At 37.9% G+C, this 72,089-nt stretch overlaps 1 protein-coding gene across 1 annotated transcript; it reads right to left on the bottom strand.

The window, feature by feature from the left end:
- Window positions 1-49,946: 49,946 nt before the first annotated feature.
- vgll3 (vestigial-like family member 3) lies at window positions 49,947-62,723 on the bottom strand. The gene is made up of 4 exons (XM_039744985.1): window positions 62,492-62,723; window positions 60,980-61,202; window positions 57,128-57,634; window positions 49,947-51,358 (listed from the first exon to the last, which is right to left on the bottom strand). Exons 1-4 carry the CDS (start codon window positions 62,585-62,587, stop codon window positions 51,315-51,317), a joined length of 870 nt encoding a protein of 289 aa, XP_039600919.1. The 5' UTR covers window positions 62,588-62,723; the 3' UTR covers window positions 49,947-51,314.
- Window positions 62,724-72,089: the final 9,366 nt, after the last annotated feature.

Here is a 72,089-nt window from a genome sequence, read left to right as displayed (position 1 = left end):
TTGTCTCATTCAGACTCAGAGTTAATGCCTATTCCAGCAGCATAAAGAGAAAGGCAGGAATCAACCCAGTCCATCAGATGATGCTTACTGCATGTACTCTGTTATGCACAATATTGTTTTATAATTTAGTACAATACACTTGGGGATTAATAAAGTATCTATCTATCTATCTATCTATCTATCTATCTATCTATCTATCTATCTATCTATCTATCTATCTATCTATCTATCTATCTATCTATCTATCTATCTATCTATCTATCTATCTATCTATTCTCAACTCATTTTAATTTAATTCAGGGGGTCAGTCTGTCCTGGCAACATTGGCTACATGGCAGGTAATGTCCCTAGTCTTGGCATCAATCCATGTCTGGGTCCAATCATGAACCATTACTCACACTAGAGCCAGTTTACCTGAACTGGGAGGAAATCTCACATGGACACTGGGAGAAAGTGTCAACTCCACACAGATAAAGACCAGGCCAGGATGCATGAAGTGGCAACAGAAATGTATTCATCTATTATTTTAACTATAAGATTTTTGCATGCACCAATAAGCAACATATATATATTTTTTTTTTCAAAACATTTTTTAGTATTTTTTTTGTTACTTTAATTGGGCATTGTAGTTTTTTGTGATCTGTGTCTCAGATTTTTTGCATTGTTGTGATGCTTGTGGTCCCTCAGAAGTTTGTTTTCTTCAGATTTAGCATTGCACTGAAGTTTTTGCTTTCCACTCCCCTGTTACCTCTTGACCTTAAGCATACTAAACATATGAGTTAAAGGCTCTCGTTACATCCTTCTTTTCTGTTTTTTTATTTCATTGTTTTTCTGTTGCCTTGCATTTAGTAATATGTGTGGCTGAAGTGTACTGTTATGTGCACCCACTGAGTGACAATCTCCTTATCTGTTAATTTGTTTCTTGTCTCTTCAATGTCAGTATTTTGTATGTGGCTCAAGTTGTCGTGAGGTTGTTATCACCTTCTGCATGTTGCATGTTGTTCAGGACATACAAGCAGGAATTTCACATTAGTCTGGACATGTGACAGTTATGACCCTATAACCTTACAAGCAAGTGTCATTATTTACTCAGTTCGTCTTTAATAAATGAAACATTCACAAATCTTTGTTTTATCTAAATTTCTGTGTTGTGATCTCAGTCCATTCATTTTCTAGTACTCTGGTAGGCTGGTAACAGGGAGCAATGACTTTCATTGACTGCTATTAAGTGTTCTTGCATAACATGTGAAGAGTGTGTACTATTATTGACATGCTTGTATGCCCATCTGCCTGTCCTCATTAAACAACTCAGCTCCCATGGCATCATTTTTGTGGATATTTGATTCACCTATTCTTCCAGGAAATTTGTCAGGAAAGTTATATTTTTGTTGAGATAACTTAAGAGTGTGCTGTAATGTATACATTTTAAAATTTGAAAAACTCACAGTTAAAGCACATTAGTGATTTTTTTTTTTAGAAATGTTTGCCTCAAAACAGACATTTTTTTGTAAACTCAATTGCTAATAATTTACTCTTTCAAATTTACCTTGTCAGAGGTACAACTTGCAGCAATACAACTTGTATATTTTTGTCTTTTACACGTTCTGATTGCCACTCCTGATGACAAAACACATTCCTAGTACAAGGTATTGAAATACCAGTTGAGTTACTCATGTAGATGGGAACTTGCCATCAATTCAGCTGTAAGGAAGAAACATAACACGTAACTTAACTGATCTCTTTAAATATTAAAGTGAAAAAGGCCAAAAAGAAATACAAAAAAAAAAAACCCAGTTAACTTCTAGTTAGAAATAAATGAAAGGGGAAAGGAGCTCCTGAATTATAGATACTATGCATGCAGTACCTAAACATATACTGCAAGCTGCATTACATGCAAGTTAAAAATAATTCTATATACTGCTTACACTATAATTTATCTGCATGGTCTGTTGTAGCCAACAATTTTAATGTTAGATTTTAACATAATTTTTAACTCTCCATCTGGTGATTCTTTCTTTTTATGCTTAAGAAATTTGTACTACTATTAGCCACATACTGTCCGCAACCAAGAACAACTAACAATAGCATATCAATCGATTCCAGAGCCATGTTCACGTCACTTGAGTTGTAATCTGCTGTTTGTGAAAGCGATTTCAGCCATGACAAGACTGTCTGGGTATGTTTATAACTACCTGATACTGCAAAATGCTTTTAAAAGTTATGTATTTTATGTACTCAATCACATGTAATTACATTCTATTATCAACATTATTTTTAAATATGGTTCATTTTTACAAAAATATTTATTCAACCAAAATGTGATATCCATTTGTTTGATGAAGTTATAAAACCAACATAAAGTAATTTCAAATCAGTTAACTTAAGTCCCTGAATACACCTGAATATTACAACATTCATGCATTTTAGAACTTGTTTTCACTTGTTTTGAGAAATTTTATATGCACTTTACTTTTTATTATCTTTATTTTTGAGTTGAATTATATTCAAATATTTTTATGTGATTATGCAATACCCTGGCTTAATGTGAATGACATTATGCCATTTAATAAAAGGAGGATGAATGCACAAAAATTTATATGAACAAAAAAATTAAAATGACAGCCATACTGCTTTGAATTGCTCCACAAAGTGGACATTATGCAGCTGAGTCCTGGCAGTGATTTCTGCGCCAAGTGAAAAACATGGAGGAAGAAAAGGCAAACGATTAAAATTAGGAGCCCACCCAATCAATTCAGTTAGTTTTTATGTAATGCTGTTAGCTAAAGAAAAGCCCAGAATTCTTACAAATATTTATAAATGTAAAACAGTAAAAGAAAAGAAGTTAACGATAAAGACTTCACATACATAAGCATCCACTATATACATAAATTTAAAAAATCTGAAAATGCATACAGATTGGAGATAAACTAATATACAGTAAATATTTAAATGAATTTCTGACCTTTTGGCAACAAATGAAAAGGAAAACTTAACACTGAATAGTTCTCCTGTTGTAAGGAAACTTCTGGAATGTCTAAGTTCCTCTGGAATACAGTAGTCATTTTAAAGTCTAATTAATGTAAGCCTACTGCCATTCTTGGTTTCTTATGAACAGCATTCATATTCCATTATTAACTTTTAAACAATGTGAAAGAAATACCAGCAACTAATAGTATTTTCTTTACCATGTCAACCAATTCCTTGCTTACCATAAAACATACAATATTTTTCATTTTCTCTTGGGCACAATAAAGTATAACCAATCTATCTATCTATCTATCTATCTATCTATTGTGGCGGACACCCCTTCAGCATATGTTCCAGGGGAGCAAGCATGGGAGACCTAATACCTCCCTCTGGATGCTAGATGGCAGCCTCCCTGGGTTGCAGTGGTGCCTCGGACTCCCGCAGGGCTTCATGGGAGTTGGATTTTGGTGCAGCCCTGTTGGATTCCGCAGGTGCCGCCAGGGGGTGCTGCAATGGGAACCGCAGGGCCCTTGTGGGCAGTATTTTCGCTACACCCAGAAATGCAGCTGTGACTTGGCCATCAAGCACCTGGAGCACTTCCTGGTGCCTAATAAAAGGAGCCAGTGGCCACCACTTGGGAGCCTGAGTCGGGAGGAGGAGGACAAGGTTGCCTGGGAGGAGTGGTGGAGGAAGAAGAGTGTGGTATGCTTTATTTTGATTTATTTGGTGTTTTGAAACTGTGTTAGAGCTGAGGGACACGGGGAAGATGTGGACCTCAACTGAAGAAAATAAAATCTTTTGTTGATTTTACACGTGCCTCTATGTCAGTCTGTGTTGGGTCGGGTGGATATATAGCACCTTTTACACTATCTATCTATCTATCTATCTATCTATCTATCTATCTATCTATCTATCTATCTATCTATCTATCTATCTATCTATCTATCTATCTATCTATCTATGCAGAGAGTGTATTAGATTTGTTTTTCAAAACATCTGCTACAACGTGCTTTTATTTTGTGATATATTAACTTAACAACAGCAGAATGCAATTTTAATACCAGCACATTTATGTTAGTCCATTCAGGACTGCATCACTTGCATTAGAAGAAGTTCTCTCCATTAATTTTGTTCTTCATACGAGGTACTTACACACACTAATCATGGTGCTTAAGAGTGGTGATGTGTTGCATGTGGATTTGCACATGCAAGTGAGAATTTTATTCTACTCTGTGCATGTGACAATAATGCCATATAAACCGTATAACATAGTAACTAGTTACAACTAGATTTGTTTCTTTAAGTGACATCATTTCGGATTTTTGTTGGGCTTTAGTCATCATTTGACATGTGAGAGAATGGTGTATCAAGAAGAGGTGGGTCTATATAAAGTTGTATTTTCTTAACTTGTATAAGTACCTTACTCAAATAAGTATCTTACTCAAATATCTTTGAAGCTGATCTTCATGTGCAGAAGGAAAATTCAAGTCTTGTTGGACCAATTTAACAGGAATACCGGAGAAGAATGCGGAGGATGTCCCATAGCTCATTTGTTTGTTTCTTTGCTCCACAACCATGAAGACAGTGACTTGGAGTCATTTTCTGTAAGTCTTCCTCTATCCCCTCCTCTTCTGTTTTCAGGATGTTTAAGATAATTTCAACTGCAACTAGCATATGTAACATTACCCACCAATGTGACCAGAACAGGAGTGCAAACCCACATTTGTTTCTTCTTCTATTTTATTCCCTTTGCTGTCTGGCAATAAGTGGGGCATTCACTTGAATCCCCAAACTTTTCACATGTATATTGTCATGTTTGGGCTTCTGGGTGGCACAAAAAGACAGACAGGAGAGAACTGGGCAAAGAGAACTTTATTCTGGCACTTGAAGGATCATCACTGGTATTTTATTTAGTATTAGAGCTTTTCTTCAAACATACACCAAACTTAACAATTTTCTAGCTGACTCTCTTGCTTCAATGGCAGTTCTTCAGATTAAAAGAACATGAAGGCATCTTCCTCCGGAGACCTCAGTTAAAGAGAGACAGTGGCCTGGACAGCACAGAGAATAGAACACCATGTAGGTACGCTGGCTTTAAAGCCTCAAAACACTGTGGGAGAACTTCCTCACATACTATGCTGATCTTGCATTTGTAAACTTTAAGCTACTTGAGGGTGTACTTCTTTTGCATCTGATTGCTGTTTAAAAGTGTGCTTCCCATGTGGCTGAGCCAGCCCCAGAGAACAAAAACACAGCATGACCGGTCACAGTAGCTTCTCCTGTGATTACACATGAAATGAGTAAACATTAAACATACTGTAGTAGGGTGGATCTCTTTATTGCTTTTTATGTGTGCCCAGTTTCTATAGCATTCAATATTGACCATTCTCCCTGACAGAACAAGTACACTTCTTTCTGTTCATATGTGTCGGAAGTGCATAAATACAAACTGCACACAGTAGAAATGCAAAAAAACAAATTAATGTTTGTTTCGATAGAATCCGAGCTTTCTCATGGTTAGATCTGCAGAATGTGTTGAAGACATTGTAGAGAGAGTTAATGTTTACTGAGAATCAGCTCGTATGGACCAGACTAGTATGTCACAAATGAAAAGGGAGGTGCAATTTGAGAAGTCGACTTGTGACTAACAACTGCTTTTAGCCAAAGTCAATAAGCCCAGCAGTAACTGACATTGACATGACTGCTTGCAATTAATGTATAAACATTAATTGATTGGTAATTCTTAAATTATTCATAATTAACTGATTACAATTTTTTTTTACATTAGACTAAAAACTGTAATAATGGAATTGTATGAAATTACTGCACCTGTAAATGCCAAATTTTTCCTTTATGTAGGTTTTGATAGCACTTCTTATATTCCGCTATATTATTTTCATACACATGAAATATTTGCAATTAGGTGTAACTACAAACACTCAGTAAATATTTTATTACAAGGGTCGTAAAATTTCTACAAGACGTTGCCAGAATTTATTTGGTAATATCATGGCTAACAAGTGTTTCTCTATTCAAACTAGGTCAGGCCAAATTTTAGCCAGAAGCGAGATATTGTTTATGTTCTATAGACGTTTGAAGCGATTAAAAAAAAACAGTGTTTAACATGCTTTTTTCTATTCCTATCAAACAACCCTCATAGGTTCACCTGTCTAGTACCAAATTGGCTGCCATTTTACTTCTAGATCACCTTTCATTCTTCAAGGCATGCATTTAACACAATGTTTTAAACATCTCTTTAGGCATTTTTGTCCATGCTGATTCAATAACTTCACACATTTCCTGTAGATTTTTCAGCCACACATTCACGCTGTGAACCTCCCATTCCACTTCATCCCATAAATGCTCAGTGTGATTAAGATCGAGGATTGTGTATTCCATTGCTACTCTCATATCTTTGAACTGGCTGAGGATGATGCACACTTTGTACAATGGCACAACATTATACTAGAGGAATTTATTAGAACAGTAAACAGAAAACATAGTCAATAATAATGCATAGATACACTGGGACATTCAAATGACATTCAAGTGTTAATTAAAAGTCAAATATGTGCCCAGATTACGCTATCCACAACATTACACTGCCATCACCACCATCATCAGCCAATACTGATGACTCACGGCAAGATGTTCCATGGATTCAAGTTTTTTATGCCAAATTCTGACATAATAATAATAATAATAATAATAATAATAATAATAATACATTTTACGTATATAGTACCTTCCCAGTGCTCAAGGCACTTAGATGGCACCATCCTTCCAATGGACCAACCAAGATTATCCTTCGCTTGTTCTGTTTTGGTCATGATATGCCCACTGCAGCTTTATCTTCACTGACAGAAGTGAAACCCAGCATTATTTTGTTCTGCTGTAGCCCATCTGCTGCAAGGTCCAATGTAATTTGTAACCAGAGATGCACTCTCCACATCACTTTTGAAACAGTTGTTGCTTAAGTACTGGTGACTTTTCTGTTAGCTGAAGTAAGTCTGGATGCTCTCCTTTGACCTGTTTTTCTAACAAGGTTTTTTTCACCCACAGAAGTGCTGCTCACGTTTTCTCACACCATTAGAAACGAGTACATTAGTGGGTCAGCTCAAGCTGGACATTTGGTTTGACAAAGTCAAAGAGGCAAGATTGCTTTGGTTTGGACATGTGTAGAGGAGAGATCCTGAGTATATTTGGAGAAGGATGTTAAGGATAAAGCTGCCAGGTAAGAGGAAAAGAGGAAGGCCTAAAAGGAGGTTTATGGATGTGGTGAGAGAGGACATGCAGGTGATGGGTGTAACATAACAAGATGCAGAGGACAGAAAGATATGGAAGAAGATGATCCACTGTGACAACCCCTAACAGGAGCAGCCGAAAGAAGAAGAAGAAGTAAGTTTCCCCAAAGGGCTGATATTCCTAAGATAATGAAACAACAATGTCTGACAACAATCATACTACATTTTGCCCATTCAAATGTTTGATCTAACAACAATTAAAAGCATAGGCCATATGCACATATATTGAGTTGTTGCACCAGACTTGGATGTTTGAAAAACGTTCAATTTAAATTAACAAGTGGGTGAACCTAATAAAGTGACCACTAAGTATACAGTATGCATGAGCTATGGTAGGTTTACTAGAATACTTTTGTACTTTTGGTATCTACATTACAAAAATCACATATCAGTATCAGGGAAACTCTAGAGACAAGTAGCTACTGTAGATTGAATCTGGGAGTAAAGATTGAAATAGTCAAAACTTTTTCATTGATGAAAAAGGAGATTAAGTGGTGACTTAATAGAAGCATTCAAAGTTATGAAGGGAATTAATATGGAGGATGCAACTTAGGTATTCTATTAGGTAGGAGTATTTTGAGAACCTTCAAATAGTGGGTAAATGTTAAGAGTTGCGTGAATAGAAATTGACAAACTAGGATTTATATTTTCATGTTATATTTTTATAAAATGAATTTAGATCACTCAGTCCAGAACATCAAAGAGAGAAGAAACAATATTTGACCTAATTATATATTTTCAATGTATGTCACTGTTTATTTTTTCTTTATGAACTGTCAGAGACACAGCGACCACCAATAGTAAGTGATTCGACAATTCCAAATATGTCCAAAGTGGTTCTTTTCTATCAACTCAAGAAGGAACTAAAGGCCGATGAATGTCCAAAGAAGGTTAACTCCACCTAAACCATGGAGAGATTATCACTTGTTTCCTGTTACAACATTCTGGAAGGACTTATAAAGCCAAGTCTATCAGAATCAGCACTAATTCGCTACCTTAGAGCTCTCTTAAATAGACTGCTCTGAGTACTCAAAGCGCAAGAATGACTTGATCTTCTACGACATATTTAGACCAAGATTAATGTCATGTATATGCAATACAATTAGATTTTTACTTGTTGTTTTCTACAAATTAGTGGCAGTAACAAAATACCAACAAAAGAAAAAATAAAACACAGACAATAAAGACAACATCATATTAAGTGAAACTTTTTAAAGTGGCAGTTTAAACCTACTTCTAAAGGCAGATATCAGATTTAATCGAGTGAAGCAAATGCAGATGAGTATAGCAGATTGCTCATATATTCTTTAATTTTTAACAGTATAGAGCCTATTTAATAACCTACATTACAAGGAATTTTACAGCAGTTTTCAAAACTAGCACCCACCCTTCACTCTCCAACAAAAAGTTGGCAATAAAGGTGACAAAAAAGCCAAGATCATGAAGTCGTCCCTCTGGACGTTTGCCCAGAAAGAACGTTTGGCTGCTGTCAGGCTGACAGGTCTCCTAGTGGGCTGTTGTGAATTTACATTCCACTCTACTTTGCTTTGCTTTCTCATCTGAAAAGTGACTGATTGGGCAGGGTTTCTGCTACCCTCGACTTGTATTGTGAATTCCGGAAGCTTGTGGGCACTACTCCAGCCAGATGATTGAAAAGCACTACATGTTAAACAGATGTAATGGCTGCCATCACAAGTGCCGGCTGCCAGACACTTAGGCTCTCTGACAGGTGTACAATGCCAGCTAATTTCTTATTAAAGAGCTCAGCTATTTGAGCAATGCACCCAAGGAGCACTTATTCAGTAGTTTGGCTGAGAGATCACTCTTCATTACTTAATGGGAACTGAGAAAGTAACATTCATTTCCACGACTGACTAGCTGCTGCTTACTGGCCAACACTTGGCCACTTCTGTGGTTGTCCCTTTATTGTGCTCGGCCACTGTTTGAAAGATTTCTATGAAGAAACGGCTAATGGCCTTTATGTTTGGAAATGATGAAAATCCCAGACACTGCTCAGGTGATCTCTAGATATATACTGTGAGGGACAGTATACTAATTCAATTTAATTTAAAATAAGAAAAACTGAAATATCAGATTGACACAAATATTCAGACCCTTTGCTCATTACTTAAAGTACCTTTGGCAGCGATTTTAGCCTGGAGTCTTCTTGGATATGATTTAACAAACTTTGCACATCTGGATTTTGGAATTATCTGCCATTCTTCTCTGCAGATCCTCCCAAGCACTGCCAGGTTAGATGGACATTGTTGGTGAACAGATGTTTTCAGGTCTCTCCAGAGTTCTTTGATTGGGTTCAAGTTCGGGTTCTGGCTGGGCAACTCAAGGACATTCCCAGAAATGTCCTGAAGTCATTCCTGTGTTGCCTTTGCTTTTTACGTAAGATAATTGTCCCATTGGAAGCTGAACCTTCAGCCCAGTTCAAGGTGCAGAATGCTCTGAAGAAGGTTTTCATTAACGATATCTATGTACTGTGAACTGTTCAGCTTTTCCTCAATCCTGCCTATTCTTCCTTGCCACTTAAAAACAACCTCACAGCATGCTGCCACCACTATGCTTCACTGTTGCACACAGGATGAACGTCACCTGTTTTCCTCCAGACAATGATGTTAACCTTGTTTTTATCAGACTGAAGAATCCTGCTTCGTATAGTGTGAGAGTCTTCAAGGTGCCTGTTTGAAAACTCCATGTGAGCTTCCATATGTATTGATAAGAGGCTTCTGCCTGGCGATTCTGTAATATATTCAGGGTTCATGTGGTGTTGCACGCATGGTTGTCCTTCTGAAAGTTTCTCCATTCTCCACACAAGTTCCCTGAATCTCAGCCTGAGTGACTATTGGCTTCTTAGTCACCTTCCTTGGCCTGTGTACCATAATTGCTCAGTTTGGCCAGTTCTAGGAAGAGTTTCTGTTGTTACAAACATCTTCAATTTCCTTTTCATGGGAACCTTCAGTGCTGCTGGAACTTTTTGTAGCCTTCCTCAGTTCTAAGCCTCGCTACAATCCTGTCTCTAAGCTCTGCAGACAATTCATTTGACCCCATGGCTTGGTGTTTTGCTCTGATATACATTGTCAGCTGTGAGACATGAAATAGACAGGTGAGTGCTATTCCTAATCATGCTCCATCAATTGAATTGACCACAGGTGGATTCCAAACAAGGCATAGAAACATCACAATGATGATCAATGGAAGGGGATGCACCTAAAACGGTTTTCAAGATCCATGACAAAAGGTCTGAAAACGTGTGTCAATGTGATAAATAATTTTTTTATTACAAGTAAATCTCTCTAATATAAAAGAAAATCTTGAAACGAGACAAGACTATGCCAAGAGATTTTTTCAAGTTGGTAGAGCGGGTTCCATCCTTCTTTCAACCATTTACGGTTAACATCCCACAGCCACGGTCTTCTCACATCTCATTTGTGTGAATGCTTTTGTCAGACACCATTCTGGTGCTCTCAGCTCTTATAAATTTTTATGTTTTCCTCACTTTAAGTTCCCAATAAAACAAGACTTATTATGTCCAAATCTTATTGAAAAATTTTATCCCAAAGGGTTATCAAAAGAAGAAATAAGTACATGGGCAATCCTAGCATCGAGAAATGATGAAGTCAAACAAATTAACGCAAAAATTGCCGATCAGTTAAAGGGAAAATTGGTTAAATGTGTATCAATAGACTATGCTGAAAAAGTTGGTGGTGATGGTGCAGAAGATGAAAACATCAACTTAAGATATCCCGTAGAATATAGTACAACCGTTAACACCATCCAGTCTTCCATTGGCCAAATTACTGTTGAAAGAAGCATGTATCATAATGTTAATGCATAATTTATGTATGAGTGAGTTGTATTGCAAATTGGTCAAGCAATTCTAACATGTAAAAGTTTAACAGGTGACAAGAAAGGTAATGTAGTACAAATTCCACGGATGACATTAGATCTTGATATGCCATTCGTATTTAAACGTTTACAGTTTCCCGTTATAATAGCTTTGGCTATGACAATTAACAAATCACAGAGACAAACATTCAAAAACTCGGTTTATTTATTAGAGAGAAAGAAACGATATTCATTCATGGGCAGTTATATGTTGAATTGTCACGATGTAAGTCCAAACACAGAATCAAAATTCAATGCAATATTGAAGAAAAGTTCATTCCACATATTGTTTTTACAGTAAAAGTGTAAGTTTAAAAAGTATTTACGTATTAATTTCCAAGCCAAACAGAATGAAAACATATAACACAATGAATACCTCTAACGCAACATGAAACATAATTTTCTTTGAGTTTATTACGTTTTACTATGTTTTACTATAGTATGGTTAGGCACTCACTGTAATGTAAAATAGTTTTATTATGAATATATAACAATTCCTAATAAAATAACAATCTGTTTAAATTGTACATCTGCTTCCCCATACGCGAGTGGCAGAGCCACAAAGTGGCTAGCGCATAGCGCCTGCCCGGGGGTTGGCGAGCGAAGCGAGCTGGGGGCAGAGCCCCCTACTTTGCAAAATTTTCTAAAATCCTGCTTTCACTTTGTCACTATGGAATTTTGAGTGTTGCTTAATGTAGTAAACTTTTAATTTAAATGATGTCAACATAAGGCTTCAACATAAACAAATATGACAAAGTGAAGGGATCAGAATACTTTGTGAATGTGCTGTATATGTGCTTTTAATAGGCAATACAATATGTCATAGAGGGTAGCAATTACACCAAAAAACTGAATCCTGTGCTACTAATATGATTAAGTTCATACGCCTACTTAAAAGGCACTTTATTCATTTTTTTTTCTTTCCAGATATTGAAAAACTAATAATATAAACATTAAAATGATTTCTTAGCGCTTACATGGCCAGGATGATGTGGCTATGGAATTTTTAAAATGAGCCCTCAAGCAGGATGACCACTAAGAACACTCCCGACCATAAGTCTAACAGGTTTACACCAAAGCTGTCTTCTTTATATGAGAGAATCACTATAGTAATTTATATTATTCAGCTTAAAAGAAGTATAACTTTTATGTCTCACTTGCCAGACAAGTGGGTATGTTAGCATAGCCATGCAACAGACTAACATTAAAATGCAGGAGATGATTCAAAGCATGTCTCATTTGTTGGGAAAACACGTAGCCAAGCGGCCTCAGTCACTGCAAGTCAACTTCAGTGTTTTCTTGTGTGAAGAAATTCTTCCCTTCACATTTTCTATACCTTCCATAGTGAGATTTCACTTCTGTGACCAAGAACAGTCACTTCATCTGTCTGCCCATAGGAATGAAAAATTAAAGACATTTTTTTTGGTTTCACCTCAACTGGTGTGAAGGTTTTTTTCCACACCTAATTAATACAACAACTAATGAACTTGCTCAGAAGAAACATCATTCACCTTCAAGAAACAACCATCAAAGACCAAGAAGTAGAGATTTTCATTGTTAATAAATAATTAGGGACAATCATAGACTCAAAACTATTAATGAAAACAGATGCAATTGTCATGTTTCAGGCAGGGGATGGGGTTAAAAGTTTTGTTTCATGTCTTTTTTTGTTAATTTTAATGCCATTTATTAACATTAATGTTGCTTTGTTGATTATATTCCTTATCTTTTGCTTTTGCTCTCTCTGTAAGATGCCCATATTACGTTCCATGTGATTTTGTGGCACCCAAGAGCAGCATTTGAGGGTGGCAAGTGGAGTAACCACCCCATGCCCTGTGGCTAAGAGGCCCCTGCTTTTGAGGTCCGTGTGTCCCATTCAAGCATATTTGTCAAGTTATATTCTCCAGTTATATTTTGATAAAATCTGTGTTATTTTGCAGAAGTTTAGCTGAATACTGTAATGAGAAAATCTGGTGTATGTTAACATTATTTTTATTAAATTTGCGCGCAAGTTTATGCAGTCCACACATACCAGTAACAGCACCTAACGTAACCGGCCCCACAAGGGGCTGATCAGCCCTAGGCCCAGCACACCCCTAAGGCCGTCTCTGGTAGCCCCACATGCCAGTCACCATCAGGTACTGTCTTCTGCCCTATAAAACCAGAGGGTTTCCTCAGTTCCTTGCGGATCAATTTGACCGTGCTGGGGGGTTGTTGCTTTTACTTATGTTTCATTGAATTATTGAATTTCTGGATTTTTTAACTTTGTTGCTTTGCTTTGACTTTGTTTCTGGATATTTGTATTAGGACATATTTGCACTGGTTTGCTTTAGTGTTTTTGAGTAATTCCTGTGCATCTTGTACTCCACAGAGCTACTTTGTTATTGAAGTGTATTTTAAGAATAAACATTTTTTTTAATAAACCTTATTACTATTTGGCGTTTGATGGTAATTTCCCACCCCCAGTGGACATTTTTGGAAGTCGTTTTTTGGAACTTTTTGTTACTCTTATGGCGCTTTTCCACTGCATAGTACGGCACAGCACGGTTCAGTACAGCTCACCTTGGTTCGGCTCAGTTGGGCTCGGTTTGCGTTTCGATTGCAGTTTAGTACCGCTTTAGAGTGGGCGGGATTATTCACGTGTCGTTATAGTTGCGCCGCCTCTACCGCCGTGACACCGTGGAACTTTTACAACAACACGCAGACAACGACAACGCTTTAGCTCGACGACGCGCAAGGGTAAGCATCTAAAAATAGCACATCACTAGCTAACTTTTATCACTGTTGCAAAGCATAAAATGAACTTAACTGTCAGTGTAACATTAAAATGCTGATTCTGTATATTACAGATCTTCCACATTTTGCAAAAAAGTCGCAACAGACCATCTGTTTGGACATTTAACCGTGCTTCAGAGTGGTGGGATGTGATTGTTCCCGGTTTTACAAACACTCAGTGGCTGGAGAACTTTCGAATGTCTGAAGAAACATTCATCCACTTATGCAACAAACTGTGTCCAGCGGTGGAGAGACGGGACACAAACTTCCGCGTGTGTATACCTTTAAAGAAAAAAATAGCCAGTGACGCAGTAATGACGATTTTCTCCGGCCAATCAGTGACCAGCAGAGTTTACACGTCACGTTTTGGTAACGGTTCGGCGCGCTTGGAACCTCGGCTGAGGTGGTACTAAAAAAAGGACCAGGTACCAGGTACTGTTCCCAGTGGAAAACCCCCCAAAAGTGAGCTGAACTGAACCGTGTCGTGCCGTACTATGCAGTGGAAAAGCGCCATTAGTCCACACCTGCAGTCTGCAAAAGGGACAGCTCCTCTAATGTTTAAAAAAGCTGAGTCATTTTAGTGTGAAGCCCAACTCTATTTTTCTCTTTTATGTCTTGTACTGAGTCTGTCTTACTTATGTTTTACTGAGTTGGTTTGGAAATCCTAATATCTGCAACAAAAACAGAATAAATCAGATTGTAAAATCAAACAAAAAAAGCCTCAACAGTCTAATTTCACAGACCTGTTCAAGAAGCAAGTATTACAGAAATCAAAGTGCATTCTGTCAGACAGGACTCACGCATTGCATGCTCAGTTGTTGCCATGAGTTCACAGGTTTAAGGTTCAAATACTCTTTCATTCCAACTGTTTCTAATCTTCTAAGTTCAATTTTAATAATAATTAGTGATAAGCGAACTCTACATTGTTTGCTTCGTCTCGAGTTCAGAGAAATCATAGAAGTGTTTGTGAATATCGCATAATTTGGCAAAATGCATTGAACTCAATAGGGAAGGACTACTGTAACTGAACTAGATTTCACTGGATTATAATGTTACAACCATCTTTAAATTATCCCTGAGGGCTAGGGAAATGTCTGCCAACCATAGTGGTTGTGGCCAAAAAGGTGATCTAAGCTGTGCGGCAGCAGTACCCACCACTGCACCACCATGTCTCTGTGAGATCAAAGAAGAAAGAACGCAGTTGGACGCACAGCCATATATTTTGTCAAAACAAATCGGAAATGCCAAAATTGTTGTCAAAAGTTAGAAAAAATATGTATGTCTTTTAAAGGCAGAAAATTCAAAGTGGCAAGTCATGATTGAAGCCGCTGGCTTATTCTATTTTTTGAAGTTGTGCTGAAGACTCTCCAACTCTGTGCTGATGCTTTGCACTTTTTTTCTATCAAAAAGATAGAAAAGTCTTGTAAATAGTAATAAATCTTTTGTTAGTTTTATTATTTCTTAGAGTCTCCTGTGTTTGTGTGTCAGGCTTCTTCAAGGTTTGTTTTTTACTTCCACGTGGCTAATTATGCATGCATAAGGCATGTGCTGCCTTCTCTTATATTGACATGGAACTCGAAGATCAACCGGTTCGATTTGGCAACAACAGCAATAACTCATTATTTATGCTGTATACATTTTATAAAAATAAAATTTTGAGAACCTACATTATTTAATTTTATTTAACTAACATTATTTAACTAACCAAGTCCCACAAAACCTGTAAATGGAAATGATCAGTATTATATACCCGAGGTGAGATTTCATCCAATGTTGGCTATTACAGCTCTGGGAGATGTGCTGGCTTTGAAAAGTATTATGGGGTGCTGGGGAAAAAAGTTCTCCTAAAGCAGCCAAATTATCAGTCAAATCGATGAACAAGGGCGAACGCAGCAACTTTGCTGCAAATAAGACTCTGGTGAAATTTGACGATCAAAACTAATAATCATCCACAAATGTAAATCATAAGATGAACAGTTAGTATTTGCATCATTCATCAGTCAAGTCTATATGTTGGTTTAATTTCTATGTCTAACATGGTTGATTTAAAGTTTCACCATGAGTGTTATGCTCACTGCTATTTTTTACTTATTTGTATTACGTTTTTGTTTTGATGGCTGTGTTCCATGTTGATTTGTTTTTAGTGATATGTTGTGGTCTCTTGGTAAAACCTGAGGACAAGCAAAATTTTCCCCTTGGTACAATAAAATCAAATTGAACAGAAACACTGATCGACAATACACACTTGTTACATAACACAGTAAAAGAATTCAGCCAATTTAACAATCCATTGGCCTTTCAATTATACTTTACTTAGCTCAGGGTAAGACAAAGTGATGACCCAACAAGATCCATCCATCCATCCATTGTCTAACCTGCTGAATCCGAATACAGGGTCACGGGGGTCTGCTGGAGCCAATCCCAGCCAACACAGGGCACAAGGCAGGAACCAATCCTGGGCAGGGTGCCAACCCAATCCAATAAACATTTCTATTCCACCTCTGGCAAGTGCAAAGGAAGCACTGAGTGAATTTCAATAGGAGACATAATCAACAAATAAAAAAGCCTTTAGGACTCTAGGACTTGTCTTTTGTTCTGTGAATATCTTTCTAAGTGATAATGGCTTGATGCAAGATCATTTGTAGCTAAGAAAGAGTAGCTGATCTTGTGTTGTTCTGTTTAGCTTGGAGCTCATCATGTGTGATGGCTGGTCAATTATGTAACCTTGTTCAGCAGCACTTCTTTCTAAACAGTCTTTAGCCTGATGTTTACTTGATTATGACTGACCTTTTTTGTAGGTTATTTTCAATTAAAGCACCGGCTAAATGAGTAAATGTAAATATAAATATTAGAGGTACAGAGACACCAGAGGACAACAGAGGAAGCCCTAGGCTATAGTACCTGTTACATGTATGGAGCTGCCCTCAACTCAGAATCAAGGTTTACTAGGTGTATCCCATTGAGAGATTTTATAGACAGATTATGGAATCTTGTAGAACCTGAAGAAGAGAAGAGTAAACACTCAGGTGATGGGAGGAAGAAAGGCTAGAGGAAATGGATCACTGTCTTTGGCAACAGTACTGTAGTAGGTAAGTGGGCAAGCTCCTTATGTACAAACGTTGGCTCATGACCCTTCAAGACAAATCCAGAGTGGCCTCAGGATTTTAATTTTCCCCTTCTTGTATGTATTCTGCTCTTCTCTCTATTTATACCTTCCTGTGTGGCTTATTTTGTCAACAAAACACTCTCTGTATGTACATGTTATCTTTCGTTGGGGTCATCTCAGCAATGCCTCCCCATGATCAGAATACATTGTTGAAATGTGAGAAATGGGTGGCAACAGCACTGTGGCCTCACATTTCTTGGACCAATATTTGATTCCATACAGGGAAGACTTTCATTTTATTCTGCTTGATTGTGAAGAATGTCTAAAGTAATTTCTTGAGCAAACAGAGGGTCTAGTTACATCAGAGGAATTTGCTCTCTAGTGAGAGCCTCACAGAAAATTACACGCTGCCAAACTATTTCTACTTGACCTACAGTACCATGTTATGTCACGTAAGCAGCTTCTGCATCAAAAGCGAACACTACTTAACACATTTAATACAATACAATACAGTGAAATCACTATTGCACTGCTTAATTATTTTAATATTTCTTCAGGGGAAACTTATTTAGGGTCAGGGTCAAATATCAGTGAAGCTTTATAGTCTACAACATTAAACCTTAGACTGTGCTGTCTACAAATAACAGAACAGAGTCTGATATAGAAAAGGCAAACCTGAAATTCACTACTCATTTGCCCATTTGCCTTCTTAATCAACTGTCACCGTATTTGCTATAGTGGAACTGAAAATAAATATTATGCTTTAATCAAGTCTAAGTAAGAAAAAGCTCAGTTTAGGCTTCTGGCAGAGTTGCTAGGGATAGCCCATGTAGGAATGCAAGAGGACAGTAATGGACAATGGCCTGCTTTGCATAATTAAGTAAAGAGGAAGAGGCACCTCACTGTGTCCTGCAGGGAGGCTCACTTTCATTCTTCAAGGCATGACGGTCCTCTCAAATCCATCCAAACTGCCCCCTACTGAGAATGAATTCTACACAACTACAGTGATATGAAACTTGCCAGAGGCAAAATAACAGGAACAACAAAACCTTACACTGTAACCACAGGCTTTCAAGGAGATGTTGAGGGAATTCATCCATACAGAATTGTGTATGTACATTTGTAAAATATCAATATATGAAGAAATACATGTGTACAAGCATTCATGCAGGGATTCATTTATAGATATGTTAATGCAAAAAGATATAGTGTAAATATACATGCATAAATAAATATATTAATACATACATATAAAGACAGATATGAATGATTAGAGACAGATAGATAGATAGATAGATAGATAGATAGATAGATAGATAGATAGATAGATAGATAGATAGATAGATAGATAGATAATGGAACGTGTCGTTCAGGATGTGTGTATGTGCAGAAAGCAGAGTATCAATGTAAATAGGAAGAGGGTTAAAAGACCCCCCCTGCCTTACAGTAGTGCCAAGCTGGGTGAGCAATAGCCTTATAGAAGATCAGGCAAAGACAAAAATCTTCTGAAAATATGGCATTAGAAAGAGAACGGAAGGTTCTGGATGCAGCTACCACAGAGACTGGTGCAGACCACTACAGGGTGCTCTTTTTGCAAAAGTAGGTCTGCCCCTAATTCCTAGAAAGTGACTCCAGGTTTGTTTGGAATTGACCCTGGTATTACATTTAAAGCCACCCTGAACCTACAGAGCCTGTCAATGTGCCATTTTTATGTCATGTGCCATACTGGTGGTAACAATGTCTTGACAGCTCATTGCCAGCTACGTAATGCTCCTCAAATGCATATTCAGTTTGTGTTTATGCAGAACCAGTGTTCATTCCAATAACACTGGGTAAAAGGTTGGAACAGACCATTAAAGGCGAGACTCACTCACATTGAGATAATGTACAGTTGTCAATGCACCCAATACATCTACTCTATATATATAAAATCCTAAACGAAAAGTGCAAAGATTTTATGTGACGTTTTTATGTCACGTTTTTGTCACGCTTTAAATCGGGCTTACTTTAAAACCTACATATATATGTTTGGTATCATTATTTTCAGAATTTATCAAACTTTAATGTGATGTTGTTAGATTTTCAGATTCTTAATCCTTTTTTAAATTATAAACTAAAAAATTTCAAGAACTCACATTCTGCGAGACAAGACTTAACCAAGACTGCCAAGAGATTTAACAACAAACGGGGCTGGAAATAAAAGATAAAGAGTATGACAGCTGCTGTGCAGGCTTTTAAATGTTTGAAGTGCCGCGTAACATGTAGATCAGCAGCAGCAAGCCAGTAGCTGATCGAGCAAAGAGGAGGTAAAAAAAAAAAAAAACTATTTGTTTTCCATTGTATCACCTTTAAGAGGGAGTTTCGGAGGAACAACCACATCTCCTTAGCATGCGTTCAGCCCCCTTCTTCACAACGCGAGTGGCAGACTGGCCACAACTGGGGGTTGGGTGCCAAAGGTGCCAGGGGGCATGCCCCCCTAGTATATACATAAATAAATGCATATGCATACCTACAAAGACAAATACAATGGCCTAAATAAATAAACCTATTAAATGAGTTTGGAAGAGTAAGCAGCTTGGTGAAGATACATTGGTTGACTGTGCGGCAATCTGCTATACACATCCAAAGTCACCTGGAAGAACCTTTCTGATCCTATATGAACAGTAGAAACTGAAGGACAATACATTTATAAAATATGATCTGAAGGAAAATTTGTGCTTGCTTTTATAAAGACTTAATTGTTTTCTCTGAAGCTATTTCACTCATTCACTTTCTAACATGTTAAGTTTGTAGTGACTGTAAGTCAGAAGCAAAGAGAAGAATCTGTCTGAGATTGGATATGGCATTGTGAACAAATCACTGCCACACCCATACACACTCAGGCAGTCAGTTTGGAGCTGCCACTCATCCTAGCAGCATGTGTTTGGTCTGTGGGAAGGATACTGGAATCCATGGAGAATCCCCACAAACTGTAAACACAGAACGTGCAGTTCAGGCATCAATCATCTGGTATCTAAACAAGGTCTAAATGTAATGAGTTGCAATAACACCCTGTGTATACTCTTCCACCTGTCGTACACACACTTTATTCTTTTTAGGTGGTCTGACACCAAAGACCTCCAACTGATCTTAAATTCCCATTTTCAATTCTCATTTTGGCTGTGTTGCACTCTGTGATTTTAAAGTATTTTGTATTATAATTTTTATGGTAGTAGGGTAAAATAGTTTAATGCTAGTGAAATGCCCAAAAAACACACAGCCCACAAATTGCATTTTTGAAAATGTAGTAGTAGTAGTAGTATTAGTAGTATGATGACATGTACAGTACAGAGCACATTGAAAGCATGTGTGTCTGAACCAGCATGAAACAGATTGCCACTCTCTGGCACCATAATAAAAAAGTCCTTAAAATTAACCTCTAAAATAAATTTTTAAATTTATTTAGTAGATAAAACATATCAGATTTACCCTGTTTCAAGACTCCCAATTCCTGAAAAACTTCAGTACATTTAATACATGCAAGTAAGAATTTCACTGTACTCTGTACACATGATATTAATTACCCTATAATTTTATAATGCACGATAGGTGGTAAAAGTTAATATAACAATCTATTGAGAAAAAATGCTGTATTCATTTGAACAGTCTATATCTATTTCGACGATGTATCTTTGAAAAGACTCCTTTAAGTTGATAAGAGGAAATAAAACCCCATTGCAAATGCTCCCGTGAGCATTAATTCAGCAATTAATGAAAAAGTGGAAAAAGTGGAAGACGTCTGGTTCTGTACACAATTCCCTTAAATCAAAAAGAACTTCCTTGTCCTTGTGCCGAAATTATAGCCTATCCTAGCATCACCAGAAAGAAGGAGAGCACCAACCCTTAGATGGGCCACTAGCTCACACAGTGCATACTGTTGCCAGTTCCTGTCATTTTAGAGCATGGATGTCACTGAGGTATGGCAGAAAAACTTAGTAGTCAGTTGGGAACCTTCAAAGTCACACCTGGGCACAAATGAATTCGAATGAAGTCTCATGGTGCTACAAACTGACAGCATAAACCACTACACCGTCATGTAATTGCAGTATCTGGGGGCTTAAATCCTTATCATCTGCATCATTATTAATTAATATTATATTTATCCTGGGCTGTCTCTACATTTTAGGTGAACTAGGTGATCACCTGGAGTGGCAACATTTTTAAACAATTCAGAATGTGACGTAAGAACACTCCAGCTCAATACAGCTGACCAACTAGATAATATTGTAATAATATTATTGTACATTATTTTCATGTTACTGGCTATGCTTGGTCTTAATGTTTGATGGCCTGCACAAACCCTTTATGTGGGGTCTTCCAAATCCCAGGATGTACTGTACTTAACTTCACAGAGACTTTCTTAATACTGGCCCTTTTTGTTTCTTTCTTTCATTCAGGTGCAGGATTGTAGATTTACTTTTGTTTCAGTAAAGTTTCCCTTTCAATAAGTTTGTTCTTTTCGCTTCTTTTTCATCCTTATTTTGATTTTCATTCAGGCTGTTTTTGGATCCATATTTTTCTTTCTTTTTTGTCCTTTATTATGCAACAATAGTGCATTACCATTATGAGCTGTTGTTGACATGCCTGTTAAAAATTTTGACAATATCAGGAATAAAAATACTCCAAGGCTGGATTTCTATCTAATAGATGAAGTATTCAGTATAATTTTTACAACTTTCGTGCTTCTTGAATTGTATATTTAAGTCTATGTATTTTATATTACCATTTTATTGTATCAGCAACCAGACTGAAGCTCTTATCAATTGTGTGGGGCCAAGTGCCTGCAGTGTTGACAACAGACTCACTAGAAGTGTCCAGCCTGTTCCATAACTTTGTACAAAGTGCTGCCCAGGAGCTGGACATCCTGTAACATTCGAGGAAAGGAATCACAAGGAATCGAGGTGTCTACCTGTAAGTAAGACTGCAACAGATAACATCATCATGATTGGAGACAACGCAAGATGAAGTATGATCTGTCCATGTGTTTAGTAGTATATATATATATATATATATATAGAGAGAGAGAGAGAGAGAGAGAGAGAGAGAGAGACTTGCCTGGACACCACCAGTCGGAGACCACATCTTTATAAAAGTCACACGTTTATTTTTCATTAATAAACACAGTCCCATCATCACACAATGCACAAAGCAATAATCACCCCAATAATCCTTCTCTTCCTCAGTCTTTGGCCGCCAATCTCCTCCTAGGAACTTTGTCCTGCTCCCACTCCCGACTGTAGCTCCCAGACTGTTAGGAGGCGGGCCCTTTTATTCCCGCCCAGATGCATTCCAGGTGGCTGGAAACGAACTTCCGGCAGCACTTCCTGGTGTGGCGGAAGTGCTGCCCTTTGCCCCGGAAGCACTCCGGGCGTCCCTGGCAGGTTCCTCGGGTATCTTGCCAAGTGTGGCGGAAGTAAAGTTCTCCCAGGTTCTAGGAGGCTTAAGACGCCCCTGGCGGTGGCCACGCATCCAAATGAGTTGGAATATCTATCTCTCCTCCTCTCCCATGGTCCTCTCTTGCTCCTGGGTGGTTGTGTCCTCCTGACCCGGAAGCTTTTCATGTCTCTATCCGGTCCCTCCAGGCAACCCGACCAGGTTAGAACCCCAGACATCTGTGACTATATATATATATTTTTTTAAAATTTTGGGTGATGTTCCACATGGCCACTAACAGCAGAGAGGTTTGGATAGGCATGTTAGGGTTTATGTATTATGATGCTAAACAATTAATATGCACAGCTGTCTCTGGGCTCAAACCTGCAAATCCTTTGTTGTGTCTGTGCGTGTGTCTTCCTCTTCTGTCCCCATGCTTGTTACATTATTTTTATTCTATAGCAGTATTAATATGAAAATTACTAAAAAATTTAGAATAAAAAAATAATCATACAACATCCCAGTCATTTATATGATTTATGTACAGTGTGAGTGTGTGATTAATAGAATTCCCAACCACCTGTGGAGAATGAACCAGCTGAAACAATGGATCTGAAAGAAATTGCTTCTAAATTCACAAAAATGAAGTCAAGAAAATAGCAGTTTTAAATTTTATTGATGTGTGTTTTTCTAATTGTATAGGATATTAAACATTTTTTTATTTACTTTTTAAAATGGTATTCTAATAAGCAATCAACCTATTTTGTATTATGTTATTTTGTTAATTATTATTATTACTTTTTATTATTGATTTTTAATGTATTATTTTGATATATATTATTATGAGAATAAAATATACTCAGTACTAAAATGCTAAGCAAAAGTGAGTAAGGGAGTATTTACAGCTTCACCTAGAGCAGCAAAAATTTTAGAGCTGGCCCTGCCTGTACCAAAAGCAAATAAGAACCTGAAGTGCACAGACAAGTTGTAGTATCTTCTTCAGTGTCACACAGTTACTCAGAGACACAAATTGAAGTATCATCCTACTGGTTTAAGTTCAAGTTCCATGGCCAATACACAGCAGTCCCTCTTTTAGTTTTTAATACATTCCTGCTGATGAGCCTTTTCTCCAACACCCCAAATTCTAGACTCAATAACCCATCTCACTGGCAGAAGTTTCCAGCTGTCATAATTCCTTTATCTACTCTAAGATGGGGACACAGCAACCTCAATATCCTAGTGTTATATTATGAGTGAAGATTTTACTGGCCACAAGGGAAAAGAAAACTGGACCAGGAAATTAAATCAAGAGCCAAAAACTAGCAGAGGTCATAACCAAAAAGACTAATGATTGTACGACAATAGTAATTTGTGACATAAAATTTGAAACCAAAATTCCCTAGCCCTAAAAAAAACAGATGATCAAAAGAAACTACTTGCAAAAGGTTATTTTTTCTAGATTGTACCTAAAACGTTGAGTCTTCTTTACAATGCCTTAGATAACAACAACAGGCGGTGCAACTTCTGGGACGCACACTGTTGTTGGTAAATCGGACTAAGCAGGTATGCTCTGAAATGACAGAGCCAATTAAAAAAAATAAAAAAAAAAGGTGCTGATAAATAATCCACCTTTGTAAAAAGATAAGTTTGTGTGTGTGTGTGTGTATCTGTGTGCCCATCCAGATGCTATACCTCTGTCATTCCAACAGATGGTGCGTCACAAACAATAATAGTGCTTTTACAAATCCTATACCAAATGGAATATAAGAAAGACATCCATCCATCCATTATCCAACCCGCTGAATCCAAACACAGGAGTCTGCTGGAGCCAATCCCAGCCAACACAGGGCACAAGGCAGGGACGAATCCTGGGCAGGGTGCCAACACACCACAGGACACACACAAACACACCAAGCACACACTAGGGCCAATTTCGAACTGCCAATCCACCTAACCTGCATGTCTGTGGATTGCGGAAGGAAAACGGAGCGCCCGGAGGAAACCCACGCAGACACGGGGAGAACATGCAAACTCCACGCAGGGAGGGCCTAGTAAGCGAACCTGGGTCTCCTAACTGCGAGGCAGCAGCACTACCACTGCGCCACCGTGCCGCCCATAAGAAAAACATATACATTGCATTTGGCATTCCAACCGTAACATTAACTCTAACTGATTCTAATACTACATACAGTATGTTTGTGATACGTCATCAGTTGGAATGACATACACAATACATTTTCTTACTACATGCATTACAAATTACAAATGATGGTGCACTACAAACATTAATGCTAAGGTCTATGTTGATTACTTCGATTTCAGCCTGTCTTAGATGGGTAGTGCAGCTAGTCCATCTTATTAAAAGAATACGTCTCTATATGTCTGTCTGGTTGCTCTGTCACTGTCATTCCAATAGGTGGAACATCACAAACATTTTTATTAATAATATGAATTGATTTCAAACCATCTTAAATTGATAGAACAGGTAGTGATAAAATAAAACAACTAGTCTTGGAATAAAATGGACCTGTAAAATAGCCAGTGTGATTTTCAAAACCTTTGGGGAAAAAATAAATGTAACAAAACTTCACTTACATTGATACTTCTAGACCAAACCTCAAATATCATTTCAGACTCAATGACCTCCAGTGCCCACAGCATTGCCACCCTGTCATGAAGTGGAAACATTCTGACAAAATTACCAAATGCTTCCTCCTTTTTGCCATTTTTTTCAACAGTGTAATTCACCACCTAACAGCAATGAAACAGTGTACATTGTGCACCTCAAATGATAACACTCTTGCAGGAATCAGAAATGTCTTTAGATACATACTTCACCATGGCACAACTGCCAAGGGTATCATGTAAATGGGAAACAAATGATGTCTGTCCCATTATGTCTTGTACCACCTCCATCGTGCTATAACAACAAAATGGAAAAAGAGTCTGAAAAACACAAAGAGCTGACCTGTTGTGTCACATTTGTCAGAGTAAATGAAAGAGTCAACTAGTGCTGATTTTGGTTTCAAGTGCTTGCACATTTATTTTCCAAAGGATTCATATTCTGATTTTGATATTCTGTAAACTGTTTGAGGGAATAAAATAACGTCAACCTAAGTGCCTAAGCTCCTAAACAACCTGCATCTTTTGGGACTGGGATTTCATAATCTGCAAATTTCCTAACATGTACATGCTGAATGATTTCTTTAAGTGGTGCTCTGCACCTGAGTCCCATTCTCACCAGGCCTGACATCTTTATGGACTTTGCATTGCATTCTCTCTATAATTAGAAAACATGTTGACTTGGCTTGCTGTAGATGTGTATGGTTCCTGAATAAAGCTCATGCTCAGCTCACTCCTTATGCCCACTCCTAAGGGATTGCCTTCACATTCTTCACTCTTCAGTATGGTAGAACACAATAGAGGACAAAGGCTGGAAATGCAGAAATTGAGAATTAAGCAGTCTCTGCTTTGAATTTGATTTGAACATAGTGTATTAGTTATCTGTTAATAACTTCTACATTTTTGCCAAGTTGCTGAGAGCCATGATCTTCACCCTGCTGTCTCCACAGATCATTTTCACAAAGTTCAGAAGTTAGGGGTAAAGCTACTTCCTGGTAGCCAGCAATGTTTATTCCACCCCTCTCCTTTCACTTCACAAAATCAGTTTTAACAATGTAAGAAGTCAAGTTTAAAAACACTACACAAAGAAACCATCACAACTGAACAAAGCCTTTACATGTTTGGTGGAGGAATTCCTTCAAAATTACCAAGGTAAGTTTGTTAACTTTCTTATGCCAGTATGCTAAACGTTTCAGCTAGCCAGTAGTTGATTTAATGATAGCTCACTTGGTTTCAACTAATTTCTAATTAGTAACTAATAAACAAATATGGAATAAATATAGCAATATGCAATAAATAGAATAATAAAGGTATTTTTATGATATTGTAGTTAATGAAAATCAGGCAACACATCAAGTAGTCCCTATAAGCTCAAAAGAGCATCTATACAGAGTTAGATGTGGTTTTAAATTTATAGTTCATATTCTAAGTAAGGGGTGGCATGGTGGCGCAGTGGGTAGCGCTGCTGTCCAAAGACTGCAGGTTAGGTGCATTGGCGATTCTAAAGTTAGGAGTTCGCTTGCCAGTGTTTCCCAAACTCGGTCCTGGGGACCCACTGGCTCCAACCAAATTCTCCCGAGTTTGCATGTTCTAAGACATTTGGAAATATTTCCCATGTCTGCGTGGGTTTCTTCTGGGTACTCCGGTTTCCTCCCACACTCCACAGACATGCAGGTTAGGTGCATTGGCGATTCTAAATTGTCCCTAGTGTATGCTTGGTGTGTGTGTGTGTGTGTGTGCGTGTGCATGTGTGTGTGTGTGTGCGTGTATGTGTGTGCACCCTGCCCAGGGTTTGTTTCCTGCCTTGCGCCCTGTGTTGGCTGAGATTGGCTCCAGCAGACTCCCATGACCCTGTAGTTAGAATATAGCGGGTTGGATAATGGATGGATGTCTTAATTATTCTTCAGGGCAAAAACAGAGAAACAAAGATCATTTTGTATGGTACCTTATTATAGGTATGCCTATCCTAAGGCACTTTTCAAGCATTCAACTAGAGTTTAGTGGATTATGTATATTTTTTGCTATTACAGCACAGGCAGCTTTTTGATTCATTTATTGTCAAGTCTACTGAACCATTAAACTTAGGCTTTGTGATCCAATGCTTTTAGCAATTAGATCGCATTACCTGCAGCATACAAAAGCACTTTAATAGTTCAGAGCCATAATGTCTGAAAGTGTGTGGGCAACATGCATACTGCATATCCCTTTTCTAAATCCACTTATTCCAAATTTGTCATGGGGAGCTATAACCTACTTGAGCCACAAAGACCTCAAATTGGAAACTGGAAAAGAATGTCAGTCAATTAGAGTTTAACACTACAGTACATCCTCATATAATATTCTCAGAACTCATGATTCCAGAATCTATCCAGGCAGTACAGGGTACAAAGTGGAAAACAACACTGGGCAACATGCCAGTTATTTGAAGGGCATATTTATACATACACCCACCATTACAGGATTTAAAATCACTGCATCCTTTACATATTTGAGGGTATGTCAAGAGAACCCACAGACACTGGGAGAAAGTGCAGACTCCACACAGACAACAACCAGGTCTGGGATTTAAACTCAGGATGCTCACTCTATTAGGCTGCAGCAATAACTTCTGTGCTACCCTACAACAGACTCATTGGATTTCATAAATAATATTCATAAATAATATTTACTAATATCCAGAGTACTGCCTGTTTTCACCAACTAAGCAGTGTTGACTGAAATAAAAAATGAAACCAAAGATTCTTACTGATTGCTCTCTGCTTTAAGATAGGCCTTAGTACTGGTGGAAATCCTCCTCATAGAACAGGGGCCTACATCCTTGTTCAGCATGATTTCTATTCCTCTTCTTGTTTAGTGGATGCAGTGGATTCTCCATGATTGACAGGAGTTTGCTTAGTGCCTGTCACTCTGCTACAAATGTTAAACTGTCCAGCTTTATTCCTACAATAGAGCCTGCCCTCCTAACAAATTTGTCCAGGCGTGAGACATCCTTCTTCTTTATGCTCCTCAGTTCTCTGCTCACCTGCGCTGCTGTAATTGTGGGTGGGGATGTCTCACCTATGCTGGTATCAGCAGAAGGATGGTTGGAGGATGCAGTACTCCGAGGTGAGAGTAGGTTAGGGTGGTTAAACCTATTAAAGAAGTTGTTCATTTGGTTTGCTCTCTCCACGTCTCTCTCGATGGTGGAACCCCGCTTCGAGCTGCAGCCAGTGATGATCTTCATCCCATCCCACACTTCCTTCATGCTGTTATTCAATTTCTGCTCCAGCTTTCTCCTGTACTGCTCCTTCGCTGCCCTGAGCTGGACTCGGAGTTCCTTCTGCACCCACTTGAGCTTATGCTGATCACCGCCTTTAAAAGCCCTTTTCTTCTGGTTCAAAAGGCCCTTAATGTCGCTTGTAATCCATGGCTTGTTGTTAGCATAGCAGCGTACTGTTCTTACTGGAACTACAATGTCCATACAGACGTTGATGTAATCAGTTGTGCAGTCAACAACCTCCTCAATGTTCTCACTATGTGATCCCTGCAAGGATATCCCAGTCTGTAGTTCCAAAGCAGTCTCTCAGAACCTGCTCTGCCTCAGGGGACCACTTCCTGAATGAGCGTGTGGTTGTAGGTAGCTCCCTCACTCTTGGTTTTTAGTGAGGCTGAAGCAGAACCAGGTTATGATCTGCTTTCCCAAGCGCAGGCAGCGGGGTGGCGCTGTATGCGTCTTTAACGTTTGCATACAGTAGGTCAATAGTCTTATTTCCCCGGGTGTTACAATCCACATATTGGGAAAAAACAGGTAATGTTTTGTCCAGCGTTACCAAAGTCTCCAAAGATTAGCACATGCGCCTCAGGGTGCTGCGTTTGTAACTTAGCAACTGCGGAATGGATGACGTCACTCGCTATCTCTGCGTTTGCTCGAGGGGGGATGTACACAATGACAACAATGACATGTCCAAACTCTCTGGGCAAGTAATAGGGACGCAAACTTACGGCCAGCAGTTCGATGTCCCTGCAGCAAGTGGAGATTTTAACGTTTACATGTCCTGAGTTACACCACTTTGTATTGGCATAGAGGGCGACACCCCCTCCTTTCTTCTTGCCACACGTATTTGCGTCTCTGTCCGTTCTAACTGTGCTAAACCCGGGTAGCTCCATGTTAGCATCTGGGATGGTAGTTGTTAGCCATGTTTCACTAAAACACAGCAAGCTGCATTCTCTGTAGGTTCTGACATTTTTCACCAGCACAGCCAGTTTGTCGATCTTATTTAGTAGTGAGTTCACATTTCCAAGGATCACAGAAGGCACCGATTGTTTATAGCACCATTTTCCCGCAAGCTGCTTGGGTTTTATCATATCTTTTATTTTAGCGCCGGCTCGGTTGCCCCGATATCGTCTTCTTACCTCGTCAGGTAAATAGGGAACCACACTGGTGTGGGCATTTCTTCTCAGTACTTTAAGTTGACTACTTGATTAGGCGAGTTTCGGAGTGTAAAAATCCATGTCAAGTAGTAAAAATAGTAAAAAGTGTCCAGGGAGCGATTCCACATAAAAGAAAGTAAAAAAGTGAGAGGTGGAGTCGATTATTTTCTTCTTCTGGTGTCATTTTTTTCTGGGCTGAAGGGATGTGCTAAACCCATAAAGCATAATCCAACATCATCAAACACAATGCTAATGCTATTCCTGAATGGAATGCCTGTCCAGTGTGTGACATATTCACTTAGTCACTTGTGCAGTGCCATTCAAATTAATATGCATCTATGAACAAAATTTAAGACTGAAAAGCAGAAGGTTGTGCAAGCAGCCTAAGGAGTAGATGGAGGTGGTAAGCTCTTCTTTTGCTTTCTTTTATGCTCAGATTCTAAACTCTTCACCAACATTCATAAAAATGAAGAACTTTGGAAAATTAACCCCATTTTGTCTGAGAAGATTGGAATGTATGCACTTTAATGTTATAAAGTGTTTGGAAATGGTATGAGATAGTGTTCTCAGTTAAGGTTCTATAGTTTAATAAATACAGGTGGATTAGCCCATGTCCATCCACAGTTGAATGAGCATTTCATTGTTCCTTATTTGCTTTTGTATACTTTCTTTCAATTTTTGATAGTAGGTATATAACAACCTTACAAAATAAACAGTGCAAGACAAGCTTGCATTGGACAAAGGGGATGAGCCTAAGCAATCATGTTAGTCATCAAGGTCTCAGGCAGCAGCACAAATGAGTTTGCTAGTCATGTAAGTGGCCTGGAGCAGCTCAAATTCAGACATTTCTTGTGCTTATTTTGCTGAAAAGATTGTCAGATAAATTGCCCTGAGGACCTGGACCGCAGGTGCTCTCATTCTCCATCTAATCATGTCAATTAAAATTCTGTGTGGTGCAAGGACTGTGGCGGTTTCATAACCCGCTCCCTTACTCAGATATATTCAATAGTTCAGAGAATCTAAGCAGGGAAGAATAAGGTTTTGTTTTCTTTTTTCACATGCTGGCAGCAAAATATGTTCTGAACTTAAATATATATAAAGATGAAAAATAAGAGGTTTAACCCGCAAATATATAAAGAAGTAAAATTGGAGGTTTTACCTTCAGTTTTAACAGGTAAGGGCATAATGTAGAAGATGGTATATGGCATCCTAGGCAGAATTCCCCTTTAATCAAGGAACTGAGTATGGATAAACTTGACATAGCAAATAAGCAATAGAGTGCAGAATTGCTTCCATCCAGGTCTGACATTACCTTGTTGGTGGCAATTCCAGCCTTTAAAAAGGGAATACAGAAGGACAGTCAAATTTGAGTACAGGCCATCTTCTGGATCAGCAGTGGCTGGATAGTGAAGGGAGCAAACAGACACATTGAATGACTGGCTTCAGCCATGAGCCTTTCCTGTGCTCTCTTTAAACATAAACCTAGCAGAATGATTGCATTGTCAACAACACTGAATGTGGGCATAACTTTTTTTTAATGTGCAGTGATGAAGAAACAAGCACAGTATTAGCCTGAAAGTGTGTGATCAAGACATTGAATTTGTCCATTTCACTGCCCAGGAAAGTAAGTTGCATCAGCCTGGCTGACTCAGAAACAGAAATGATTCACTTAGATTCACAAATGATTCACTCACAACATCTTAATTATGAATCATTCTGAATGCTGATGGTTTAAGACAAGGAATCAAGTGTCTATTAGGTACGTTCCATTCATGGACACTACTAGACCTGTTCTATTCAAATAATAATGACTTTAAATTTAAACCAGTGGTACAATCTGAGTAGGCCTGACCACACCTTACAAAGCAGCAGCTCTTGTTTATCCAAGCCAGAAGTTTTTATGTGTTTCTGGGGGTTGTTATTTGTTTTTGTTTTATATATTTATTTAGTTCTTCCATAAAATTTTAATTTCCCAATGAGAACAAATAAGATATAATCGATCTATTTAACTGTACATTACTGTTACTCTTATGGGGTTATCCTGTGTGCATGATATTCTAGAAGTGGCCTTCTGAATCATTTTGAACAATATGTTTCATTTTGCTCATGTTTTTCTATTTCACTTCAGTTTTTAGCTTGCTCATCTGAGTTTAGCTTGCTTACTCACACTGGTATGACACTCTTAGTCATGTTCAACAGCAATTATAGATGGTCACTGTAGACCCCAAGGCTGCTGCTGTCTGCAAAAATGCTTTGTGTTAATTCATTACATTTTTGCACTGCTTTTCACTCTTTCTCATTTTCTTATGTTTTTATGGATTATATCTTAACCAAATTTCTAACCTCTGGAACAATTGATTTGAATCCCCTTGTGGATCCAGACTAGTACGAGAACAATAAATATATCTCTTGACTCTAGCTTGGTGCCAGCTACTTTAAAAATGCTTCTGTAACCTCAATGTTAAAAACAGTCTGGTCTTAATGTTGACGATTTTCAGCCTATCTCTCACTTACCTTTTCTGTCTAAAGTTCCTGAGCATCTTTTGGACACCCAACTCACTAGTTACTTAACTTGTAATAAGGTGATGGAACCCCTTTGTTCTGGTTACAGCACTCAGCACAGCTGTGAAGCTAATCTGCTTTGGGTAACTAATGGCTTACATTTGGCAGCAGACTCTGGTAAACCAGCATATTATTTCTTTTAGATCTTAATGCAACATTTGATACTGTCAATCTTGATACTCTATTGTTCAGAATGGAGCTCTTTCTGGGTATCTCTGGCGCTGCCCTGCAGTGGTTTAAGTCCTAACTGACTGATAGGCAAGTGTTTGCTAGTCTTGACAACAGCTCAGTCACACAAGGACTTCCTCAGGACTCTGTCAATCAACCCTCTGCTGTTCTGTATCTTCATGCTTCTCCTTCGCAATATCCTTTGTAGCTTTGGACTAGGTTATCATTTTTATGAGGATGATCTATTTCAGTAGTAAAAGTGAAAGTTCCTCAGAGTTTTCTCTGCTCATAACTTGCCTCAGTGAGATTAAAACCTGCATGGGACACAACTCCTTAAACCAAAGTCACACTAATTAGCACTAAAGCTCAGTTTAGGAAAATTAGCTCCTTTTCAATCCCTCTTGGGGTTGAAGTCATCAGACTTTTTTCTTCTGCTAAAAATCCTGGTGTCATTTGCGATTCCTCCCTTTCTTATTCTACCCACAAAAAATAGATTAGGAAACATTCTTACTTTCACCTCAACAACATATGCCATGTTTGTCCATTTCTCCCCTTTTCTGTTGAAAGTTGTCTGTGCTTTTATTATATTCCACAACAACTATTGTAACTTGCTATTAGCAAGTGCCCCTTCTAATCTGTTATCACAGCTCCATTTGGTTCAAAACTCTGATACAAAAGTTCTTACACATATCCACAGCTGCTTTGTTTTCACTGGCTCCCTGTGTCTTATGGGATTGAAACTAAAATTTGATAACTAGCCTATAATGACCTGGCATCAGGCAGCATCAGTACCATCCTCCATCACTACTCTCCAGTCTGCCCACTAAAGTTAACTGATTCTGGCAATCACGGTGTGACCCAAAATGCCCTGTGCTTGATGGGTTACAGAGCCTTTAGCTGTAAAGTGCCAAGACTTTGGAATGTTGTCTCTAAATTATTGAGATCAGCTGACTCAATTCATTCTTTAAAAAAAATACATAAAATTAATTTGTTCAGAAAGGTACTTAACTTTCCCTGACATTCCCACCCTTCTTTCAGTTTACCCTCTCTGTCTAAGTGCTCAGGATTATTTGTGTTTGTATTACAGATTATGTTATTTGTTTGGGACCTTCTTGTAGTATTTTGTATTTTTGTTCTGGTTTATTGTTATCTATTTAAATTCAAAGCATTGTGTTTTCTGTATTTATCATTATTTATTATTTTGTTTATCCAAAGTTGTATATGTCCTGCTGATCATTTTGAATTTTTGCTAATTGTTTTGAGCATGGGAAAGGTATCAAATGACTAATATGTAGAAATATTACAGGAGTACAGTTGGCAAAGGTGGATGAGTTAAAATACCTAGGATCCACAGTACAGAGTAATGGGGATTGTGCAGAGAGGTGAAAAAAAGAGTGCAGGCAGGGTGGAATGGGTGGAGAAGAGTGTCAGAAGCAATTTATGACAGACGGGTATCAGCAAGAGTGAAAGGGAAGGTCTACAGGACGGTAGTGAGACCAACTATGTTATATGGGTTGGAGATGTTGGCACTGACCAGAAAGTAGGAGAAAGAGCTGGAGGTGGCAGAGTTAAAGATGTTAAGATTTGCACTGGGTGTGATGAAGATGGATAGGATTAGAAATTAATACATTAGAGAGTCAGCTCAAGTTGGACGGTTGGGAGACAAAGTCAGAGAGGTGAGATTACATTGGTTTGTACATGTACAGTGGAGAGATGGTGAGTATATTGGGAGAAGGATGTTAAGGATAGAGCTGCCAGGGAAGAGGAAAAGAGGAAGGCCTAAGCGAAGGTTTATGAATGTGGTGAGAGAGGACATGCAGGTGATGGGGTAAAAGAGCAAGATGCAGAGGACAGGAAGAGATGGAAAAAGATGATCTGCTGTGGCGTCCCCTAACAGGAGCAGCCAAAAGAAGAAGAAGATTATTAATGTTATTATAAGGCAAATGTTGGAGTCAGTTTTTATTATTATAACCCAACATAACATTATCAAACACACTTTACTCAATTTAGAGACACAGAGGGCTGAAACCTAGCCAAGCAGCACAGGATGCCCGATTATTGCAAATTAGTATTGTTATTATTTAGTAGTGGCACACTGGGTTGCACTACGGCCTCATGGACACATCCTGAGATTGAATGCAGGCCACAGTTTTGTCTGTATGGAGTTTAGACTCTTGCTTGTGTGAGTTTTCTTTTAGACACTCAGGTTTCCTTCTTACATGCCAAAAATGCTTGTGTGTATGTGTGTGTGTGAGATTGATTAGCCCTGGGTGTGTAAATTTGAGGCACATAAGATTAAAATAAAATAAATGAACAGATAAATGGAATTAAATAAATAAATAAAATACAGTATAATAAATATAATAAATAACATTCAATAAATAAAAAAGAAAAATGAAATAAACATGAATAAAATTAATAAAAATGATTTTTCACAAAATGACAAAATGAAAGTTAACTTAGAAAACTATATGATACCAAAGCTAAGGAAAAGTTACTGTTTGAAAAAAATTGTAGTCTCAAAAAAGGCAGCAAAATTATTTAAAATACAGAATCATATCAACGGTTGCTGAAGTCAGTGTCATCTTCAGGAAAAGGATAATTTAGACAGTAACCCAAGTGACTTTGTTATGGCTAGTAGAGCAGCTACAATACATCAACCACAGGAACCACTACATAGTTGGCACAGACATCACCATAATGGCTCTTTGAAGAATAGGATGTACTGTATCAGAGAGTCAACATAGTATGAGAATGTATTACAGGATTGGTCCACGGATTCAATGGAGTAAAGACACTTTCTGGAGGTAGTGTAAAGAGCAGAGGCTCACCTAATATGCCCCTCATGTCTGATAGAGACAGAATTGTGGTGCTGTTTATGCAACACAGGGCTTACAGACAGCTGGCACTGAGTTGCTGATTGTTACAATAATCATTCACCTAATTATCCAGGAATGTAGCAAAGAACGACATTTTTGTTTTGATAGCCAAGCAGTGTGGTCTCCCTAGGGACTGCAATTAATCCCAGCATAAGGAAAACCATTGCACAATGTTTCCAGTGGTGGTGGTGGTAGTGATGGTGGGGGGTGGTCCTCCACTCAGCTTTTGGGCCCCTGATATCCTTAGAGCTGCAGAGCAGTTGAGGTGCTACTTTATGAAGATGTTTTCTAGTTCCACTAGTCCACCTAATGAGTGAAAGCACTCACAAAACCAGACAGATGTTCTCCTTGAAAATAAGAAGCCATTACTGTCTAGCTTCTCTTCTCATGGTTCTAGTCTAGAGTTATCAACAAAGAAGTTTTCTCCACGAAAGAAAACAAAAGAAGTGTTTCTCAAGCCAAGCCAGAAAAGAATTAGTGAATTGGCTTCTGCAGCATGTTTTGAACCATGGGAAGTCTGGGAAGCATGTAGTTAACTCACTCTCGCCCTTCATGAGTGGGGTTTTTATTCATTCAGCTGATTGGATGCAATGTGAGAGAGGAGGTCAAGTTTAGTCAAATGTTCTATCAGCTTCACTGGCTCTATATTTGTCTATGACTAAAATTCTCCATTCAGCTCAAGGATTGGTCTTTGATGATCTAAACTTCTTTCCCATGGAATTCTGTGCCATGACAGAGCAGCAAACATTGCAGAGTAATAAATAAATATGACCAGGAAATAATAGAAAAAAGACAGATTTGATAACAGACAGGTGTCTAAAATGGGAAGTATACAAATTAGTTACAGTGAACTAATAAGAAATGAGATCTAAAAGTCAAAGTTGAAGAAAAGCAAAGGAAAGGCCCTAAAACTAAGGCCTTACTGGTAGCACTTTTTAGCTACCACAAGTAACCAGGACATGAGAATTAAATGAGAGACCAGAGAGCAAAGCAGAGATGTTGACACTTAAATCTTGTTAATGCCTTTTAGTTACAATGATAACTTGAAGGAAATTAATTTTTTTTGCTTCTTTTGAAGTACTTTGATCCAATACACCAATGTTAAATAAGGCATCCCATAATGAAATACTAGCCAGTGTGTTCCTTGCAACAGTATGTCATTGTAGCAATATGGCTATAGCTATAAAAATGAACATAAAAATAGTGATGACGGAGTAGAGAAACACCTGTCTAAAACATATTCAAAAGACTTTATGGTTTTAACGTTACAATAAGCAAAGAAATGTATTTCAAGATATGAAAACTAAAATCACAACATTCAGAGGCTTGCTTTACCAGCAGCTTCAATGCACATTTGACTGCTGAGATAATATAGTTACTGTATGTATGTCGGATTGTGGCCAGTGGTCTTTCATTTTTTTAACCCTTAAGTGTGAGTGAAGTGAAAAGTGATATATTGGCAAAATTCTCACCTATAGAGCAGGAAAGATTTCTGTGTGATAAAGTTATGAAGAGGTTATAGGTTTAAAAAATGAATATATTTAAGAATAACCAGTGAGGTAGCTAGCATTTTATTTGTCATCTTTTCATTTTTTATTATTATTAGTAGCAGAAGAATGCAGTATTAGTATTGGTTTTATTATTATTATTAGGATTCATTTTCATTTTTTCTCTTTCTGTTGTTTCATTGGTTTCCTTCCACATCCCCAAGACTTGCATGGTAGGTTTATTGAAGATTCTGGCCCTTTGTAAATTGTAGGTGTTGGGCTGAGTGGGCTTTGTTTGTGATTCACTGGTGCCCAGTCCTGGGTTAGTTCCTGCCTTGAAGATAAACAGTTTAGAAATTCACCAAAACCCACTTACTCAGTGCAATAGGCTTCCTGGATTCTCTGGGAAACCCACTGGCTCTAGATGACATTTTGCTATATAGTTTATGTTTGGAAACCCATGTATAGGTGTATAAAAGAATCAGGAATCTTTAACTTACTGCATACCTTAAACTGGCAACAGAGCACAATACTCCTGTACCCCACGGACCATTTTAATTGGTTTATTATAGAACAGTTTAAGAAAAATGTTCATATATGGTATTAAAAAATCATGAAATTTGAAATGAGATGAAAGAAGTCCTGAGCAATGGGCCTTCCTCACATTGAGCCGTGCAGGCCTGCAACCCACAGGATGCCTTATCACCTGGTTGCTTGACTGTCTTTTATTTTCATACAATCAAATTTTACTTCAGATAAGAGTCAAACTTTAAATTTACTGCATTTGCTAGAAAAGTGACTTTTATATTTTGTGTTTCATTTTGAGCGCTGCTGCCTTGCAGTTAGGAGACCTTCCCAGGTCCTCCCTGCGTGGAGTTTGCATGTTCTCCCCGTGTCTGCGTGGGTTTCCTTAGAGTACTCCGGTTTCCTCCCAAAGTCCAAAGACATGCAGGTTAGGTGCATTGGCGATCCTAAATTGTCCCTAGTGTGTGCTTGGTGTGTGGGTGTGTGTGTGCCCTGCGGTGGACTGGTGCCTTGCCCGGGGTTTGTTTCCTGCCTTGCGCCCTGTGTTGGATGGGATTGGCTCCAGCAGACCCCCGTGACCCTGTAGTTAGGATATAGCAGATTGGATAATGGATGGAAGGATGGATGTTTCACTTTGCTCTGTGAAACAAATTATATTAGGTCTGTTTCATATGCTTACTGTTACCACCTTGAAATACATAAAGATGGGGACTTTTCTTTCTTGTCAAGTGCTTAATATTTTCCTCTTAACAGACTTTTAATTTCCATGTTGCCAGTCTGACTGAATATCAGGACTGGATCTAAGTATAGGTGGAGTATGCAACGGCCTAGGGGCAGGTTGATGTGTGGGGAGGGCACCAAAACCCTTCCTTCAGCTTCATCCCAGGTTCTAGAGATAAACACTGATCCCCCCCTTTCATTGATTTCATATATGTTTGCAGAGGTGCCTATCGCCAAGGGGTCCCATTCCCCTAGCTTGTCAATTTCAAATGTAATTACAAGGGTGTCGATCTCCAAGAGGGACCATCCCTTGTAAGTTTCCAATCTTCAAGGTGGACCAATTCCTCAGTAAGTCATTGATTGCAGTTAATGATCCTGCCATGTGGATCTAAAAGGAGGACCATCTTTTGGATATCTCTTTTTAGGTGCTTGCAACCAACACTGCCTAGGGGCACAATGTACCATTAAGTCAGCCCTGTTGGGGAGTATAATTAAAGAATTTGGGGAAACTATACATGCTTATTTCATTACTGCATCCGTTTTCATTTGATTTGAAAAATATGTCATGCTTTGACAAGACTTAGGGAATCTATTTAATCCAAGTTACATCAGTATTTCAGAAAAATTAAATAAGCTTATCTAGCATAAAAGTTGTCCGGCTAAACTGTCAAATGCATATTTAGGGATGCCATAAGAGAAGTCCATTAAAAACGAGACACTTTTTCACACACAGAATCACAGGAGTCAAAAACAAACTCCTAAGTTTAAGCAGTACATATTTACTAACCAAACAAGCTTGATTTAATGAGTAGGCTAATCTCATTTGTATAATTTTGCATGATCTACAATTTTTTTAGCAGAGTTCAGGAAAAAACAACTTTCATTGAATGGTTCTGTACTGTAACTGCAATGCAGAAAACAAGAGCGACGTAGTTTTGCACTCTAATAAATTGTTCAGTAGGCTAAGACACACATTTTTCAATACCTGAGCTAAGCTGATCATTACATGTATTGTTATACAATACATTTGAGTGTGGACCACGAATGACCTACACTTGCATAGTACAAATCTGTAACAGTGGGACCTGGTGCTCACTCCTCTAAGCAATGACAGACAAAATATCCTTAGCCAATGCAAGCAATCTGTGAATCATTTCCTAGACAGGCGTCTGCCTACCTGGTCTGTTAACCATGCTTTTGCTTTGGGTCACATTTTGGGTTAGTTGTGGCCTACTCCTTAAGTGTGTTTTGTGTATGAAACACTGTAGGAGAAAGTCAAGATCAGTAACACAGACTACTCCATGACATCAGTATTGGAAATGTTACACAGTAAACGGATATAGGGCTCAATCAGTATTCAATTTTTTCCGGGTTGACCTCTTTCAGAGCAGAACACTTACACAGCAGAATACAGCATCATTTTTTAATTTTATTTATTTTCTTTTTTAGTACTTATTGTATTCTTTCCTCCTCGTTCCCGTGGTGTCTGGATATTTTTTTTTTTTTGCTTTAAACCGATTAGTCTATCTAAATTAATACTATCTTCCAGTGTTTATTCCATAATGTTTTGAAAACATTTTTTAAAAACTAATGTCAAAAATCAAAGTGTATTACCTAACCTATACCTCAGGGTTAATTATATTTATAAGAGTAAAAGTGGCATCTCAGGCAAGAGCTGAAGAAGATCTTCTTTATCTGGCCTGGAGAGACATGGTCACCATTCAATGTCCTCCATTACCACTAGGCTCACAGATGCCCTGAGAGGAGAAGCATGAACAGGAAACAGCACTACTCAAATGTTGTACCATGTCAGGGCAGAACAGATTGCAGACAGGTCCAGAATAAGAGCCAAAAAATCAGGTGGGTAAACATGAAGAAGTCAAAAGCCAGAAGGTCAAACAAAACTAAAAATAGCTCACCGTGACTGCTATGCAGAAGACGACATCTAGAGTACAAAGCCAACAAATTCGATATGCCAAAGGCCGTTTTAAACACCGTCAGTCCTCCAAGAGTTTTGTTTAGATTATCCAAATTCTTGGACAGCCTGGAAGTCCACAATGCTGACCTTTATGCAACTGTAAGGAGTAAGGAATGCTGCTAAGTGGTTTAAATTGGTGCAGCATGTAAAACAAAATAGTTGTGTGAAAATGAATAAATGATAACATGAAATTATTTCAACTTCTCTAAAGTAAAAAAATACAGAACTGGGCATTTCAAAAGCTATAAATGTAAAAAGAAAGGGAAAATAATTACAAATCTGAAATAAATGAGAACGTTAAAAAATAATAACAATAAAGAAAGATAGCTTTCGAAAACTGACTTCTTGTCGAGTGAGTTTTAAGGATTGAAAAGTCTTAATCTTAAACACTAAACCAAGCTGATTTTCATTGTATCGCCATCACAATTCAAGAGCGTTAACACTTTCTCTCTAATCCTCTAGAGTTCTCCCAGCAACTCCAATCCACTGTTTCTTGGAGTTGTTTAGGTTATCATCTCATTTAAGAGTCAGTTGTATTATCCATAAACATTGATAGATTATAATCTTAATTCTTAGTCTCAGATGTTGAAGTACTTTATAAATCCATCTTTATAACTCACTTGGATTAGTGCTTTTCTGTTTTCAAGTTTCTTCATAAGCACAATTACAAGTTTATGGTATATGGCATTAATATTGACCAAGCCTCACAACTATTTTATTTAGAACATTATAACAATATAGATGAGAATACATCATTCAGCCCAACAAACCTCGCCAATCCTATCCATTTAATCCTTCCAAAATAACATCAAATCGAGTTTTGCATGTCCCTAAAATTGTACGGTCTACCACACTATTTGATAACATATTCCATGTGTATATGACTCTCTGTGTAAAGAAAAACGTCCTAATATTTTTACAAATTTTACCGATAACAAGTTGTCCCTGTGTTCTTGATGAATTCATTTTATAATAACAATCTCTGTACTAATTGTATTCATAACTGTAAACACTTCAATCATGTCACATTTTAACCTTCTTTTGCTGAAACAGAAAAGGCTCAGCTCTTTAAATCTTTCCTCATACAGTAATTCATCCCCTGTAGGCCTGGAATCAGCCTAGTTGCTCTTCTCTGGACTTTTTTCAGTGCTGCTATGTCCTTTTTGTAGCCTGGAGACCAAAACTAAACACACAATACTCCAGATGAGGCCTCACCAGTGCATTATAAAGTTTGAGTATAACCTCCTAGGACTTGTACTCCGCACATATAACCTAATATTCTGCTGGTTATCTTAATGGCTTCTGAACACTGTCTAGAAGTTGAAAGTGACAAGCCCATTATGACCCCCTCTCATAAGGTGTACTTTTGATTTTCAGGCTGCCCATTGTGTATTCAAACCTAACATTTTTACTTCTTACATATATTGCTTTTTATTTACTTACATTAAATTTCATCTGTCACAATTCTGCCCAAGTTTGTATTCTGTCCAATTACCTCTGTAATGATTCAGCGGATTTTAGATTATCTGCCAATCCACGTATCTTGGTATCATCTGCAAACTTAACCAGCTTGTTATTCATATTGCTATCCAAATATTTCATTTATTAAAAATAGAAGCAGCCCTAGCACTGACTCCAGAGGGTCACCACTCTTAACATCATCAAATTCTGATAAGGTTCTTCGCACCATCACCCTCTGCTTCCCGTATCTGAGCCGATTTTGCACTCATGTACACATAACATTTTGAACTCCCACTTTGTTTAGTTTAATACCCAGCCTTTCATGTGCCACCTTATTAAATGCTTTCTGGAAATCAAGATAAAACTAAAAACTGAGCTGTTTTACAACATTATCCATGTTCTGTGGTTTCCTATCTTACATAAAACTTTGTTTCTGGCCAATAGCTTTCTTGATATTAGCAAATAAAAAAATGAAACTTTTTTAACACTGTTTCAAGGCCATGATTCCTCCGTATGTAGTAAGATGTCAAGAACAATGTATTGGGATTTAGCTGACAGGAAGCTTGTTGGTGAAGCAAATGGGAAGGTAATGATGGAAGCAGTTCACACTCAACACAATGGCCCTCTCTTTTGTGAGAGAATATCTTGCTATAACTAAGATCTGTTTTCCAATGAATAGTGACACCACTGTGTGGAAAGAGATGAGCAGGATTGCAATAGTTTAACTGTGTCCTGCAAGCATTTGAAGATTTTCAACAGTGCTTTATTATAATGTGCTCCTTTAGGCTTCTTCCTGATGGAGGAGAGTATAAATCTTACTATTCTAGAATGTAATTACGTTTATGACACTATGGAATACACAGTTGTTAATTTATTATTTCAGTCAGTGCTTGTCATCTAAATCACTTGGGTCTGGGTCACCATTCTCTTCTTCCCTTACCTCTCTTTAGCTCCATCCTTATCCAGTTTGTTTGCATCTACTGGACTCCTTTTTCTCATCTGTTCTCTCTACCCCTCTCCATTACTCATTACGTGGCTCTGTAGCACTTGATCTCTGACACTCATACTTTATTTGAGACACGCTGTGACAGCTGCAAGTCTTTGAGTACATGCACCCCCCATCTTACTCTCTGCAGATGGGTTACATTTGGTTGCCTGAAACTTCTAGCACAGAGGAAACAGTAGTGATTCATATTATTGATTCAGAAATATGCTAGATTTATTGTTGTGAGAGAGGAAACTGTAATTAAGGAGCTGAGCTCATCGGTATTTTTCTACTGTTGACTGCCACCTACCCCATTTCTGATTTTGTTTTTTTTATAACTCCGCCTCGTTGTCCATTATGGAGTGAGGACTTTCACAGGAAAGTGTTATGGCAGTTATGAGCTTCAGCTTTCTTTATGATACGGTTTGAATAAGACTCACCATGAAATACAGTATACTAGTTAAGCCTGCACCAAACGTAAAATGCGCTTATTATTGAGTCACGTATTGCAGAGACATCAGCTAATTGCAAAGAAATACCCAGGGCAGCTGACAAGGACCTCCCACTGCGAGCTGCCCACAGGCCTCCTACTTTGAAGGTACTGGAAGTACATTTACCTAGTTCATCAGGGACTAAATACTGAGTCAAAATTTTGTCTGATTTTCTATTAATTTTCCTTGCAGTGGTGTTAGAATGAATGAAAACTACATAACCTTTTTATGCAAAACCACCAACAAAAAGTAACACATTATGTACAGTAAATTAAATGAAATTATGAAAATGATAATATTGAAAAAAATGACCAGTATAAAAAACAAGCATCATACAGTATTCATGACATTAAGTAAATGAAATTAAAAAATGGAGTGAAATTACAAAGTGATTAACCAATTATTCATAGTTTCTGGCTGAGAAATAGTGGAGGTGTTATTTTGGAAAAATGCATCTTCTAGAACTTATTATTGTGTTGTGATTACTTCTGACGGCTGACTGTTGTGAGCTGCACTCATTGCCAGCAGCAATGAAAATTAATTTTTTCCATGCTCACTATCATTTCAATGCACGCACAAATACAATGCATTCATTCATATAGAGCTTGCAATACATGAGCACATATGTTGAGGCATGATGCAACGCACAACGTGAATAATGCATACCAGGCAGCATTAAGCATGTATGTGGAATGTACTGTATATAGTACATTCTACATGCAGGATCTAATTAATAACATTTTAGAATAAGCATTTAAATTGAGGAAGCAGATTCTCTCCCTTTTTTTATTCTATTTATTTTTATTCATTTATTAATTTATCTATTTACTTATTTTTACTAGCTTAAAGTTTTACTTTGCTGGCCTAGCTCTCTTTCTCAGAGGTGGGGGTTGATTTGTTTCGAACCTATTTTTGTAAAACTTTAGTTATTTGTATGGAATGTTATTTGATGTTAATAAAATTAATAAAATAAAAAAAAAAAGAATGTAAGTAGTATCTGATTGATACCGGGGTATCAGATAGATAGATAGATAAGCTTTTGACACATTTTGAAAATGTCTAAACCCAAATCTGTCCCTGTGTGCAACAAATACTGCATATACTTTTGCCAGTAATCTAGATTCATTAAAGGTATTCAAAAATAAAGAATAGAAATGCACAATTGTATTTAGGATTAAGGAAAATAAGCTCTCTATAGCAGTGTAAGCCATGCTGTAACAATAGATAGATAGATAGATAGATAGATAGATAGATAGATAGATAGATAGATAGATAGATAGATAGATAGATAGATAGATAGATAGATAGATAGATAGATAGATACTAGGTGTACTTTAGGATATGTACCAATGCTGCAATTATACTATATAGATGAGTCCATAAAGAGAGTGATTTTCCTGTTAGCATTGAACAGTTCCTCCATATGCCCATGTGAGTTGTCAGAGTGTTTGCACTTTGGCTTTTTAACAACAACAACAACATTTATTTATATAGCACATTTTCATACAAAAGAATGTAGCTCAAAGTGCTTTACATAATGAAGAATAGAAAAATAAGAGACACAGTAAGAAAATAAAACAAGTGAACATTAATTAACATAGAATAAGAGTAAGGTCCGATGGAAAGGGAGCACAGAAAAAACAAAAAAAACTCCAGACGGCCGGAGAAAAAAATAAAATCTGCAGGGATTCCAGGCCATGAGACCGCCCAGTCCCCTCTGGGCAATCTACCTAACATAAATGAAACAGTCCTCTTTGTATTTATGGTTTTCACGGAAGGACTTGATGATGATGATGATGATGATGATCACGTGGAATTCTGGCTTTTAGTCCATCAGTGCTGGGGCATCATGGTGCTTTGAGTAGGTTGGTGGTGGCGCAGGCTGCCATCTCAGAGAAACCGGAAAAAGAAACAGAAGAGAGAGTTGGGGTCAGTACAGATTTTAGAGCCACCATGAATAGTTATTATGATGAACTGAACATACAGAGTATCAGTATTAAGTTAAAGTGAAGTTATAAAAAGGCCATGTTAAAGTAATGTGTTTTCAGCAGTATTTTAAACTGCTCTACTGTATTAGCCTGGCAAATTCCTGTCGGCAGGCTATTCCAGATTTTAGGTGCATAGCAGCAGAAGGCAGCCTCACAACTTCTTTTAAGTTTAGCTTTTGGAATTGTAAGGAGACACTCATTTGAAGATCTAAGGTTACGATTTGGAATATAGGGTGTCAGACATTCCGATATATAAGATGGAGCGAGATTATTTAAGGCTTTGTAAACTATAAGAAGAATTTTAAAGTCAATTCTGAAAGACACAGGTAACCAGTGTAGCGACATCAAAACAGGAGAAATGTGCTCGGATTTTCTTTTCCTAGTTAGGATTCTAGCAGCTCCATTCTGCACTAGTTGCAAATGATTTATGTCTTTTTTGGGTAGTCCTGAGAGGAGTGCGTTACAGTAATCCAGTCTACTGAAAACAAAAGCGTGAATTAATTTCTCAGCATCTTTCAATGATATAAGAGGTCTAACTTTTGCTATATTTCTTAAGTGAAAAAATGCTGTCCTAGTGGTCTGATTAATATGTGATTTAAAATACAGGTTACAGTCAACGGTTACCCCTAAGTTTTTTACTTCCGTCTTAACTTCTAATCCTAATGCGTCAAGTTTATTTCTGATAACCTCATTGAATCCATTATTGCCAATTACTAAAATTTCAGTTTTCTCTTTATTTAGTTTGAGAAAATTACTATTCATCCATTCAGAAATACCAGTAAGACATTGTGTTAGTGTATCGAGCGAGTCGGAGTCATCAGGTGCTATTGATAAGTACAGCTGTGTGTCATCAGCATAGCTGTGGTAGCTCACGTTGTAACCTGAGATAATCTGACCTAACGGGAGCATATAGATTTAGAAGCGGACCCATGATAGAGCCTTGTAGAACACCATATAGAATATCATGCGTCTTTGAGTTGTGATTACCACAACTAACAAAGAATTTTCTCCCTGCCAGGTAGGATTCAAACCAATTTAAGACACTGCCAGCGAGGCCCACCCATTGACTAAGGCGATTTCTAAGAATATTGTGATCAATGGTATCAAACGCGGCACTCAGATCTAAGAGGGTGAGAACAGATAAATGGCCTCTGTCTGTATTTACTCGCAAGTCATTTACTACTTTAACGAGTGCAGTTTCTGTACTGTGATTTGTTCTAAAACCTGACTGAAATTTATCTAGAATAGCATGTTTACTTAAGTGGTCGTTTAACTGCATAATTACTGCCTTCTCTAGAATTTTACTTAAGAAGGGTAGAAAATTTCTGTAATTCTGTAAATAAAAAATACATAAATGGATAGATAATAAATACACAGTATATATGCACACCCTATGGTCTGAACTCACACCAGAATGAGCAAATGAAAAAAACAAAATTAAAAGCAAAGAAAACGTTTGACTTGGCTGTCACAATTACAGAATGGCATTATGTAGACATTTGCTGTTGGTATAAAGGAGCCCCAGTAGCATTTCTTGACACACTTCTGCTGAATAATTCATTGGCTGAAAGTCATCAGTGTTAGTGAGAGAGAGGATGTGCAGCATTGTTCAAAATGGCACTCAGTTTTGTTTTGATTCTGTCCTTCACTAATACCTCTAAGGACTCCAGGGTGTGTTCCGTAACTGAGCCTTTTTAATTAGCTTGTTGATTGGGTAGGCATCTATTGAAGTACCAGCCCAGCACAACACAGTGTAGAAATTGGCACAGGCCATCACAGAGTTGTAGAACGTGTGAAAGATATCATCATCATCCTCATTAAAGTAATTCAGTCTCCTAAGGAAAAAAAGTCTGCTCTGTTCTTTCTTATATAGCTCCTCTGTGTTCCCAGAGCAGTCCAGTCTGCTTTAATGTGGACCCCCAAGTACTTGTAGGAGTGCATCACCTCCACTTCCACTCCCTGAACAGTGACTGGACATAGAGGCTCTTTGCTGCAGTGAAAGCCTATAACCAGTTCCTTGGTTTTGCTGATGTTAAGGTGCAGACAATTACCTTTTTCACTAAGAAACAAAGGGCTTCTATATTTTGTCGCATCCCCCTTCTTGATACACCCCGTAAGTGCAGAATCATCTAATAATTTCTGCAAGTGACATGACCTGGTGTTATATTTATAGTCTGAGGTGCACAGAGTGACAGGACTGTTCCTTGTGGTGTTCCAGTGTTGCTCTGTCTGACAGACAGTTTGTTATCCAGGACATCATAGGCTCACCCATCTTCATCTGAACTTACCCCATAACAGGGATGGCTGGATGTTTATGAAGGTGCTGGGTAAACTGAAAAATATCATCCTCATGGTGCTGTCAGCTTTGTCCAGGTGAGAATAAGCCTTTGTGAATCAGATAGATAATTGCAGTGGGTTCAGACTTATATAGTCCAGCACTATTTTTTCTCAACTTTTGAATAGCTATCCATATTTAGAGCCTAATAAAAGTTTGATAAAAGATCACTTGTTTAAGCATGTAAAATATTAATTGAAATTTCAGCTAACTCATGTAGCAAATTGTAAAATTATTTACAAAACTGTAAATAATTTTCTATAGATAGATAGATTTCCAAGGGGAAATTCACATAATCCAGCAGCAGTATACTGATACAAAGAAACAATATTAAATTAAAAGAAAGTGGTATATATGTCATATGGAGCTCAGCTTGCATTACAAAAATATGTATGGTGTGTATAGATAGATAGATAGATAGATAGATAGATAGATAGATAGATAGATAGATAGATAGATAGATAGATAGATAGATAGATAGATAGATAGATAGATAGATAGATAGATAGATAGATAGATAGATAGATAGGTGCTAGGTGTACTTTGGGATATATACCAATGCTGCAATTATAGTATATAGATGACAATAAAGACAGTGATTCTCCTTTTAGCGTTGAAGAGTTCCTCCATATGCCCATGTGAGTTGTCAGAGTGTTAACTTGACCCTGTAAACCATCATGAAGGAATATCAAACTACTCCTTCTTTACAGTGGATAGATACCTGTTCAGAGTAAGTAACTATAATAAATTTAAAGACAGGATAAAGTCCAATTAATCCTTCCACAAAATAAAACTCATAACCAAAGCTCTCACTTTTCTATCAGTACGAAAAAAAATTCAGAAATTATGAGCAGGTGGTTAAATTGGCTTTAGCTAAGAATTCTCCAATATGACCCATTTAATTAATTGGTTAATTTTAATTTCCTCAGTTAAATAATGGCCATATTATCTCCATGACCACTTCTGATGTAGACGTTCAAGCACTTTGGTGTTCATTAACATTTCTGTCAAGTGTTTTTCTTCACAAGAGGTTAACAAAATAACTTTGTGGAGTGCCAATATAACGCACCAATGATTTAAAGTTGTGGCAAATGAACAAGCGATTAACTGTCCAGGCAAACTGGAGCTTGGCAGCAAACTAAAAATTCAATATGTGTAGCCTTTCTCAGCCTCTATGGTACTTTGGTGGGATAGCAACAACTGATCTCCGCTGCTAGTCAGCTGCAGGATGCCATTAAAAAGCTAAAAGGACGATGCCAGTTGTCAAAAAACTCCTACTGCTGCTGTCCGCAAGTGTGACCAAAAGAAACAGTCAGGCTCTGTTATGAAAGGGAGAAATGGTGTACAGGAAACAGACCATTTTAATCTCATACAGGGGTATTCATTGAAGGTACTAGAAAACTGCTGCTATCATAACAAACACATGTGATCAGCTTCCAGATAAACTCCCCAAGAAACAGTAAAAAGCGACTTCACGCTTGTGACTAAGTGACAACAGATACTCTGAAAACAGGTAAAACTCTATTTATTGACAAAAACAAATGTACAGCTTACTTTACAAAACATTCACAACCGCATGCTGTATAAGAGCAGTGGCTTGAAACACTGAACAAATAAGTCAAAGAAGATCCACAAAGTGACTCTACAAGAAAAAATAAAAATGAAATTCATTTTAATAAGAGTAAATGTTACACAATACTGGTGGCACAGATGAGCAAATGCACTGCTAAAACACAGGACATTGAACACCTTGATGTAGCAAATGATGGGATCCATGAAGGCCTACAAAGGACCAGCAGGCCTGAGGGCAGGCCTGTTTCAGGCAGTACCGATCCAACAGCTGTTTATGTCAACTCCCAATCCTTTACAGGAGCCTATAAATATTACATTTAGATATATCAAAAATATTTAAAACACTGTTAAAATAATATCATCTATGACTCCTTTCCCAATAAGCAGTATTGCAAAGTGACTCAGTCGAATTATAACTACAGTGACCACAATGAAAGTCACTAGAAATAAACCATGAAGATTTTTTCATACAAATTTCAAAGGATGTAATGCAGCAGTCCACAATAAAAAAAAGAAACAGTGTACAGTTTGTACCACAAAGGCAAGGCACTCACCAGAAAAGGCACTATATACTGAATGAAGTCTGAAAAAATTTAGTCTTAATTTTGTATGGCACTCCTCACAGAAATGGGAAACATGTTTTATATAAAAAAACTCAACTCATACTGTAAACGAGATCATTTGATACTACATAACCATGACAGGAAAGGTGTTATATGTAAATATTATATGATCTCTTTCATAAAAATGACACATTTACATTACGCAGTAATACATACGCTCTCTCAGACCTGCTTGCACCAATCTAGGGTTGGTATATATTGTCACGCATGTGTGCCTGGGGACCACTTTCTGGTCTCTCGTAAACACAACCACCCTGGGACAAGAGGAAGTGCTGACTCTGACAGCATCTTCTCCGTTCCTTGCAGCATTGAACAGCCAGCCAAGGAGGATGCCTATCCATGACCTCAAAGCCCCTAGAAGGCTCCATCCCTTATGGTCCCAACAATATTAAAACAAGTCACTCCAGGAAGGTGTCATTGCATTCTGACCTGATGATCAACAAGGACAGGGCTCTGAAATTAATTCTTGGCATGCTATTTTCGTTTTGTTATATTTGAGCCCTAATCGCCATCTGGCTAAACAAGGTGACCTGATCACTACCCCACCCATTTCTCGCTGTGCTCTCATCTAGTTTCCAGCAGCAGTACAATATACAGTATATGTATGTATATATGTGTATATATACACATACACAGTATATTTACGTGTGTGTATATGTGCCTATGTGTATACATATATAAATATATACACAATATACGTATGTTTACTACATATACAGGTAAACATAGTCACACACACACATACTGAGTGTAATACTATCTGTTTATGTTTCCCCTCTGTTCTGTTAGTGGTTACTGGGTTTCAATCCCTGCTTAGTCACTCTCTGTGACTGACAGCCTGCATGTGCCCCCCGTGCTGATGTAAGGGTCAGTGTGTCTTACAATAGACTAGGTTGGATGATGATACCAGAGTAAGACTCCAGCCACTTAACAACCCTATAAATACATTCAGTGGATATGGACGATGAATGTAGTGCCTTTACTAGAAAACAGAAAATATTTTGTACTCTAAATGTTATCAAACTACAGAAAGCAACAATGCATGAACAATGTATGACATTGTATTATAGTAGCATTCACCTAGAAAGATGCTATATATCAGCCAAAAACTCTGTGACTTTCTTTTTTTTTTACTATAACACCTTTTATAATGACCACAGAGCACATTACACAGTAATTTGCAGTGCAGGGCAGGAGAATTTAACCTTTGGCTCCAGCAGACTACCCTACTGCTGCCCACAATGGCATACTTGTGAATTTTTCTTCAGATACAGCTTCCCCTTTCTACAAACAGCATTAATTAGCCCAGTCAGTGAAAACAGCAGCATTAAAAGAATCCTGAAATTGAATATAAAATATAATTTCTCTATGAATCATTTGGCAGATGAAAAATCCTGCATTGCAGACACATTTAGACATTTATGTATAGCAGAATAAACTACAAAATTTCACCTGCGATAGAGAAGGAGCAATGTTTTATGAGAAAAATAATCAGATGAATAGAATATAATATGTCTATATACCTTTTTGTCTCAGAGATAGAATGTTTATACAGAAAAGAAAAAAAATTGGCATGAGATGAATACTGACATCAAGCAGCTGCAAAATGCATGTGAACATGCTGACAGTGCCAGTAAGGAAACGTCTAGCCAGGCGCCATTATGGCACAAACCTTTTCAGGACAAATGAAAAAAATATTCAATAATAGGCTTGAATTTTATATAATAGTGTTTCACCAAAAATATATACCTCAATGGGCCATAGGATTTCTAAATTCTATACAAAAATACATTTAGCTTAAAAATAAACATTTTCGTCCTTTGCTGGCATGCTCTTCTCTTCTTCTCTTCTGTCTCAGAAGGATAACTTGCAGCTGGTCTCTATCTTTCTTCTTCAGCTTTGATTTTTTTTTTTTCACTTTGTTTTGTGGTTCCTGTTTCTCATGATACTCAAAAGCTGACAATGGAAAGGAGAAAGCACTACGCTGTATTCCATCTTGGGAGTGCTGCTCACTTTGAAGCATCGACAAAGCACATTAGGGTTCTAGTCAGAACCATCCGGCTCCCTTCCCTGCATCTGGATGTGTAAATGCTGGGAAAAAAAGAAACAGAAGAGACGCAAATAGTAAGAGGAGTCATTGTTAACATTTCTAGAGTCAGACAGAATATGCTAATCCAAATAGTAATAGTAAGAACGTCTGTGGCAGATATATCTAATGGCAGATGCAAACCCATCATTTCGACAGAAGTTTAAAAGAAGATTTGGTATTTAAGAAGAACCTCTCTCCTTGTCTTAAAATTTAAAGAAAGAGATCATCCATCCATCCATCCATCCATTTCCTAACCCGCTGAATCCGAATACAGGGTCACGGGGGTCTGCTGGAGCCAATCCCAGCCAACACAGGGCACAAGGCAGGAACCAATCCTGGGCAGGGTGCCAACCCACCGCAGGAAAGAGATCATTTTCAACAGTATTATTAGTTCAACTTGAACTAATGTAAAGGGCATATGATGTTAATTGAATTTCTAATGAGGTTTGTGAAGAAAAAACATATATGACTATTAGTCCAATGTACAGTATGATATTTATATAGGAAAAAATATAAAAAAGAAGAGCAGCTGAGTCTGATATTTGAAATAATAAAATGTGTGCTAGAATGTAAAAGTTTAAAGTCTATATATTCTCAGTTGTAATAGAAATGTGCCCTTTTTATCCTTTGATAAATGTATACAAAGGGTTAGATCCCTAATAAAGGATCAAAAGTCAAAAATACAATCATATTCGTAATCACTGACTTTGAAACAGATTCTCTCACATGCTTATGTTTGAAATTTGTCATTTTCAACCTTCTGGGAATGGCTCTTATAGGGCTAGGACCACTGGTAGAGAATCAAATATCACAAATATTATCATATTCGTGATCAGCTAATAGCGTAAAACAACACTCAACATTTTTTGAGGTTTTGTGAAAATGAGCAATTTAAACATCTCATATACTTTTAGGGGTGAACCTTTGGGGTCTGTTGATGTAGCTTGCACAAATCAAGTCCCTTTGATAATTTTTTAAGACATCTATTGGCTTACTCTTTATTATAAGGGTGAGATTTTCTGCACAAAATATGGCCTAACATGGCCCAAAAATAAGGACCTTTCAGGACTAGAAAGCCAGGAATATGGGGGAACAGCAAAAAGCATGACATCTTACATAACTAGATATCAAGATGGCTTGAACAGTACAGTATATCAGATGTGGGGGTTTTCTCATACCAGTGGGTCCGAAAGCAAAATCAATCTATCCAACCAGCAAAATCAATCCAACCAGCAAAATCAATCTATCCAGCTGTCCATTTCCCTAACAGACTTTTGCACTGCAGAACTGCTGGAAGTGGAGACTATCTCACCAGGTTCTGATGCAAGGGAGAGATCAAGCACATTTAGTTAACTCAGAGTTAGTAAACAACCAAACATGAAAACCTTTGAGATGTTGAAAAAAAACTAGGACTTCCTGGATAAACTGTGCATGACCATCGAAAGAACAAGTAAATACCACACAAACAAAGGACACACTGAGGATCACAATAATATCCCAGAGCCATAAGGTAGTAGTAAAATCAATCAACTGAGCTGCACAAACTTTAGTTTCCTTACCTTAAATACAACTTTGAATTTTAAGTCAGGACAGAAACTTGTGTTCCTTCTGCAAGATGACCTTCCACTAAGTTTAGTCTAATGAAGTGAGGTGTGAGTTGACTACCAGGTTTTTGATAATTGTTTACATGTTTTTTATTACATTTGATTGAAGTTAAACAAACAAATAACCATTATAAGTTAAGAATTAACAATCAATAGGAAGACAAAAACAGCATGTATTGCACCAAAAAGTGTAACTTAAGACAAATTATGAAGGTAGATTACTGGCAAAAATCATTTAAAATAAATAGACAATACAACAGACACAGTAAGCACAACATTTTCAATATTAAGAAATTTAATGGGACATCTAAACTTTCATCAATGTCTGTTTTTTTAGTCTAAACAGATTTTTTTTTACCAGGGAAGGAATTGAATTTTGATGTCAAATATTTGATTCCATTAACAGGGTAAAAAGATACTACTGTACTTATTAAAGCTACAGAATCAACAAATAGAGAGAATGTTTGGCTTTTTCTTTCCTTTGTTTTATAATTGATGATAAATCAAGGAAATGTAACAAACAGAGCTGATTGAAAGCAAAGATAATAGTTAATAAGAAACCCTAGAACATAAGAAATGTGACAAACGAGAGGAGGTCTTGGAGTCCATCAAGCCCATTTGTTTAGCTAATGGCTAAGCTGTCCCAATATCTCATCCAGATTCTTCTTAAAGGTTGTCAAGGTTTTTGTTTTAACTACACATCTCAGTAGTTTGTTCCAGAGTCCCACAATTCTTTGCGTAAAGAAATGCCGCCCCCCGCCGCCCCCTTCACAACATGAGCAGCGTTATACGTCCTGTGAGAAAGATTTAGATGCACTTCTCTTCAATTTCCACTGATTGTCGATGTCCTCGAGTATGTGATTCACCCTGAGAGAATGTTGCTGGATCTACTTTTCCCTGTGTCTTTACATAAATGATCTCAGGTATCATGCTATTTTTATTCGCATATGGAAAGATTGCCATAGTGAATTGAGAAGCACAATCAAAATTATCCTAAATGTTATATTGTACTATATATTATACCAGCGTGGCTGGGTGTGTGACTGGCACTTTGTCCAGGGCTGATTCCTGTCTTGCATATAATGTTAGTAGGGTATGTTTGTCTCCTAGCAGCTCTGATCTGCCTTAAGCGGGTTGGAAAATGTTATATTGTTTTAAGTGTACTGTACACCAGTATGTGAAATGCTGTCTATAGTGTAAAGATGAGCAAATCAGCAATTGATTTGTGAAGATGTATTGTTCGACTTCTACTGACTATGAAGTCAGTAGATGGATTGAGAGAGCATGGGGGGTCATGAGGTTGCTGAAAAGGGGTGTGTGGCGCTCCCGATATCTTTGCAAAAGGACGAAGGTCCAAGTCTTTAGAGTCCTGGTGCTTCCTGTTTTACTATATGGTTGCGAGACATGAATGCATTTCAGGTCACTAAAAAAAGTCTAGACTCCTTTGGTACTGTGCCTCTTTGGAGAATCCTTAGGTACCGCTGGTTTGACTTTGTGTGGAATGAGTGGTTGGTCATGGAGTCCTAGATGAGGCACATTACCTGCATTGTGAGGGAGCATCAGTTACAGCACTGTGGCCATGTGGTGTGATTCCCTGAGGGTGATCTGGCTCACAGAATCTGCATTGTTGAAGACCCGAGCAGCTAAACCAGGCCAAGGGGATGCCCACGTAACACATGGCTGTGGCAGATGGATGGTCATTTTTGGAGGGTGGGACTGGACTGAGTGTCTAACTGGAGGGATGCCAACCAGAAGCTCGAGCTGTTCCATCATGTGGTGGGTGCAGCAATGTGCTGTACCAGTGCATGCTCCCCAACCTGACCTGAAAGCACTCCAAGTACTATAACAGTAAAATATTTATGTGAATTTCCCTTTGGGATTAATAAAGTAATTATCTATCTATCTATCTATCTATCTATCTATCTATCTATCTATCTATCTATCTATCTTATCTATCTATCTATCTATCTATCTATCTATCTATCTATCTATCTATCTATCTATCTATCTATCTATCTATCTATCTATCTATTGTTACAGCATGGCTTACACTGCTATAGAGAGCTTATTTTCCTTAATCCTAAATACAATTGTGCATTTATATTCTTTATTTTTGATAACATTTAATGAATCTAGATTACTGGCAAAAGTATATACAGTATTTGTTGCACACAGGGACAGATTTGGGTTTAGACATTTTAAAAATGTGTCAAAAGCTTATAGACAGTAAACTACAAGGTGGTCCAGATCTAATTATGCAACTCTTAATGCAATGCAGGAAAACAATACAATTTCGGGTGATTGGCGCTACCAGTCCGGTCAAACATTTCGTTGATTTGGGAGATTGTGTTCCCATGCACTGCAGGCGGTCCAAATTCCTCCAACATCCAGCATTACACATTGTTATAGCATATTGAAAATTGCATTATTAGATCTGGACCACCTTATATATCCATAACTTTTCTTAAATTACACTTGTTGGTGCGATAAATCCAGTTTTTAGGTATGGATTGGATATGTATGATCATTTTTGTATATTAGATAACTTATATAGTGCTTTGTTTTAGAATTATAACGAAAAGATTAATAGGTTAATTTGGCAAGAAACTTTGGCTGTGCAAGAAGACTGGATGTCTGGCTTGAGTCCGACACTGCCAGGGTAACGTCCAGCTCCCTGCAGATCTTTACTGGATTAAATATGTTTCCGAAGGACTAGGTGGATAGTTCTTTCACAGCAAACACCATAATAAGACACTTTAGAAAGTTAATGAAAACTCACTGTCATTACCACTCAACACAACAGACTATAAAAGGGATAGAATAAATGACATTTTGACTCTTTCTTTTTCTTTAATATATATGTTATATATTATAAAAATAAATCCTGGAAGGGAGACTAAGGAGACGAGATGTGATCTTCTTGGAAGACAATTTGACATCCGCGCGAGAGACACTTCAACATCATGCGAAGACAATTTGACGTCCCGCGAGAGACACTTTAACGTCACGTGAGACAAGGCAGTGAGACCACATTTAAACAAGTTCAAGGACATCTAACCAAGCATTTGTTGGAATGCCTTTGACAGAAAAACATCATGTGCTCCCAGCTCTTAAAACAGTGACAAGCAGAACATGCAGCTTACCAGCAGCAGCAGCAGCAGGTAGCCAGCAGATGATGCGACTGCTTTTCCTTAGCGTGCATTCAGCCCCCACCCCCTTTCACAACAAGAGTGACAGAGACACGAAGTGGCAAAAGAACAGCTGCTGTACAGGCTTTGAAATGATCAACGCAAAGCGCGACAAGCAGAAAACACAGCTCGCCAGCAGAAACAAGCCAGGAGATGATCCGACTGCAAATCCTTAGGGTGCGTTAAGCCACCTCCCCCCTTCACAACGTGAGCGGTAGAGACGCAAAGTGGCAAAAGGACAGCTGCAGTACAGGCTTTTGAACGATCGACGTGCAGCGCGACAAAAAGAACATGCAGGAGCAGCAGAAAGACAGCATCTCCTTAGTGTGCGTTCGGCTGCCCTCCCTTCACAACACGAGCAGCGTTATACGTCCTGCAAGAAAGATTTAACCACGCCCGGAGCCGGAAATAAAGGACAAGTATTGTATTTACAAAAAGTTTTAAAGTAAAAGTGAAAATAATGCATATGTAACAATTCCCATGAAAATAACAATCTCTTTAAATTGTATATTCGGTAAACCAAACCCGGGGGTGGGCGAGTGAAGTGAGCAGGGGGCAGAGCCCCCAGTGTATATATATATATATATATATATATATATATATATATATATATATATATATATATATATATATATATATCATTTTCAGACACCTGTAATTCACATGAAGCTGTGAACAATTTTCATCTGTTAGGAAAGACCAGGCACCAACTGAAACAATCTATTAGATATTTAAAAATGTGAATATTTGTTTGCCTGCTGTATTTCAGTATTTCACCTGGTCAACTCAGTGACACCAGAAACCATCTTTAAATCCATCACAATTTCTAAAAAAGTTTGAAAATCAAGTTCCCATGATTAAACATAAATTATATATATCACTGGAAAACTAAGTTTGAAAAGAATACACCCTTAAAAATGATTAAAAATAAACAAATAAAATAACAAGGCAGACAGATCCTGGTCTCTGATCTCCTCACCTGCATCAAAACTGATGTCAACCATCCCCTGGAAGGTTCCAGTCCATGGCTGGCTGGTGGAGGTGCCATCTCCTTTGGTCATGTCACATGTAGTTGTGGAGTTCCGGGAATGTGCTGCACGCATAGCAGGGACTAGCAAGGAGCTGTAACGTGGGTCCAGATGGGAGCTGTGACTGTGGTGCAGCAGGTGATGGGGGTGCTGATGATGGTGGTGGTGCAGGTGAGAATACACATCATGGACGTGTGGGTACGAAGGGCTAGCCTGTGAGGCAAGCTGGTAATGCCAGGAGTCTGTGAAAGTTGCTGGATTGGCCAGCGATGGCTGCTGAAGGCTGTGCCCCCACCCCAAGGGATCAGAGTTATGGAAGGCAACAGCAGGGGTTGTGCTTGCAGCTGGGAAATCTGTATGAACTCCAGCAATGCATGGGGCTACCTGTGGTTGGTATGATGAACTCCAGAATGATGCAGGGAAAGTAGTGCACTGGCTGCTAGGCACTGGTGAGCTATCTGAAAGACAGAAGGGGACACACACATGAGCAGTCATAATAGTGCAGATTAAATAAAGAAGCACAGTTAGTCTGTTGTAGCTACTTGATTTTCATAGATAAAAAATATTACTGCTTAGAAGAGAAGGGGCTGAGCTGCAAATAGCACCCTGGCAAGGTTAGACTTGCTGTGTAACTCTCTAAGTCAATTTCCTCAAAACAGTATCAATATTCAGTAGAATGTTACCCACCAAAATAAAAGTATGATATAATGGTGTGCCAGCATGATGTCAATGTACCTACAAGAAGCAACTAATATGTGCACATGAAAAGCCATCATAATGTCAGGCTGACGCAGGACTATGCACACAGAATACTAGGCCTAGAAACCGTGTCAACTACAGAAAGTGTAAAAAGGTAATAAGGATGAAGGTGTCAACACAAGAGGAATTTCAACTGCAGCACTGCAACATGCGGCAACCCTACACACATTGGTTAATGTCCAAGCTAGCACAGAAAAATTTTGCACAAAGAAAGGGCTTAATGGGAGGAACATTTTCATCCTGCAATGGAGAACAGGAGATTTACATAAACTATTGTTTATCTGTTGTAATTACCTCACAGTTAGCATACAAATAACCAAATTATTGCAGTGTTCTTTCAAAAGCAACAAGTTAGAAAATGTAAGCATTTTCTAACTTTGCGGTGCATTCAGGGTCTTCTTTACCTGTTTTGAAAGTCAGCTGTTTTTACATTTTTGTTTATTATCTTCCTCTAAGAGAAAAGATTCCTTATTTTTGATTATTAAATGTATTTGTAAAAATAAATCATACTCAAAAGTAACTGTGACATCCATCCATCCATCAATCCATCTATTTTCATATTTGCTTATCCTGAGAGAAGGTCTCAGGGATTGTAATTACATGGATTAGTACAACACATAAAATGAATGCTTTTAATAACATTTAACAATATCCTGCTGTTAAAAAAGCAAATAAAGTAGACTTGTGATCATTAAAACAGCTTTAATAGACAGCAGATTGCAACTCAAATGATGTAAACATTGCATCGATTGATGTACTAAGGTTAGTTGTGGGCTGTGAAGGTTCTACAATTAATTATGGTTCTCTTTCTCAAACATTACATTTTTGAAGAAAGTACTTAAAAATTAAAATCTATTTTGATGTTCTCCCATGTGCTGCTGAAGTAACAGTGAGTTTCCAAACATCTGTAAGACCCTGCAGAAGTATAAAGAACTTGTACTGTGGATGTACTCTATTTTAATGTCAAGAGAGGCTATCATATATTGAAAAGAGGAAAACCAGCAAATTTGAAAGAGTAACTTAATTGATAACTAAAGTTGCATAGAATGTTTGACTGCTTTAAGACAGATATTTTCACCTTCTAAAAGGGAGTTGCTAAACGAAATCTGAACATTTCTATCAAATTGTCTCAAAGAATAGGTGGAACAAATTTCCACAAAATCAGCTCACTGGGAACTAGGTTGGTTCATTCAGACAGACCGTCATGCACGAGGTGCACAGTAGGTGATTTCACATGTCCAAGCCACCTAAATATTGAACATAAATTCTAATGTTTATAAGTAAAATAAAGTAAGCTGGCTAACAATCAAAAATAACACATGCAAAGAAAACACAGACTGTCCCCTTTGACTGACATCTCTCACATTAAAACCCAGAAGGTTCCTGGAGAAGCACAAAGTCCAAATCCGACTTTTCACACACCAACATTTAATGCATAGTACTGGAGTTCTGAAGAAGAATGCATGAAGGATAATGTCTTATTGTAAGTGTGTGGCTGTATGTGTGTGTGTGTGTTTGTGTTTGCGCACAAGTGACCCAAGTGGTCAGTGAGCCTGAGCTCCACTGCCTGCCTCACACCTGCTTATTTGAGACCACCCTGGCAGCAGCACCATATGACTCTGGTGAACATCAAAACAAACTTTACTCAGGATGTGGATTCTATTTCAGAGCTGCAAGCAAGGGCTCGGGTCCTACCATGACCTTTTTTGGATTAAACAGGTTGGAGAGCTTAATGTTACATTAACGTTCTGTGCAAAAAAAAGAAAGAAAGAAAGAAAGAAAGAAAGATTTAAAAAATTGCATAGAGCCTCATTGCTTATCATGGCCATTCATTTTTTTTTAATCGGCACTCCTAAGCACAACTTCTTTTCTGACGGGTAACTCTACTTTCTATTTACAGCTATAGGCTGGTCCAGCAGGTGGGTTTGAGGAATGCAACTACACCCCATTCATTTATCTGTTCTGTAATCCCTAACCAGTTCAGGGTTGCAAGGGACCCAGTAGCATCCAGTTAGCATCTCTCAAGAAGAATGTCAAGTCAGCCTATAAGCAATGATGTTTTTCATTTAGGTTTTCATAACTGACTACATACAGGATGTCCTATCCTATGACGATAAGTGTGGCTGCAAACCAGGACTTTACCCTACATGGATGTGCAGTCTACCAGACTCAGATGCATAATGATCTTGATAATTTAGTTTTCATTAAGGACAACTAAAAGAGGAATATTTAATGACCAATACACACAATTTCATAACAGATTATATATTTCCATCCATACTTTTCTTAATCTGTTCAAACCTAGAACACATGCTATCCCATCACAATGGGCCAATGGTTCAATTGGCAATTAACCTAATTTGCACACCATTCATAATTTGCTTTTATTTAGTATAATGATAATTATTTGACATCAATTTATGATTTGTGTCTAACAGTTGGTAAATGCATGGTGGCACAGTGGTTAATCCTGCTGCCTCATACCTCCAGAGATCTCTCTGTGTGAAGTCTACATGTTCTCCATATTTCTACATAGCTTTTTTTTCCTCCCACCTCCCAAAGATGTGAATCTCAGATTAATTGGAGAGTCATTGTAAATGACTGTGCGTGTGTGTGCAGGGCTGTGGCTAGCCATGGACCAGTCAGGCTGGGTTCTCACCATGCATTCAAATGTGCTGAGGTAGACAATGGTTTCTTATCACTTTAAAAAAATAAGCATGTTGGAAAATGTATAAATAATTCAACTGGTAAGGACTGAGCAGACCCCTCCTGGACAAGATCTATTCTGTAATAATTAACAAGTGGCCATTGGTGCTATCGATTTAACCCAACTGCATCATGCTTAAATATTGCATTGATTTAGTCCAGCATCCCAGCCTCAATGCATGATCTTGCTGCTACAATGTGTAACATTTTTTTTAAATCATCTGAAAAGGATGCCTGCTATGAATAACACTAAACAAAAACATTCAATGATTTTGTGGTCCAGAATTCCTGAAGAAGATTAAATAGAGTTGTCTGAGACCCTGAAATTGTACACTGACCTCTCCATGTTTTGGAACATTTTAGCTCAGCTCGGCAGTCGCTGGTCTGGCTCAGGGCCCGAGTGAAGTGCTCATCCACCACATCGCCAATGTCTCCTTGGAAGTAGGTGAAGAGTACACAGCGGGAGTTCAGATACTCAGGCTCCTTGGCGGCCTCCTCTGTCTCTGCTTCAGTCTCCTGTTTATCTTTGGCATCCTCTGCTTCCAGCATCCTTGTGCCTCTCTGCAAAAATAGAAACATTATTTTTGAATTTGTTCACAAACTATACTAAAAAGCTCATTTAGACATGTTACAATTCACAGATGGGACAGTAGCCCTGCCAAGGTCCAGTATTATAATGTCTGACAAAATCCAGCTACATTGTTTTGTTTTTTTTTTTTTGTGAATTTTTGTTTTTCTTCAGAAAAGAAGAAATTCAGAGCCTTGGATAACTGTATTTCTACGGTAAGATCTAATAGATTAAAGAGTCAGCTAAAAGGAGGTGTCATTTTCTTCTCATTACATTAGGATTCACAATCAAATTATTCAGTAAATCTCACAACAAAGCCATTTCCCATATTTTGGGAGCATTATGCTCAATGTACAGGTGTTCAATGATTCATTTCAGAATTATAATGACAAATGACTATAGAATGTATCTAAAATCAAAAACACTTTATGAATTAGGCTTGATCAAGACATTCATCCAATAAACCTGGACAATAACTCTTAGGCTGAACACTACAACCTTCATAAACTTCAAACCTAACAATTTCATAATATATTGAGTATTTTGCCACAGTAGTTAGCACAATCACCTCAGTTGTTCTAAATTGCCTTAATGCTTGATGGAGTTTTTCTTGTCCATGCTGAGTTTTCTGCAGGATACCATTTACCTTATAGTTTTATTGGAGTACTGCGTTGTTCAATGTTATCATAAAATGGACTGGCACATTCCACCCTGGACTGGACTCTGCCTTGAACCCTATGTCCAGGCAACTCACAAATCTCATAGTCACAAAAGTGTCTTTAAAAATCAGCAGATGCTTATTTCTTCTTTCTGTTACTCATTTATATGAACTGTGGCGCTGCAATGAGCAGGTGAAGAGTCTTGTGCTGTAAGGCACTATAAAGTACTGCCTACACAGTTCTTGCCTGTTTACCATTCTTAGTGCAGTTTCATGCTTTTAAACAGCAATGCATATGAAAAATTATCTATCTATCTATCTATCTATCTATCTATCTATCTATCTATCTATCTATCTATCTATCTATCTATCTATCTATCTATCTATCAACATATTAACAGGCGATGTCGTTAGTGCAGCCTGAAAAGCTCAAATCGATCTGTCAAAATACAGTTTAGCTAGAGAAGCAGTGAAGCAAAATGTCAAGATCGTATCAAAAGGAAGGAGAACAAATCAGGCACCACCGCAATCAGTGTGGATTCTTCGTACTAGGGATTGCAGAGACAAGATGATTCGGACGGGTAAAAAGATGAGACTTCGGAAGACGGAGATCGGCTTTCCTACCTGCCGGCCCAGCTGTCCGTACTGCTCCTTGAATCCTGCTGGCACAGATGGAGGCAGACCCTGTCGAGCTCCGCACAGTACATCCAGGCAACTCATGGCACGTCGGACCGGGCGAACGGAATCCTATCAGCACCGAGGAACGAGCTTTAGAAACGCGGTGCTGCCTGGACTGCCATCGCCCATATATACTGTAACAGTGAGGCCAGGCGGCCGTGCTATTAGCATAAACACAAAAGACCCTGGTGCGGATGCAAGTGGCAAGTGGCAGGCTTTCTGGGACACGACAGCGCTTCTCTGATTGGAGCAAAGTTTGACACTGAAGAGATCCGTGGATCTCAAGAGCACTCACAGTTAAATGCTTATTGCCGAGTAGGAAGCGCGGCTCAAAACAAGACGTGTGCGCTCCTCCCGGACAGCGAGAGTTGTTGCGCTCATGTACACATTTTTTCAGCCGGTAAGTGCGAAAAGTAAAACTAATCTATCTGTCTCTCTCTTTTTTTTCAAGATAATCGCCAGTTCGATTTAGACATTTAAGTAGAGTGGTGTTTATTGAGCTTATGGCTGACTATTGATATTCAACTCTGCTCAAAATCTAAACATTTGAAGGGATTCAGCCTGTAGCTGCGTAACCCGCATATTTTCTTATACAGTTATAATTGTAAATAATATAACCCCTTCCAGTCGAAAGTGTGACTTTATTGCCTCAGTTTCTTGTTTCTGGTAAACATTCGTGCTCTAACTAATGTGTTCGTGGAGGCTGATTAAATGAAATGGGGAGAACAAACAATGTCCACATAAAAGCCACTTCACATTAACTTGCTTTAGTCCTGTGTAAGATATCCTTTGGACTTTCATCCATTCATCTGTTTCTGGTATCCATCCACGTATCTTATCCATTAATCCGTCTCACAGTTATACATTGAAAAAGTTGTTTAAAGTATTTCATGTAATTTTTATATATTTTAAGGGCTGAATTAAAAATTAAAAACATGTTTCTCCATCATGTGACATTTTTTTCACAAAAAGTGAATTATATATTTTTAAATTGTTTTCACACTATAATCAATTATATATCAATATCATATTTTAATGATACTTTGAATTAAATTTTTAAAATCTATGTTTAAAGCAAAACACTTGCTTTATTCCATAAAAAGGTCAGAATATGGATGGAAATAAACACAGCAACAGGTAGCAGCATGTGAAGCCATTAGAGGCGTATTGGTAATCAATAGGCATCAAGACCTGGTGCTCATTTGAAAGAAACTTATGAGAACTGTGAAGATCTTTTTGAAGGTAACTACAATGAGCACCGTGGGTCTATACGGTATGTGGGGACCGGAAAGTTCTTAATGGGTTAGCAGTCAGGGTATACAAATTCCCCCATTTTCTCTGTGAATGGGACAGCATTCTTTACATATACTGTATGTTTAAACATGTTAAAAATATTAGATTGTCTAAATATTATCTTTGTTATATTGATTTAGAAAAATATGATATGCATGAATACAGTGTGCAATTTGTTTTCAGTTTTGTGATATGATAGAAATGTTTTACTTTTATGTCTGCACTGTATTCATAAATGCAAATAAAAATAATCCACAATTTTTTTTTATGAGTTTAATTTTGCAGACCTTTGAATTATTTAAGTCACTGATTCCAGTTCAGGATTGTGGTGTCCCAATGCCAGGCCCAGCAGCATTTAGCAACATTAAATAATGTCCTTCCTCAGTGTTCTGTTTACACTCTGTACAGATCGACATCTTTGTACATTTGTAAAGTCATAACAAATGTTGGCTTTTGGCTCACAATAGCTCATTCCTCCTTATCCAGTATTATCCAGGTATTCATATTGTAAGGTTATGGACCAGCCTATCCTAATAATAAATATTATATTATAATTAAAAACACGGTGTATGTACTTTATATACAAATACTACCAAATATATATTGTATGTAACTTTCATTGTTGTGTCTTTGTGTAGGTATTCTATTATAGTCACTTTACTGAGGAGACATAAGAATTCAATTGTATTAATACACATGAATTTTAAAAGCACAAGATTACCAGTCTAATCCCCCCACTGAGACACTGTGACCCTGAGTCAAGTCAATTCACCTGCCAGCACAACAGACTTAGATACAGAAAAAAAAAAAAAAGCTGAAGTCTTTAATGTTTGGTAGGCTACCTAGCAAGACACAAACAGATAAAGAAAACCCAGACTTTACTGTATGCAGCAAGAGTCCTTTTAAAATCATGACCTACTGGTATTTCACAAATCTGCTACTGTCTATTCATGGTTATCTACTGTAGGCAGCCCGTTTTAGATCTAATTAAATAGAAGTTATTTGTGGAACCTTCCTGTGAATGGGTCTTTAAGGGACCAAAAATGTTTACCCTAAACAACCACTCTGGTACTTTTATTTTTAAGAGTGTACATTGTACACCCTATTGTAGTAGGGTACTGTACAAAATAGAACTTGGATGAGAAGTTTATTCCAGAGTTTATTAACCATCTGCATGAGAAACAATGATGATTGTAAGTTTTAAACTATGACTTTTACTTTTCTTGGCCTCTTCTTCTTTTCAGGTGCTGCTCTCTTTCCCTGTAACTCCCCTTGTCAACCCGATATTGTCTCATAATATTTGACTACTTCTGATGTGTCAACATCTTTCATGCACTGTGCTTAATACAAACAAATAAGTACCCTTAATTTTATGCACAAATCTTCAAAGAGTGCTATCCCAAGACAATTTCATAGTCACAGTACTGTACAGCTGTATCTTTCCGTCCATCCCTCTATCCTTCCTTTTTCTAAACCTACATATCAAGAGCAGAGTTGAAGGGAAGCTGAAGCATATCCTAGCAAGCATTTGGCAAAAGGTGGGAACAATCCCTGGGCAGGACACCATGCCCATAGTAGTACTGCTGTATCCATACATCTGTATGTAGATCACTTGCAGGTCACTTGTCCAGAGTCACACATTGAATTAGCAATAGTGGCGGAACTGAAAAAGTTGTGCTTTAGAGTCAAATCTCTTATTCAGAAGGTGGCACTGCAAAAAAAATAACATAAGATCTGCTTACTCTACTTCATTGAGGTTGTCCATTCTGGTAGCATTGGGCTGAAGCAGGAATCAGCTGGATGGGATGCCAGTTCATTTCAAAGGAAATGCACACAGGACCAGTTTGGATTTGGAATAAGCAGGTCTCTGCCTTTGGCATGTGGGAGAAAAACATGAGTAAATGCCGAAAGACTCACACAGACATAGAGAAAAATAAAATCTCCACACAAACAGTATCCAAGGGTGATATTGCTGATATTGCAGACGCTGCTGGGCTAAAACCTTAATTGTATATAGTGCCTACCCTTTCAAAATGCTTTACAAGTGACTAACAGCATTTAGGGTCACACACAATAAGTCAGAGGCTGGGAATGACCCAGAGCCCTTACAGTTTACATCATTTTAACTATTTGAACATCAATCCATTACCCAACCCACTATATCCTAACTACAGGGTCAAGGGGGTCTGCTGGAGCCAATCTCCGCCAGCACAGGTTGCAAGGCAGGAAACAAACCCCAAGCAGGGCACACACACACACTAGGGACAATTTAGGATCGCCAATGCACCTAACCTGCATGTCTTTGGATTGTGGGAGGAAACCCGCGCAGACACGGGGAGAACATGCAAACTCCACACAGGGAAGGACCTAAGAAGCGAACCCAGGTCTCCTTACTGCGAGGCAGCAGCGTGACCACTGCGCCACCGTGCCGCCTATTTGAACACTAAATTCAAAATAGAATGTGTTTCTAAGGGTGCCCTGAAATGGTTTTGTCTTTCATTTTTCTTCCCTAGTTGATTTCTTTCCTTCTTGTGTTTGTCAGGATTAGCTTCAGCTCACTGGAATATTTCAAGGGGAAAGTGGATTCCAAAGATGAATCACATGAAGTTGATTTTGTCAAACATGGCTTGCATGTCAGAGGTGACTCAGGTCATTTGTGAAGAAGGCTTAAAGCATAAGTAATAAACCATACATACTGAGCTCAAATTATGCACGAAATAAGCCGAAACTGTGGATATTTTTGCAAGATCACTTGTTGTCAGCTTATGGGTGTCATATATGTCATTCTTGATGGTCATCTTATGTTGAGGAAGAGCGCCCTACATTTTAATTGAGGTCTCTTTATCTTTGAGTTTCATAATCCCAAGGACTAATTGCAATCATACAGTCAACACTTCATCATACAGTTTTAACTTGGCCTACTAGTCTTAAAAACTCTTCTCTGACATGTTCTAATAACTTTGTCCTAGGATCTTTCCACCTTTGACATGCAGATTTTTTTTATCAACATATTTCCACATATTGACTTGTTTACCACTATTGTTCTGTTTATTTTCTTTTTCAGAGTTATGAAATAGCTTTACTGGTATTTGTTGTGAAAAATCTATCAGGTATTGTTTTAGGTGTTCTTGGTGTCTACCAGTAGAGCAGTGGTTCTCAGACTCAATCCTGGGGACCCACTGTGGCTGCAGGTTTTTGTCTCAACCAACTTCTGTTTTTCATTGGACTCCTAGCCTAATTAAGTGAGTCATTAAATGCCAGTTACTGTGTTTGGGTGTCAATGTAGAAATTACAAACTAAGTTTGGTAGATTTTTATTAAAATGTAATAAGCAGTTATATGAGGAATATGTAGTTTTTTTTAAGTCGTTAACAATATTTTCAACCTAATTTTCATTCAGCTTTTCCAGGGGTGGGGAGCATGGTGGAACAGTGGGTAGCACTGCTGCCCTGCAGGTTTCCCTCCCGGGTCCTCCCTGCACGGAGTTTGCATGTTCTCCCTGTGTCTAGGTGGGTTTCCTCCGGGTGCTCTGGTTTCCTCCCACAGTCTAAAGACATGCAGGTTAGGTGCATTAGTGATCTTAAATTGTCCTTGGTGTGTGGGCTGTTGCCCTGCCCGGGATTTGTTCCAGCCTTGTGCCCTGGGATTGGCTCCAGCAGACCCCTTGACCCTGTGTTAGGATATAGCGGGTTGGAAAATGACTGACTTTTCCAGGTGTTCTGGTTATTTAATTTACTAATTAGTGGGTCTGACACTGGAAGTCGTTGCAGCTTTCATCATCCCAGGTACTGTATCTGCTGTACTAGTTGTTAATTGTCACTATTAGAGTTAAATGAAGGGAGCAAACTACACAGGAAAAGGGGAGAATAATACAAAAACAATAAAAGAGAGTTAAACATTTATAGCTTTAGAAAAAATAGATTTTTTTCTAAATGTCTTATAAATGTAAAAACCTTACTGTTGTGTTTTTCTGAATGCAGAATAAGAGAAGAGTAAAAAAGACCAGCTAATTAAATGAGACTAGTTGTAATCGATTATTATGACCGATTGTGAATCTGGTTGGAACAGAAACCTGCAGCCACAGTGGTTCCCAAGGATCGAGTTTGGGAACCACTGCATTAGAGCATTACTAGTATCCCTTGTTTTGTGTGTCCTAATATTGCACTGTATAGTTTTTAAATTTGATTGTGTGATGCAAATTATTTTCAGTTGTATTTGTGTGTGTGTTTGTGTTACACTGATATTGCATTTTTGTCACTGTTCTGAAGAGACATGCAAGTGAGACCTTCATTGTATTATGTACACTAGGTATTGTGATAAATGACAATAAACTTAAATTGATGTTAACTGAGTGATAACTGTAAAGTGCCTTGTGATGGAGCATGCAGTTAATGGCATTATATAAAATAAGGATTGATCATCAGGAGACCTGTCTGTTTCTGGCTATTCTCTTCATCTTGCTCATAGTACTGATCATCTGTCACTTGAACTATTGTGGGTTTTTTTTTACTGATCGGACACCATGGCTACACCCTGAGACTCCCTCAGAATGCAGCAGTTCATACATTTTCTAACTTTCCATCATATTCTCTTGATATGTCTGAATCTTCCTCTACTGTGAACTAGTCTGATTTTGCTTTATTGGACTTCACTAAGAGATGCATAAATGGGTTATATGGTGACTTTGAATTGTACGTGAATTAATTAATTGTTTGTCAGTGTGTATCCTGAAATCCATGGCACCCTTTCAGAGTTTTTGCCTGCCTTGTACCTCTTGTGCTTTAATCTCCAATGAAGTTGAACTGTGTGAAAAAATTAATTGGACCCACTAGTGGAAGCTTTAACCCTTCCGAACCTGCTACTACTGTTCTACTGTGCATTCAAGATAGCCTACAAAAGTCAGCTGTCTCTGGCATTGAAGAGATGCTGAAGATCTACTGCCTTGACCCCACAGTATTGTAATGACCTCCTGATTATTACTGGACCTCCTCTATCCTTGTCCAATTTTCAAAAATATCTTTTGAACCACTTCTTCAAATTTCTTTGATACAGATTCCTCTTTCATGTGCTTTAAAACATATCCATGTTCCACTTTCTTTTGCTTGGCAGTCTTTCTGTTCTTTGGTGTATTCATTCCAAAACCTACTTTAGATTCTCTTTTTAAATTTTATTTACTTTTTGTATAATGCTCTACACTAAGTGTTAGCAGTAAATTGTTAAACCTTACAACTACAGTATAACACACATGAACATACAGTAAAAAAAGGGTAATTTTAATTTTATTAATATGAACCAGGGCCATGGATTTGGAGTTGTAGTGTCTGCAATTTTATGACAGCTGGTTTTAGAGTGAAGATTTTTTTCTGAATCTGATTCTACCAGATTAATAAGCAGGACTACAACTTTAACTATGGTATCTTGAAGTTTTGTTTTTTTTCATTGGCTAACATACTAATAAACACACACTGATATGTCAACAACAAATGTGATTTATTCCTTTGAAAGAATGTTGACAACCATTTCAAGCTGGGTGGAAATGACTACAGTGAGTGCACAGGGGATGTCCTGCAATAGAGCTATGCAACAAAAGCAAAACATACAAATAAAGTCAAGGAGTGACACTGAGTGCCAGTGCAGCTACAAGGTGCATGGACACTATGTGGCCAAAGGTTTATGGACCACTGGCCATCATACACAATTGAGCTTGTTAGACAACCCATTCCAAAAACAACAGGAATTAATATGGAGTTACAGTAGATTCCCATCGTTGGCTAAAACAGCCTCCATTCTTCTGGAAGGCTTTTCACAAAAATATGTGCAGTTTTTTTCTGGAAATTTATGCCATTAAGCCAAAAGATAATTTGTAATGTCAGTGATGATGTTGGACAAGAAGACCTGCCTCACAGTGGGTGTTCAAGTTCATCCCAAAGGTGTTCAGTAGGGTTGAGGTCAGGATTCTGTGCTGGTCACTTGAGTTCCTCCACATCAAAATCTTAATGGACTTGCCTTGGCAGTCATGCTTGAATAGAAAAGAGGCTTCCCTAAACCACTGCCACAATTTTGGAAGCACAAATGTCTAAAATGTCTTTGTATGCCATAGCATTAACTGTACCCTTTAACTGGAACAAAGGGACTTGGCCACACTCTGATAAACAGCCCCAGACCATTATCACTCCTTCACCAAACTTTACAATAGGTACTATGCGGTCCAGAAGGAAGTGTTCTCCTGACATCTGCCAAACCCAGATTAATCCATCAGACTGCCAGGTAGTGAACAGAAGTGTGATTCATCATTCCAGAGAATTCACTTCTGCTGCTCCAGAGTTCAATGGCAGCATGCTTTCCACCACTCCAGCCAACTCTTGGCTTTGTACATAGTGATCTTTGGCTTGTGTGCAGCTGCTTGGCCCTGCCAACCCATTTCATGAAGCTCCTGATGCACAGTTTTTGTGCTTATGTTGCTTTCAGAGGCAGTTTTGAACTCTTAACATTTAGGTACATTTATTAATTGAGAAGAATAATAGTAAATTTATGGGATCACACACATAACAAGTATTTTGGGAATAAGGGACACTTATTATAGGTCAGAACATCCATAACCTTTAGAATAGGATGATACAGTTTAGGCTAGCATGTTGATGGTGATACAGGTCAAATGATTAACATTAAGGCTCGTTGAGTATATGTATTATAAAAAATTAGTGAAATGAAGTAATAATTTGGCCCACAGGAGATGAAGGGTACTATACACGCAATGGTGAATGTGCAGTCTGTGAATTAAAAAGCCCAGATGAAGTCTGAACATCTTTGAAGATTTGAACCCTTAATGAGAAGCTTGGGTATAACCCTTGAAATTTTGAATGTGACCTTGGAGATAGCCCAGCGACTTGCATTTTGGAAAGTAGTGCTGACATCTCCTGAAGGGAGGATTGACACCTACTGTCCACAAAATAGCTGCATTAATGTCATATGGTGGTTCAAGATTGAGACCACACCTGTGTGTATATTTGGGCAACTTTATGAACGAATGTGTTAGGGTGTGAGCATGATGAGGTGTATAAGGACTCTTATCTCTAATTATTATTGTGCACAGCAGTGGTAACCTAAAATTGGGAAATTCTTCGTTCTTTAAGATAAATATTTATGATGTCTGTATCGCCACCAACAATAATATTAACAGGTCTGATTGTAAATGAACACACAGAACTAGGTACAGTATATTAAATATTTATTTCACCATATTTAGGAATTGGCACAATTCTAAAATTATGTGTAAACTCATCTTAGAAAAAAAGGTAAAACCAGTACACTTAGTATTGGCTTCATTTGAACCTAGGAACATTGGGACATGTTTGTCAAAGCAGGAATTACTCTCTTGATTGCATCATTGTGTCACGAATGGTACTTTGCTACTTATTGCCAGTTTTCAAATCAATTGATGCCAGACTTGCTGTCAAACAAGTGTACATCCAAGTTCTTGAACCATGCACATCTTCAACTACAGATTTTGATTCTCTTCTTGATGACAATGTGGATAATAAAATACTAAACCAAAAGGTTCCCTTTGTGAAGTGCTAGTAACCACTCCCCAGGGAGGTGACACTCTACGGTGCGCAAAGTACCTGGGTTTAAGAAAAAAATGTTATTTCACTGGAAATATATTTCTCCAACCGAAGAACAAAGCACTAATTATGGACTTTTGTTTTATTATTTTTTCATAAGCTTTATGTATCTATTATTCTTTCGTAACCTTCATGGATTATGTAATATTCCCATGATGTTCAATTTTATCTGCACCTATGATTGATTATGCATATTTTTTGACTGTTAGGATAGGGCCAGGAAGCCTTTTATTCCTCTCTGTTGATTGATGAGGGGAGATGTTTGGCTCCTGTGCCACCAGAGGAGGGGTACGGGTGTTGAAAATTGAGAAGAACTGTGAGGGGTATGTACTAGGCTCCAAAGAAGAATTGAACCAACATCCCCTACCTTTCTTTTGGAATCTCAGGTTGGGTGGTGATGCTTGAATAAGCCTCAAAGGCAGAAATATGGAAGGAAAAAATTTATGTCATAGCACATTAGCATAAATAACCAAAAAAGTAGTTAACAGCTTCTGAAACATTAGATTTAGCATAAAATAGAATGTCAAGCAAATAAGATATTTCAAGCAAATAGTTAAATAAAAAATCGGTCATATTGCATTATTTTTTAAGCTTGAGGCAGAATTGCTAGTGTGGGAAAGAAGGACAGGA

Source organism: Polypterus senegalus, chromosome 2 (assembly GCF_016835505.1).
Source record: "Polypterus senegalus isolate Bchr_013 chromosome 2, ASM1683550v1, whole genome shotgun sequence".
Classification (NCBI taxonomy): Eukaryota; Metazoa; Chordata; class Cladistia; order Polypteriformes; family Polypteridae; genus Polypterus; species Polypterus senegalus.
The sequence above is the reverse complement of the archived record's forward strand: the minus strand, read 5'-3'. Positions and strand labels throughout refer to the sequence as shown.

Coding starts and splice junctions, on each gene's coding strand:
- vgll3 (XM_039744985.1), bottom strand. CDS start 62,587: ATGAGTTGCCTGGATGTACTGTGCGGAGCTCGACAGGGTCTGCCTCCA. Junction 57,635..60,979: donor ATGTTCCAAAACATGGAGAG/GTCAGTGTACAA, acceptor TCTGTCTTTCAG/ATAGCTCACCAGTGCCTAGC. Junction 51,359..57,127: donor TGACATCAGTTTTGATGCAG/GTGAGGAGATCA, acceptor TTTTTTTCCCAG/CATTTACACATCCAGATGCA.